Raw genomic sequence first — 72,089 nt, forward strand, 5'->3', positions numbered from 1 at the left:
GCTTGGATGGTCGTTTGCCCTTGCGATCTCTCTCAATATCATTCTGATCCTGCTCTGCAGCTAGAGATCTGGAGACAGCGACATCGTAAGTAGTAGGGCCAGCCACCCTAACATCACGGCGCAAGATCAACCGTAGACCATCCTTAAATTGCCTCAACTTGGCTCCAGCATCATTTGCAATCAGTGGTACGAAATGGCAACCCCCCTCAAACTTACGGATAAAATCCGTAACAGTCATGTCTCCCTGCCTCAGGGTCATAAATTCCCTGGAAAACCTGGAACGCACCTCGTCAGTAAAATATTTAGAGTAGAATACCTCTGTAAAGCGCGTCCAGCTCAGAGTGGCCAAATTCAGGGCTACAGATGCTCCTTCCCACCACAAGCGGGCGTCTTCTCCAAACAAATAAATCGCACAACGAACCCTATCCTCATCTCCAAGCTCCATAAATTCGAAGATACCTCAAGAGACTTAATCCAGCCCTCGGCAATCATAGGATCGGTCATCCCTGAGAACTCCTTCGGCCTCATCTTCATGAACCGCTCATAGGTAGCCTCAGGCCCCGTCTGCTTGGCTAACCCAGCATTGTTCCCCGCAAACTGTGCGAAGAACTGAGTCATTCCGGCTAACATCTGGGCGTTCATGTCCGGTGGAGGGGGTGGAGGTAAATCTCTCTCCTGCCTATGATCATCACCGTCCTCATGACGATGCTCATCATCTCTCATGCGCTCAGGAATGCGTCTAGGAGGCATATTGTTCCATACATATAACCCATATGTAACCAACATGCATAATTCCATTATTTCTTTAAATTTAAATAGATACTGCATAATCATAATCTTGACATAAAACATTTCACGAAAACATGCTGTTAAAATATTTAATGCTTTAAGCGAAATGCGTAAACGTAAAACTTATAGACCGAAGACGTGACTTCGTGAGCTTCTCGAGATCAGTAGTAGTACAACCCTTTACAAAAACCTGGCTCTGATACCAACTGTAATGCCCCAGATTCGACGACTGTCCTCATTGTATCAAGACGGGTCTTTCCACCGTGCTTATGTCCTCACCTAAACGCACTCTGAGAAACTTCCCAGGAGGTCACCCATCCCATAATTGCCCCAAGTCAAGCACGCTTAATTTTGGAGTTCTTATGTGATGAGTTACCAAAAAGAAGATGCATCTTCGTGATATGACTAGTACAAATCTGATAGACATGAATTAATTGTGGCGATGAAAATAAAAACCAGCAGACCAGCAGCACTCTTTAAGAAAACAGTAGACAAAAAGAAAATCAGAAGCTACTGGTCTAGTAAAACAAAAGCAGTAGAAAGGATAGAAAAACAGAATCAGTAGAAGATGTTGCCTAACGTGACTACTTTAAATGTTACCGTTAAAGTTACCAAGTACTAGTATTAATTGCAGCATTAAATACTATACGGAGTCATTTAATTCACTTTATCGAGTTTAGTATAAAACAGGACTGATTGTTTTATAGCTTTTCTGCAGGAACCTTTTTTTTGGTAATAAAGCTGACTCTATCAGAAATCTGAAGACATCTTCTGATCATAAACGTTGAACTCAGTCGCTTATATATACATGGAACAAACCCTTACAGAAAGAGAACTGTACGCATAATATCTTTTCAAGGATCAACACTATTTCACTCAACGAGACAACCTCGAAATTCCTTGATAACTTTGAGTTCAACACAAAGAAAAGTAGCACACGCTTCATAGTAAATATCTGATCTTTTGAAGATCATCTTGTGCTACTGATTCTTACACTCTTCACAATCTTTTACAACACTTATACTTTATCAGGAAGAGTTTGTAATCTGAAAAGAGTCTTTTCAGAACCTTTTGTATCACATTCTTTTTGAGTCGAGTAACTAAGAGTTTCAGTAGGCAAATGTGTAAGTCCTTCTGAAGTGGGTGTGTACAAGAGTTGTACTGTAATATCCAAAGTCTTTTAGTTATACCTTCTGGAAACAGGAGAAGGGGAGACGTAGAAGATTTCATCTTCGAACTTCCATAAACAACTACTGCCTACTGTTATTATTGTCTTTCACTTACTTCATCAGATTATTTCCGCACCTATAATTTTAATCTAGGTGAAGGTATACGCAACAAGATAAACTATTATCTCTAACAGGATTTTAGTACCTCATCAAAAGAAAGGAAAAATGAGTAGAGTTTATTCACCCCCCCCCTAAACTCAACTTCGATCCTCAACAATTGGTATCAGAGCAGGTTATTCTTGTTCGTGAAAAACTACAACAGATGGCACACTTTAGCAAGATCCCTATGTTCTCTAAGGAAGATTTTGATGATTGGAAGATTAGAATGCAAGCTCATCTTGCAGCACAAGATGATGACATGTGGTATGTCATCACAGATGGTCCATTGAAAATATTAAAGCCTAACACAGCTGTTGCTGTTACTGAGGGTGCACCGCAGATGGTTGAAAAATCAAGAAGTGAATGGACCAGCGAAGATAAGAAGAAGGCCAACCTTGATAATGTTGCAAAGGATATATTATATAAAACTCTCGACAAGAATACCTTTAGCAAGATTAAAATGTGCTCTACTGCAAAAGATATTTGGGAAAAGCTCATCCAGATATGTGAGGGAAATGAGCAAACGAACGAAAAAAAACTGTCTGTAGCAATGCAGAAGTTCAAAAATCTAAAAATGAAAGCTGGTGAAACTCTAAATGAGTTCGATGAAAGATTCAGTAGCTTGGTAAATGAGCTAACAGCTCTGGGTAAAGAGCATAGCAACAGAGAAATAGCTCTCAAGGTGATGAGAGCCTTACCCAGAGAATGGGATGTAAAAACAATGGCTATGAGAGTGTCCAAAGATCTAAACAATTTGGAACTGCACAACTTGTTTGCAGACCTGAAAGCATACGAGTTCGAACTGGAGGTAAGAAGTGGAGAAGAGCCCTCAAGTCTACCTACCAAGGCTCTTGCTGCTACTGCTACTGCTACTACCTCTTCTACTGCTGCTACAGCTGTACCTCAAGCATTACCTACTGTGATAATTGATAGTACATTGGAGAAGACTGCTGAACAAATCAGTAGTGATGCTATGTCCTTGTTTGTAAAGAAATTCTCCACGTTCATGAAAAAGAACCATCGAACTTATCAGGGTCCCAATCGCAACTTCAAGAAAGATTCACCATCTGGTGATACGGGATGCTTTAACTGCGGAAAAATAGGTCACTTCATTGCTGATTGTCCTAAACCAAAGAAGGATGACCAGAAGAGAAAGGATCACAAGAGGAATGACAAAACGTCCAGAAAAGATCGAAAAGCAATGATTGCTGAAGAAAGCAAATCCAAATGGGTGGACTCCAGTTCTGAGTCATCTGATTCAGAAAGTCATTCCAGTGACAGTGATGCAGAAGAAGTTAAATGTCTCATGGCAAACACTGATTCAACCTCGACATCTGGAGAGGTATTTGATTTTGATTCTAACGAATTCACACGAACTGATCTGGTTAATGCATTACATGACATGGTAGAAGAGTATTCTAGACTTTCTCAATCATTCGAAGAAGTTAAGATCGAAAATCAGAACTTAAAGGATCAGAACATTAAGTTAACTTGCTTGCAAGTAGACAGCTGTAATGATTTACAAGTTGAGATGAGTAAATTAAAAACGGAGAATGAAAGAGCAAAAGCAGATTACCAGAAGATGCTTTCTGAAAACCAGAAGTTATCACTACTGGTAAATGCTTGGAATAAGTCTTCTATTTCACTGGAAAAGATGCAAAAGTTACAAAAACAATCAGGAGACAGGAGTGGTCTCGGATTTTGTAATAATGAAGGCACCTCTAAAACAAATACTAAGCCAAAACTGGATATGTGCAAAGGAAAGTATATTCACTTTGTGAAATCCAGCGTGGTACAGAAACCAGAAGTACCTACTGTTTCAGTATAAAGGAATGTAAATCAGATGAACAGAAGAATGCACTATGGTCCGGGTTATGTTAAACCTAAAGAAAAAGTTGACCAGAGTTCTAGAATCATGAGTGGATTCAACTCAGGAAGACAACCTCTTATGAAGGTTAAAAACTACCAGTACTATAATTCTAAACCTGTTAAGAAGAGATACAAGCTGGACAACAGAAACAGAACGGAAGAACAACATACTAGGATGCACAATGTTAAAAACAACAGACCCTTTGTTGCACACACTTCCATGGATACCCGAAGTACAAAAATTGTACAAATGTGGGTCCCCAAAGGACTGATAAGGCTTGGACCCAAATAGATTTGGGTACCAGATACTAAAATTTGTGTTTGCAGGAACAACAGAAGAAAACAGAAATCAGTAACTCTACATGGTATCTGGACAGTGGATGTTCCAGACACATGACTGGACAGAAAAACCTACTCTCCGAGATAATGAGTTGCACTGGACCAAAGATAACTTTTGGAGACAACTCTAAAGGTAAAACCGTGGGTAAAGGTAAGATTATCCATGGTAACATAACCATTAATGATGTGTTATTAGTTGACAACCTTTGTTACAATCTAATTAGCATTAGTCAACTATGTGATAATGGTTATTCTGTAGCTTTTCAGAAGCACTCATGTGTAGTTAGAGATTCTGCTGAAACTACTGTATTAACTGGAAAGAGAGAAGGCAACACCTACAGAGTCTCTTGGAACTCAAATCATGTCAACACTCCTACATGCTTAGTTGCCTCGCTTAGTAATAAACACTGGCTATGGCACAAGAAATTGAATCATCTGAATTTCAAGTCAATCAATCATCTCAAAAAGCATAATATAGTTGATGGCCTACCTGATATTAATTTTGTTAAAAATCATGTTTGTTCTGCTTGTCAGCTTGGGAAACAGATAAGATCTAGTTTCAAGAACAAAGATAGCAAGTCAACTTCAAGATGTCTGGAATTACTGCATATGGATCTATTTGGTCCAATCCCTATCATGAGCTTAGGGGGAAATGAAATATACTCTTGTTGTTATTGATGATTTTTCTAGATTCACTTGGGTAATATTTCTCGCAGGAAAAGATCAAACCAGTAGCCTCCTGATCAAGCTTCTGAAAAGGATTCAAAATGAAAAATCTTCTTCCATCATTAAAATCAGAAGTGATCGGGGTATTGAGTTCACTAACAAAAATCTTGAGTTATATTTGGATGAACAGGGGATTCATCATGAATATTCAGCTGCGAGAACACCTCAACAAAATGGAGTAGCTGAGAGGAGAAATAAAACTCTAAAAGAAGCAGCTAGAACAATGCTAGCAGATGCAGACATCTCTCAGCGCTTCTGGGCTGAAGCAATTAACACTGCTTGTTACACGCAAAACAGAACTATGGTCAACAAAAGGCACAATCAAACTCCGTATGAAATATGGAAAGGGAATAAACCCAATGTATCTTATTTTCATGTGTTTGGTTGCAAATGTTTTGTACTAAATAATGGCAAAAATCACTTAACTGCATTTGACTCAAAATCAGATGCTGGACTATTTCTTGGTTACTCTGCTGTAAGCAAAGCCTTTAGAATTTTCAACAATAGAACTCTTAATGTTGAAGAGTTGATTCATGTTGTCTTCGATGAAGATAGCAATGCTCCTGAAATATCTAACACGTCAGATTTAAGTAACAGGTTAGACAGGATCCACTTGGAACTGGACAGTGAAGATGATGTAGAAGCAAACATCAAGGATCTTCAAAATCCAGAACTAGACATTCCGATAGTGGAACCAGAAGTGCAGACATTAGATCTGCCAATACCAGCAGAAGACACTCAAGAACCTACTACTGGTTCCGTCGAGAACAATCTCAACATATCAAATCAGGAAGATATCCTTTTAAATCCTTTTATTTGGAGAGAATCTCATCCTCCATCATTGGTTATTGGTAATCCAGCAGCGCCTTTGAGAACCAGAAGGCAAATGAGAAATGAATACATACATGCTGCGTTTATTTCTCAAGATGAACCAAAGAAGATTGAAGAAGCTCTTTTGGATCCCAGTTGGATAGAAGCTATGCAAGAAGAGCTGAATCAATTTGAGACGAATAAAGTTTGGTTTCTAGTACCTAGACCTTCTCACCAAACTGTCATTGGAACTCGGTGGGTATTCAGAAACAAACTAAATGAGGAAGGAACAGTTGTAAGAAACAAAGCAAGACTGGTGGCACAAGGATTTAGACAAGAAGAAGGAATTGACTATGATGAAACCTTTGCACCAGTAGCTAGGCTCGAAGCTATCAGAATATTCTTAGCCTTTTCTGCTTTCAAAAACTTCAAAGTATATCAAATGGACGTAAAGAGTACGTTTCTTAATGGTCTACTACAAGAGGAAGTCTATGTTGAACAGCCTCCAGGTTTTTCTAATCATTTGTTACCAAATCATGTTTTTAAATTATATAAAGCATTGTATGGTCTGAAACAAGCACCTAGGGCTTGGTACAATACACTTTCACAATTTCTCATTAATCATGGTTTCATCGTTGGTACTGTAGATAAAACCTTATTTACCTTAGCTAAAAACAAACACATATTATTAGTTCAGATTTATGTTGATGATATCATATTTGGGTCAACTAACCCAAAATTATGTGCAAAGTTTGCTAAGTTAATGCAGGACCAGTTCGAGATGAGCATGATGGGAGAATTAACATTCTTCTTAGGATTACAGATTAGACAACTTGATACTGGAATTTTTATAAATCAAGCCAAGTACACCAAGGAGCTTCTGAAAAAGTTCGGTATGGAAGCATGCTCTGCTGCTTCTACTCCAATGAACTCATCTATTAAACTTGATAAAGATGAAAGTGGAATTCCAGTAGAGGTAACTCAGTATCGCGGTCTTATTGGTTCATTGTTATATCTGACTGCCAGTAGACCAGATATCATGTTTGCTGTTTGCATTTGTGCTAGATTTCAATCAAACCCTAAACAATCACAGTACATTGCTGGTAAAAGGATTTTAAAATATCTTAAGGGTACTCAAAATGTAGGCCTCTGGTATCCCAAGGACTCGTCGTTTAATCTTATTGGATACTCAGATGCTGATTATGCAGGATGTAAACTGGATAGGAAAAGCACAAGTGGTTTTTGTCAATTTCTTGGTGACAGGCTGATATCCTGGTTTAGTAAAAAGCAGACCTCCATAGCCACATCTACTGCAGAAGCAGAATATCTGGCTGCTGGAAGCTTCTGCTCTCAAATATTATGGATTCAGCAACAGTTAAAAGACTATGGAATTCAAGCCTCCGAATCACCTATTTTCAGTGACAATACCAATGCCATTCCAATCACACAAAATCCAGTACTTCATTCCAGAACGAAGCACATAGACATCAGACATCATTTCATCAGAGATCATGTGCAGAAGAAGAACATTCGTCTGGAATACATTCCTACTGATCAGCAAGCAGCAGACATCTTTACAAAACATCTCCCTGAGAATAAGTTTTCTTACTTTCGAAATACACTTGGATTGATAGATTTAACTTAATTATTTATCATTATCTGATATTTTGGCTTAACTTTTCCTCTTTGATTATTCAGTTTCTAATTTTGCAGAAGGTAAAAGTTGAACGATGGAGACAATCAGTAGACATAATATTTCATTAAAGATAATAGAAACGGGGGCGTACATTTTTCACTTCTGTTTTAACGTAAACTCTCCAGGATGCCAACCAAGCGGTCAGCTCTCCAGTAGAGGTACGTAAAAACTCATCTGAAAAAGCAATCTTTTTCAGAGTCTTAAGCTCCTTTAAGAGCATAAGAAAGTAGACGCCATCATCAGAGACAACGTCAGCACTATCAGCACTATGGAGACGTCGATAATACTTCGACATCATCATCAACTCCTTAGTAGAAGATGTTCGCCCACTCTCGAAGGAAGACCTAAGCTCCTGGATTTTAGTCCAAGTAGCAAGTGTCTTCTTCAGCACCTTGACCTCTATTGCCTCCTTTCTTGTAGCAGTCACCTCTCTCATGAATTCATCAGCCAAATCAGGACTATTATCTCTTGCCATTTTTTTCTTAAGAATGACTATCTGGTTTAACCCATGTTCATATTTATAGATGAAAACCAGGGACCAAAGCTCGAGAAAGTCTTGACTACAGTAGATATATGAAACATCCCATATCTAGCTCTCATCGGATTTGTTACCATATATTGCACTAATTTAGGAAAAACTTTATTCTGATATTCTGTGATTCTGTGTCAGAAGCAAAAGGTATTTTGTCTCATTAACAAAACAAGGCTTATTTTATCTTCCAGTAGAAGCTATCAAGACGACTTCTCTTCTTCTGAATTTTATTCATCATTCATCAGTTATTTATCTTATTTAGCCAACAGTAAGTTATTTGCAGGAAAGCAGAAGGGAATATCAAGTACTTAAACTGAAATTTTATTAGAAACCATTCCAGTACATTAAACGATGCAGAAGTAAAAGCAGTAGATCAACAAATGCTCTTTAACAAGAAGCTTTACATTAAACTTTTTGCATTCAGTAATATCAGCAGATCGTAGTATCTTCAGCAGGAAAAGGATGGTTTGCTTCGTAAAGATTCCAGCAAGCTTGGGTCTAGTAAGAATCTAGCAAGCTTGGGTCTTGTTAGCACTAATGTATAATCAGATACTTTAAAGGGCATCAGCTTCATCGATCAACCAGCACTCTCTTATTGCATTAGAAAGCCTTTGGAAAAGATCGATGCTACATCTCCGACTAAATGGAAGCAACAAATCTTTTTGATTGTTGACATTACAACTCCAGGAGTTTGATCCAAGGATCATTACGTAAAGAATGACATCTTCAAACTTCCTTCTGAACATTTTTGCTTCGGCCCCTGGATCAGACTCTAATTCTTCTTTAACTTGAGCTTTCATTTTAGATTATGAATGTTTAACTTCGTTTAAGTTGTGCAGGCATTTATAGTAATCTTCGGAAGACACAAAGACTCTTGCGACTGTTCATTTTAAACGGTTCAGATTGAAAGAGTGCCAAAAGTCGTTTGGTGTTTAATATCCACTTATTAGTTGCATTTACCGAGGGGGAACAGTATCTTAGTCAGACTAAGATTTTTATACCCTTTTCAGAAAATAGATAGAGTATTTGTCTTTTCGATAAAACAACAAGTCTGCTGGTTTTGTCACAGTGCTCAAATATTTCAGCACTCTGAAACTTCCAGTAGACGTTATCATAAAACGACAAATCTTCTTCGGATTATTTTTAGTAACCATCTAGACAGCCCGCCTATTTCAAATTTTTAAATCATTCGCGTCTCTGACAAACTTTGCAAGTCTTTTCTAACATTCAACCATAAACATACTGACACGTGTCCTTATGTTTACTTGACGGATGTACATTCATTTTAAAATATCACCTTCTCATTTTTTACTTTTACCGTTTCAAAACTATTGCTACTCAGCTACTGCTTTCTCTTAATCATCTTCTATCTACTGCAAATTTTATCTGATCCTTTCATCGTAGAGAAATGGCCGGAGCATACACTCTTAATGCATATCAAGTAAAATTTGCTTCAGTTCTCAATGTCAAAGATAAGAATCTTGTTAAAATGTTCCAAGACCTTGAGAAATTAGGACTTCGAAACTTCTTGGAAGCACCAGCTGTGATATACAAAAATGCTCTTCTGGATTTCTACGCTAAGGCAACTATGCATGAAGGAAAGATCGTCCACTCTCAAGGAGATGCATCCATCTCCATTGATGCCGCACTATTGGGCACAACTTTTCTCCTCCCACTTTCAGGTACTTCTGAACTATCTGATATTTCCAAGCTAGAAATGTCTATTGCTCTTAGCACTTTCTCAGCCACTGGAGAAGAATTGTCTCCTTCTTGCCAAAAAAGTTACTCAAAATGGAATATCAAATTCTGGCTGATATTGTGGCGAAGGCTATATTAGTCAAAGCTGGCACGTTCGACAAGTTAACAAAGGAGAAAGTTCAAGTGATGGCTACCATCACTAAGGGAACTAAAGTGGATTGGATTCATTTCATATTCAGAATCATGAAAGACATGGTCATCAAGAAAAGTTCTGGATTTGCTGTTCAGATCAGCACAATGCTCAAGGATGCTGGTTTCGCTTTTACAAGTGAACATGATGCTGTTTCGGTAACAATGATTGATGCTGAGAATGTACTCGCTTTAAGGCCCAAGCCAACCGTGGCTGAATTTGTTGCCTTGAAAAAAGAGATGGGAGAGACTCTTTTCTGAGACTCGGAAACCTCAACGAAAAATTAAAAGGAAAAGAGTGATCGTCTCTACTGATTCTGATAGAACAGTATCAGAAGAGTATGCTGCTGATGTTCAACCATCCCTACCAACTCCAATCAAAAAAAAGCACGGACTGTTCTTAAAATCAAGAAGACAGTAGCAATTTCTGAAATTGAGAAAGTGCCAATCAGACAGGTGTTTCCAGAAGTGGTTCCATCTGCACGATCCAATGCTCCTACTTCAGTTTAAGCTGCTGCATCTGTTCCAGCAACATCTACTGCTTCTACTTTTAGACCAATGTCTGGAATAGTGATTAGAGAACCAACAAGGGGGTCTTCTGCATTTCGACCCATTTTGCCTATTTCATCAACCGACAAAGGCAAAGGAAAGATGATTGAAGAACCACAACTTTTTGGACTCAGAACAACTGTGACCACAGGTGTTGATCTTCATTTGGAAGAAATAGAAAGCTCTGCCAATGATGACATGAATTTCTTTGACGAGTGGCACAAGGTCCGAATTTTTCATTCTTTTGCTTACTTCAAGAAGAAAGGATCCTATGGGAAAATAATGAACGCTGAGAAGAGGGTCTTTCAGCTTGCCAAAACAGAAAATGTAATCGAGGCCTTGCGTAGAAGAAGCTACATCCTCGAACAGCTGAAATGTCAGAAGTTGGAATCGGTTCTGAAAATTCTTAAATCAAATTTTGATCCTACAATTCCTACTGCTGTTCAGGATCAAAACGTCATTCTGATTCTAACTGACAAATTGAAACAGATGGGTGAGCAACTTCTTGATCAAGAAAAGGGCTTTGGCGAGCCAATTGAATATCAAGTCGGCCTTGTTCCAGACTTTCCACAGATCCAGACAGTTGAGGAACGGACTACAGCTTCACCAAAAGCTTCTGTTCTCAGTACTCCTGCATCACCAACAAGGCCTCTTCAGTCATCATCTCTTTTGTCTGTGCATGAACTGGCTTCCGTTGAAGAAGTCATTGAGTCAATTGTTCCCACGTCCCATACTACTCAGGAAGCAGTTCCAGCTACTTCATTGCCACAATCACCCTCTCCAACCGCAGAACAACATATGGCAGAATCAGATGTTGTATCTCTTTTGCCAAATCTAGAGAAATTTTCTGCTGCTCATCAAGCTGAAATGAAAGTTCTTCTGAACCAGCAATCTGAACCCATAACTGCATAACAATCAGCTTCACCTACTGCCGTTGCTCCAACAGAAGAGAACTTGGTCTCCAACTTGGTTGCTCCTGATGAAGAGATTGTTCCTACCATAATTGCTGCCGAACCAAATGTCTCTGCTATTCCAGATGAAACCTCTGCTGACCCTGGTCCTTCTACTGCTGTGATGGACACCACTTCCCTCACCACCAATCAAGTCTCTACTGCACTAATTGTCACTGATCTTGTTCAAACTCTCACGTGAAAGGGATCGATTTTAGGGTGCCCGAATGCGCAACGGAAGCTCAAAATTTTTGATTTTTACAAGAAAATTCGAGCACCACTAGTACTAGCACTTAGCATATACAAAAACACCAAAATATCATACATAGGGTGTTAATAGAAATTTACCTATCAATCACAAAGGATTGATGATGGCTCCAACTAAGGTGTAAACACCTTAGCTCTTGAATGGCAAGATAATCTTCAAGCTTCCCTTTGAGCCCACCTTGCTCAAATATTAAGCCCACCACCAACTAGCTAGAACCACTCTAATTTTGCACTAGAAAAATTAGAGCATTTTTCTTTGAGAAGTGTATTGTTTCCTCAACAATTGAAGAGCAAGAATAATGGAGAAAGACAAGAGAAATTTCGGCCAAATGCTCAAGGGAGGAAGGAGAATGAGTTTTCTTGGTGTTGTAAAAAGTTGAGTTAAGCATGTGCATGCCATGCCTTGGTTATACAAAAAGTTGTCTCCAAACTCTTCACCTCCCCATGCACATTCTATTTGGGCTTGTAACAATTACAAGGCCCATGGACTTTTATTTAAATGTCTCAAACACATTTGAGACCATTTAAAGTTTACTTGATTTTACTCAAGCCCACTAGTTTAATAATTATTTCTAATTGGGCTCTACAAGGTCCAATGATGTTTAATTAATTCAACACTTGAATTAATTTAATTAATTGGACTTTTCTAGGCCCAATAGTGTTTAATTAATTCAACACTTGAATTAATTTAATTTAGTCCATAATAATTTTCATGAAAATCATAATTTTCAAATACATTACTCGTTTGGCCAACTTTTAATTTAGGAACACTTTCTCAAATTAAAAGTTATATTCTCCTTATAGAAGTCATACTTCTATTTTTATTAACGCTTATAAACTCCTTTATAAGCCGTTCAACACATTGAACTATTTTAACTTCTCAACGGGATCTAGAAAGCTAGCACTTGTGTGGCCCTCAATGGTTCATTGATACAACTAGCCGTGGATTCACATCTCCATGTGATTCGGACTAAACATGTCCTTATACGAGCATACCCCAATTGCTCCATTCTTGCTTATTAACTCCTTGATAATAAGAACCTCAGAACTCAAGTCTGATAGTACCCAACCAATCATGTTAAACGCCTAGCAGCATCGCTTACATGATTCCCTAGGTATCTAAATGATAGTGCCTGCAAGAACCATTCAATTATGGTTAGTGTACAGTACGGTCCCTTCAACTCATATATCCCGACTGATTCGACAACCATTGGTTTATCGAGAGTTGTCAATGAATCGATACTATGTGTCATGTCGTAGTTGCATCGATGGCGTAATCTATGAAATCTCTTTCATAATTACGACCATAATCTGATCAGAGATTTCAACCTACATACACATGAGAACACATAGGATATCCATACCCGAAGGTAAGCGGTGAATCCCCGACTACAATGCATCGACTCCTATATGTTTCGACAGAACACCCAACCTTGCCACCTGATGACCCCATGAGAGTCGGTAAACAAGTCAAAGTGTAATTATAGCACATAGAGTCTCAATGTTGTCCCGGGTCATAAGGACTAATGGTGTACAACCATAAACTAGGACGTTTCCACTCGATAAGTGAGAACCACTTGGAAAGTCCTTTATGGAGGGTTGTTCAGTGCACTCTACCAGGAGCACCTATCTGCATGCTCGGACATCACAATGTCCCCTACCAATGAAACATGGTACTCACATCGCAGATACTAGTCTCGAACTCGAGCGGCCTATATCCTTCTTAGCGGCGACTGAATCAACTAGGAACTGTTTAGAATATACAGTATTCCAAATATGAGTTTCATGATATTCATCATATGAGCATCTCATATTCTTTCTACTATTTGTATATTCAAGGACTTTATCTATGCAACTAGCATGGGTATTCAGATAAAGATGTGCCAATAATAATTTCAAATATTATTAAAATAAAGATTGTTTATACATAGAGTTTCATTGTGAACACTCGGCCAACACTTGGCTCGACGGGCACCTACTCTAACAATCTCCCACTTGCACTAGAGCAAACTACCCATATGCTTCAAACCCATCGATTCGCGATGCTTCTCAAATAATGGTCCAGGTAAAGGCTTAGCTAGTGGATCAGCAACATTATCTGCGGAGCCGACTTTGTCGATCGACACTTCTCCTCTTTCCACAATCTCTCGGAGGATGTGGTACTTTCTCAATACATGTTTGGATTTCTGATGAGACCTTGGCTCCTTTGCTTGAGCTATAGCTCTCGTGTTGTCACACAACACCGGGACAGGAGCAACTCTTTTAGGAATGACGTCCAACTCTTGGACGAAATTCCTTATCCAAACAGCCTCCTTTGCTGCATCTGATGCAGCAATGTATTCGGCCTCAGTGGTTGAATCCGCAGTACTGTCTTGCTTAGAACTCTTCCAAGAGACAGCAACACCATTGAGCATGAATACGAACCCAGAGGTTGACTTCGAGTCATCGATATCGCTTTGGAAGCTAGAGTCGGTATAGCCTTTCAATTTCAGTTCTCCACCCCATAGACCAAGAACAATTTATTGGTCCTTCTCAAATACTTGAGGATGCCTTTCACAGCTTTCAAGTGTGGAAGACCAGGGTTTGATTGATATCTACTCACTACACATAGTGCAAAAGCCACGTCAGGACGTGCAGATATCATCACATACATGATGCTACCAATCGTAGATACATAAGGAATGCTTGTCATCGCCGCTATCTCTGAATTAGTGTTGGGAGACAGACTTGGATAGGGACACGCCATGACACATTGGTAGATGTCCTCTCTTGGACTCATCCATCGAGAACCGCTTCACGATGGTATCAATGTATGTGGACTGGGTGAGACCAAGCAATCTTCTTGATCTATCTCTATAGATCTGTATTCCCAATACAAAAGATGCTTCACCCAAGTCCTGTATCGAGAACTTACTTGCTAACCATATTTTAGTTGATTGCAACATTCCTACATCATTCCCAATGATTAGAATGTCATCAACATAAAACACCAGGAATGTCACAACACTCCCACTGACCTTCTTATACACACAGGGTTCCTCAGGATTCTTAGTAAAACCAAACTCATTGATTGTACTATCGAATCTAAGGTTCCAACTCCTAGATGCCTGCTTTAGACCATAAATAGATCTCTGAAGTTTGCATACCATATGCTCACCTTTGACAGATGTAAACCCTTTGGGTTGAGACATGTAAATCTCTTCCTTAATATCCTCATTAAGAAATGCTGTCTTGACATCCATCTGCCATATCTCATAGTCATACCATGCAGCTATGGCTAGCAAAATCTTTATGGACTTGAACATTGCAACTGGAGAAAAGGTTTCCTCAATGTCAACTCCTTGTCTTTGAGTATATCATTTTGCCGCCAATCGCGTCTTGAAGATCAATACCTTCCCATCCGCCCCCAAGTTTCCTCTTGTAAATCCATTTACACCCTATAGGAACAATTCCCTCAGGTGGATCCACGAGATTCCACACTTGGTTCGAATGCAAAGAATTCATCTCAGATTCCATCGCTTCAAGCCACTTGGATGAATCAGCATCAGATAAGGCTTCCTTGAAGGTCCTTGGATCACATCCATGGTTAGGCTCATCATGGCCCTCTTCAAGAAGCAGACCATACCTCATAGATGGTCTCGAGACTCTCTCGGATCTTCTAGGAGCTTGTATCTCCTCTCTTGGCTCTTCGGGTGTGGGTTCTATAATTGTGGGTGTCTCTCGAACCTCTTGGAGTTCTATCATCTCCCCTTTTCTATCCAATAGAAATTCCTTTTCCAAAAAGGTTGTATTCCTAGAAACAAGCACCTTTGTTTCTTGGGGATGATAGAAATTATATCCAACTGAATTCATTGGATATCCCACAAAGTAGCATAAAATGGATCGGCTATCCAATTTATCTCCCACTGCCTGCTTCATATAAGCAGGGCACCCCATATTCTAAGAATATTTGGGTGGCTTACCCATCCATATCTCATATGGTGTCTGCCTTTGAATGGACATTTAGTGAAATATCTTTCAATTTTAAGTTATAGAGATCATTTTCAAGTTCACCAGTACCAATCAAACATTCATTCTTGTAAATATTGCAAACACCTTTGCAAAAGAAACAAGAATATCCATTTTTATCAGCATAGAAATGAAAACAATGTTTTTCACAAAATTAGGTACAAACAAAACATCTCATAAAATTAACTTAAAACTATTGTTCAACAATAAGTAAACATCTTCTACAGCCTTGGCAGCAACTCTTGCTCCATTGCCCATCCTCAAGAAGGTCACGCCTTCCCTAAGCTTCCTACTTCTTCCCATCACCTGTAACTCATTACAGAGATGTGAGCCACAGCCGGTATCCTAATACCCAAGAAGTAGAGTTAATTGAAATGTTTACTTCAATATAGAACATACCTGTTTCCAGAACTCTTCTGGGCAAGATATTCCCTGCAATTACGCCTCCAATGTCCAGGATTCTTGCAGTGATGACATATGTCAACAGTCTTGTCAGCCTTTACTGGTATGGCTGCCACAGCAGGACTCGGAGATTGCCTCTTCAAGGGCACGTTCTTCTTGGGACGTTGGAAAGAACGCTTCTTTCCCTTCCCACGTGGATCGGTCTTCGTACCAGATGAAGAACCCACATAAAGAACCGACTTCTCATCTTTCATAGAAGCCTGCATATAACACTTGGCTTTTCAAGTCATGGTCACACCATTCCTTGTAAGTCTGCAATTCATCAAGAGTGCAATCAGTCGGAGCCTCAACAGGGGACGACTCAGTAAGTGTATACGCTATCCTTTCCGAATTCAAGACGTTTTTCAAATTTCTTAGCCAATTGAGGTAATTAGGTCCGGTTAATACGTGTTTGTGGAGTATTACAGATAGCGGATTGCGAATCGAAGACATTGTCAAATTTGTACTGAAAAAGTAAGAACAGATAAACGTTGATGACTATTTTAAAATATTTAGTAAGATATAAAGTATGGACTTTTACTTTATAAATGTTTACTCCCACTGTTTTGACATCTTTCACTACCCTCTAGTGAAAACGGGAAACTCTTTTCCTCAGTAGGTACGTAAGGTCCAATTAGCGAATTATGATCCCGAATAATATCAGCCAATCACAATTCCTAAAATGTAGTTTCCAATTGCATCTCCATGCAACCCTCTATGTAAACTTTTGTCTCACGTTTGATTAGGACCCAATAATATGACGTCGTTCATCTTCACGTGTCAAGCCTTACCCATCGATGTTGAACCTTAATGGACGGTCGCCATGAGTTTTCCAAATAATATGAGCCGAAATCATGGGAGTTCCACGTAGTTCACATCACCATGTCAATAGATGTCACAGCTTTCCGGTACCCAGGGCCCCCCCAATAATATGAGCCGAGCCCCGAGCACGGGTAGCGTTCATCATGCACCCATTGTCGATGGAAGACATGAAAATTATAAACAAATTTATAATTCCCCTTTTCGGGCTTGATATCAATTTTGAATCTTATTCAAAATGAGGGTTTTTAATTTTGAAAGGTCTCATCATTAATTTTATTTAAAAGTTTGCCATGTTTGATCGTATGTTTGTCGGATTCATGCAACTTTGTTATTATTATAATAATAACGCACATACTCATTATTTATAACATATCATGCATATATTATAAACAGTAAACAAAACAAGGATGATCAATCGCCCCAATACTAATGGCCCGTGTGAGCTAAACACGGGCCTAGGTCCAATCCTGGGGAAATGAATGGGATGCAAATGCAACTATTACATTAGCTTCCAATATTTGCATGTCTTCGATCTTCATAGTCATCATGGTCACCATCTTCCAATCTTGATCATCCACTATACTAATATTTACAAATAAATATATATGGCAAATAGGGATACATCTCATGGGGGTGGAAACGGGCCATAAACCAAGCCCACTTTATAAATTGATAATTATTACAATCATTCAACACAAAATATCATAGCATACACCTAGCAAATTGGGCTTGGGCTTTTGATCATCCTTCATGCATAATATCACATATCATACACCATCAATTAATTATCACAATAATTAATTGATCAAATATTATATATCTTGATCAAATCACTAACCGCCACGATTATAAACTAAATTAACAAAGTATACAAACTCCTTTGTCTACTTTCTAATTAATTTATTTATAACCGAATTTCTTGTAAATCACCATTTACTATAAATAATTAAAGTCCAACTTCAATTATTTATTTCATGAGAAAATATTTGCAAATTTTGTAAATTTAAACTCAAGGGCCCAAAAAATCATTTTTCACCAAAAACATTTTGGCCCATTTAAATTTACAAATATGTTAGCCATCTAATGACCCAACAACTCAAGGCCCATGACACTTTGATATTTCAAAATACCTTTTGAAAACCCTAGTCGTCATCACCGTCGCCGGAGCTCCGTCGCCGGATTCCGGCCAACATGCCAAATTTTTTTTTTTATTATTAAAATAGGGGGGCTGTTCTGGCAGCCCCTTGGGCTGCCCTTGCTGCCCGTTTCGGGCAGCCCCTCGGGCAGCCCAAGCTGCCCGAAATAGGCAGCAACTTGCTGCCCAAAACCGTGCCCAAAAATCCTTGATTTTGTTGCAAAAATTTCATTCTCATGCGGTTAGAAATCGATCTCAATATAATATCATGTATATGGTACAAAAACTAGTACCCTTAGCTCATGATACCACTTGAAAGGGATCGATTTTAGGGTGCCCGAATGCGCAACGGAAGCTCAAAATTTTCGATTTTTACAAGAAAATTCGAGCACCACTAGTACTAGCATGTAGCATACACAAAAACACCAAAATATCATACTTAGTTAATTTAACACTTAAATTAATTTAATTATTTGGACTCTAATAGGCACACTAGTGTTTAATTAATTCAACACTTGAATTAATTTAATTTACTCCATAATAATGTTCATGAAAATCACAATTTTCAAATACATTACTCGTTTGGCCAACTTTTAATTTAGGAACACTTCCTCAAATTAAAAGTTATATTCTCCTTATAGAAGTCATACTTCTATTTTTATTAACGCTTATAAACTCCTTTATAAGCCGTTCAACACATTGAACTATTTTAACTTCTCAACGGGATCTAGAAAGCTTGCACTTGTGTGCCCCTCAATGGTTCATTGATACAACTAGCCGTGGGTTCACATCTCCATGTGATTCGGACTAAACATGTCCTTATACGAGCATACCTCAATTGCTCCATTCTTACTTATCAACTCCTTGATAATAAGAACATCAGAACTCAAGTCTGATAGTACCCAACCAATCATGTTAAACGCCTAGTAGCATCGCTTACATGATTCCCTAGGTATCAAATGATAGTGCCTGCAAGAACCATTCAATTATGGTTAGCGTACAGTACGGTCGCTTCAACTCATATATCCCGACCGATTCGACAACCATTGGTTTATCGAGAGTTGTCAATGAATCGATACTATATGTCATGTCGTAGTTGCATCGATGGCGTAATCTATGAAACCCCTTTCATAATTACCACCATACTCTGATCAGAGATTTCAACCTACATACACATGAGAACACATAGGATATCCATACCCGAAGGTAAGCGGTGAATCCCCGACTACAATGCATCGACTCCTATATGTTTCGACAGAACACCCAACCTTGCCACCTGATGACCCCATGAGAGTCGGTAAACAAGTCAAAGTGTAATTCTAGCACATAGAGTCTCAATGTTGTCTCGGGTCATAAGGACTAATAGTGTACAACCATAAACTAGGACGTTTCCACTCGATAAGTGAGAACCACTTTGAAAGTCCTTTATGGAGGGTTGTTCAGTGCACTCTACCAGGAGCACCTATCTGCATGCTCGGACATCACAATGTCCCCTACCAATGAAACATGGTACTCACATCGCAGATACTAGTCTCGAACTCGAGCGGCCTATATCCTTCTTAGTGGCGACTGAATCAACTAGGAACTGTTTAGAATATACAGTATTCCAAATATGAGTTTCATGATACTCATCATATGAGCATCTCATATTCTTTCTACTATTTGTATATTCAAGGGCTTTATCTATGCAACTAGCATGGGTATTCAGATAAAGATGTGCCAATAATAATTTCAAATATTATTAAAATAAAGATTGTTTATACATAGAGTTTCATTGTGAACACTCGGCCAACACTTGGCTCGACGGGCACCTACTCTAACATCACGAACACTCGCGCTGCTGAAATGAGGAAATGCATGCTTGCGCGAACCCCCTCACCTGAATCAGAATCATTCAATTTGGAGTTTCAGATTGACGTTCTGCAAAGGGAACTCAATAACCTGTCTGATTTAGTCAAGCGGATGTCCTGTGAAAGCATATCAGAATTTAGTGGTGCTTAGTTCTTCAGAGAACGAATGAGCAAACAAATATATAAAACGGCGGAATCAGTTGAGAAAATGCATGCTGAAACCATTGTTTTCAAACAAGCTGTATCGAGAAATTATAGTCACATCGTGCTTGCTCAAACTGATATATTAAATCGACTCACCGAGCAGGATGATCTCATTCGATCATTTTCCACCTCCATGGAAGTAATGGATGACAAGATTGATTCTCAAACTCAATCTCTCACTACTCTCAATGATCGTATCTCTACTCAAGCTCCGTATCTGGAGATGTTAACCAATGGCATTCAAAACTTGTCTGGAAGAATGAATGATCTTATGGTCCATGTGATTGCCCCTGATGCCAAAAAGGGGGAAGAAAAACAAAGAGATCCATCTGAAGCAGAACTAAGGCAATCAGAAGTTGAACCTTCAGATAGAAAATTCAGGATCCTCAAGATGAAGAAGTCATTTACAGGGACATTGGAACTGATTGACAATTTACTGTATTAATTTCATTGATATTATCCTTTTGCTAACTGATTATCTGTTATTTAACGTTTTTCTACTGTTTAGGTTTTGGCATCACCACAAAGGGGGAAATTGATAGACATGAATTAATTGTGGCGGTGAAAATAAAAACCAGCAGACCAGCAGAACTCTTTAAGAAAACAGTAGACAAAAAGAAAATCAGAAGCTACTGGTCTAGTAAAACAAAAGCAGTAGAAATGATAGAAAAACAGAATCAGTAGAAGATGTTGCCTAACGTGACTACTTTAAATGTTACCGTTAAAGTTACCAAGTACTAGTATTAATTGCAGCATTAAATACTATACGGAGTCATTTAATTCACTTTACCGAGTTTAGTATAAAACAGGACTGATTGTTTTATAGCTTTTCTGCTGGAACCTTTTTTTTGGTAATAAAGCTGACTCTATCAGAAATCTGAAGACATCTTCTAATCATAAACGTTGAACTCAGTCGCTTATATATACATGGAACAAACCCTTACAGAAAGAGAACTCTACGCATAATATCTTTTCAAGGATCAACGCTATTTCACTCAACGAGACAACCTCGAAATTCCTTGATAACTTTGAGTTCAACACAAAGAAAAGTAGCACACACTTCATAGCAAATATCTGATCTTTTGAAGATCATCTTGTGCTACTGATTCTTACACTCTTCACAATCTTTTAAAACACTTATACTTTATCAGGAAGAGTTTGTATCTGAAAAGAGTCTTTTCAGAACCTTTTGTATCACGTTCTTTTTGAATCGAGTAACTAAGAGTTTCAGTAGGCAAAGGTGTAAGTCCTTCTGAAGTGGGTGTGTACAAGAGTTGTACTGTAATATCCAAAGTCTTTTAGTTATACCTTCTAGAAACAGGAGAAGGGGAGACGTAGAAGATTTCATCTTCGAACTTCCATAAACAACTACTGCCTACTGTTATTATTGTCTTTCACTTACTTCATCAGATTGTTTTCGCACCTATAATTGTAATCTAGGTGAAGGTATACGCAACAAGATAAACTACTATCTTTAACAGGATTTTAGTACCTCATCAAAAGAAAGGAAAAACGAGTAGAGTTTATTCACCCCCCATCTAAACTCAACTTCGATCCTCAACAAAATCAAATCTTTTAAGCCCTCTTCAACTGTACAGTCCATTACATTGAACAGTCTCGGAATCCCTCTCATTCCGGTGTGGGATCGGTTCATTCATGTTCCCTCCACCTAGAAGCCTGCCAGGAACCGCTCATTGTCCGTGCAACCTCATGGCACCGGCGATCACCCTCCGCCCTCTTTGTCCCTGGGCCTCACATGAGTTGTAGAACCCAAAAAATCAGACTACGTATAAGCCATGCATAATTACTATTATTTAAATTAAAAATGATTTCTTTTATATTATGGAGTGTTTAAAGCATTTTAAAATTTGTTAAGTCATGATCATTTATTTTAAATTGTAGAAGTTTAGTGTTATCTTTTCGGTTAAATACGCGAGGCCGGACTGGAGTTGGAGTATTGAGATAAAATTTAATAATAAGAAAATATTCCTAAATTTTATTTAAGTCAAAGAATAATTTATTTTAAGGTAAAAGAATGTTTAATGATTTATTTAATTAATTAAAGTTAACTAGTAAATAAGTTCTTGTGTGTCCAATAATTAATTAAAAGCCTAAATTAAAATGTGTAACCAATTGGGATAAATTAATCTAGGCCTATTCTATCTAAGAAATTGTAACTTAACATGTTAGTAATTTATTTTAAAACTTAGTCATGCATGCAGGAAAAAATTACTATCCTAAATTAAATTATTAATTCACTAAAATACATAATAAGTGTTTAAAATTTTACAGAGTTAAAATTCATGAATTAAGCAATATTTTACCCCATGTTGATAGCAAATTTCGGCCACTCCCTAAAGCAATTTAATTATGTTTGGCAACTCTTCATTTTTTTTTTGCCACCTTTCCTTATCCTTTCTTGGTATGATAATCCCTTCATTTTTAATCACCAATAATTAATAATTTAAGCAATATCCTTACCTTGTTGTGATAGGAAATCTCGGCCATCAGCTATCAAATCTCCCTCAATCCATTAAATATCACATATCATTCCTTATCTCACAAGCTCAAGGATAGTAGGATTTGTTTTGCCATTCAAATCCCCACTTATTTTGCAAACTTCCCCTTCATTACCTAGCCTTCCTTCCTCACCTCTCATTTGAAAATTCAGAGAATATCAGCAACAAAAAATCGTGAGTTGCATCAAGAAAAATAAGAGAGAAAAGTAAGAAAAGAAAACTCCGTCTCTACCGCGCCGTGTCCGTCGTAGCGTTTGTTTTCCCCTTAAACAATTTCCAGGCTTGTATATCTTGTACCTTTCTCTTCAATCAAGTCATATAAATATTTTAAAACATTACATGTTCAGGATTTATGAGCAAAAAACCGAAATTGGACAGTAACTTTTCAAAAAAAATCTATGCAGTATTTTCGGATCTCCCTTGTTGCTTCACGGGTTGTGTTGTGTTTGTGATTTCATGGATTGGCTCGGTTCCAAGCGCTCAAGGATGCATCTAGGCATGTTATATAGTGTGTTAGGAAGGTGATGGTCCATTGGTTCAAGGCCATGTACTCAGGAATCAAGACTTGACAGCAACTTTCCCATAGTTGCAAGTTGAGGCTCGATTTTTGTGTTTGGGTTGTCTAAGGTGTGTGTTCAAACCATGGCTGTCCTAGGGACTGTAGCCATGGTTAGAACCCTTCCTTAGCATGTCTAGGACGTAACCAAGATGGCCTTTCAAGGCTTGGTTCATGGTCCCATCGAAATTTTAAACAAACAACACAATTGCCTCTTCGGTTTTCATTTCTTATTTTTGTGTGATTGGTTTCGGCTTTTGAGGTTTGGGTGGATCTTGGTTGGCTTTTAGCCCTTAGCCATGATTCACACAATACCTCATGATGTCTAGATCATGCCATGGTCGATCATATTGCAACTGGAATGAAAACGACAGCAAAATAAAACAACACACCCCACGCGCGCAGCACGGTTCTCGGGTGGGAGTTCTGCGTTGTCTTAGGTGTTTGCTTGGATTGTGGTTGGACTATGGCCCTTAGCCATGGTTCAAGCCACACCTTAGGATGCTGGGAAGAGGCTCTAGTTGGTGGTTCAAGACCCAATGGTCATTAGCCTTGTAAACGAAGCGAAGCAAGCACATCTGCTGCCATTGAAATTGGACAGCAGCAGTGTTGCGGTTCAGGAGGCTTGTGCGAGTTCTTGGTTGGCTTTTAGCCTATGGCCTTGGACTGGAAAATACCTCAATGAGTTAGAAAGGTCATGTTTTTGGCCGTTTGTGATTTGGTTAAGTTTAGAAATCGTACGAGAATTTACAGTGCGATGTGCCAAAATAACTCTCGAAAGAGCGTTTCACGATTTTGGCCTCCATTCACATTTTTCGTGTATTACAGCCCTAAGGATGTATTTTCCATTATTTTAGGTGTATTTTAATCATGGATAAACGATGGTTCAATGTTGGTTCAGGTTGGTACGAAGCCATGGTTGGATACTAAGTTTGCGGGCGTAATTGTCTCGTTTTTGGTTCGGTACGAAGTGTTGGTCAAGTTGAGTTTATTTGCATGTTCCTCATGTTAGGATTAGGTCGCAGCGAGCCTGGGAACGATCCAACTCATTCTGTAAAAACATGGTTATAATTATATTACGTGCATAAAATATAAAATGTTTATTTTTTAGATATATGCGATATGTCTTGTGGCCATCTTACGCTTATGGGATTGCTTCACCCGGTGACTTACGACCGGTTTACGATTATGTATGGGTACGGATATCCAGTCCAAGAGCTGTGATGATCTCTACTGCCCAGTATACTATGGTTTAATCTGATCAGACGTGCATATTATGTTATGGGCCACTTGCGTAGAAACATTATCTCTACAGAAAAATTACGATATGATATGTTATGATAGAGCTCTATCGAGCAAAGCTTTTACGTATGATTTTCAGATATGCACGTATTTATAATTATTCATGACATGATTTTCACTTTACGCTTTATGATACGATATTTTTACGTTACACGAAATTTTACGATATATTTACTTGTTATTCACGGTATATGCATGCTGAGTCTTTAGACTCACTAGACTTAATTGTTATAGGTACTGATGAGGTCGAGACTGAGGGAGGGGACCAGTGAGTTAGCTTGGGTCAGCAGTAGTAGGAACCCGAGGACCTCATGTTTCATGTTTCAGTTCATTCACTGTTTTATGTTCAAACTCAGTTTTAATATGTTGAATGATTTTTAAGTTGTTGTTTTGAAACACAATATCTACTTCCGTTGTTATTTTAAAGTTAAATCCATTTATCAGTTTATTTTATGTATGATGCATGTTATTTATTTAAAGAGAAAAATTTTAAATAATTCCGCAAATTTACGAGTACGAAATACGGGCCATTACAGTTGGTATCAGAGCCGACCTCTCTTAGTACGGTGTGGTTCGGGGATGAACCAAGCGGAAGCTGGTGGGCATGTGAGGCCCGGGGCCGAAGAGGGCGGGGGGTGATCGCCGGTGCCATGAGGTTGCACGGACAATGAGCGGCTCCTGGCAGGCTTCTAGGTGGAGGGAACATGAATGAACCGATCCCATACCGGAATGAGAGGGATTCCGAGACTGTTCAATGTAATGGACTGTACAGTTGAAGATGGCTTAAAAGATTTGATTTGTACTACTCATATCACGAATGTGCATCTTCTTTTCGGTAGCTCATCACATAAGAACTCCAAAGTTAAGCGTGCTTGACTTGGGGCAATTATGGGATGGGTGACCTCCTGGGAAGTTTCTCAGGGTGCGTGTGAGTGAGGACATAAGCACACTGGAAAGACCCGTCTTGATACAGTGAGGACAGTCGTCGAATCTGGGGCATTACAGTTCGCTTAAAGTCGAACACGTTAGGAGACAAGAAAATAGAGCCGCTCATACATTGGTTAAAACAGATCTCCAATAAGCTTGTTTTGGTATTTCTGTTGTAATGCCAATTTCTACTAGCACTATCATTATGAACGATTGGAACTCTCAAGATGAAGTTTAATAAATGATGTTGGTTGATGTTAAAAAAAATAAAATAAATTCATTATGATAGGGCTTTGAATTTTTAAATTTTTTAAAACCAATTCCAAAAAGGTGAATTTTCTTTAAATCCTCATAACTAAACTTAATCTTGCATTCATTTTTGTCATAAAAAGTATGTATTTTCACTTCATGATTCACAAAAATGTTTCCGGACTCTTTTGGCACACATGTTTTTCAAAGATAAAAATCAATACAAAATATTAAAAATATGATACTGATATATATATTTGAATATAAGCTACAAAAGATAGGATTTTGTGTATAAAATTAGAACATCTTTATTAATATAAACATTTTCAACACATGTTTGAGTACTCAAAAATTATATATTAATACTAGATCTGAAACAAATAATATTCAAATATCATATATTAATACTAAATATTCATATATTTAAAATTCAATTCAGACCTAAAAATATCAGATACAATTCATAGCAAATCCCATGAAAGTTTTAAGTGCAAAAGTTGCATTCAACAAAATCCCCTGAAACTTAAATTTTTGCTAGTATCGAACAAAACAAACAAAAATAAAACTAAACAAACCAACCTACTTAGGACACAATGAAAGAAACACATAAGTTGTGGAATAAAGGAATAATCACTAGTCTCGGAAATCAGTATTTAAGCTAAACACATGCCACAACACTCAAAGTTAACGTGTGTGTGTGATTTTCCTATCTCATCGACCCATGCCAATGTCAAGATAAATCCGTGCAATTCATGTTATTTCACATCATCATGGATTCATTAGCTTATATTCAAAACAACCGTTGTTGAAATAAATATTCACTTGCACAGATCAGAAGGACTTTTTGATTATTATTTGGCCCAAATCCATGTTCAAGAAGAATATACCAAAATGTGATCAAGTTCTTGTAAGCTTTGTAATGTTAAGCTACGGTTCTTGGCTACAATAAAGGATTGAAATTCAAAAATGAGAGGAAATAAGCTAATTATCTGTTCATTGCACTTCTTCATCTTTCAATCACCTTCTTTTATTGAACTATTATCATTCTTTACCCCAATTCTTTCATTTCCTCAACAGCTTAAATCATACACATTTTTCCTCCTCTTTTCCTTCGTTCCATTGCATTTTTTTTCTCCATACTTTCTTGACCTCTCCAAAATATCATTTCTTGTCAACATCTAGGACTTGTTGTCGTCCTAAAAACCCAAGGGACATTTCTCTTATGTTTTAATTAGAAATTAGTGCATAGGCTCAAAACTATGGTAAGTGATTTTGGAAGGTAGAAAGAATATGAATGAGTGTTTATTTTGCACTTTTGGTACACTCCATTGAGTTTTTCATTAAGCTCAAAATGGGTACTAGGGGTAATTATGATGCACTTGGTGTTAGAATAGGTGCCTGTCAAGCCGACTTGTGGCTCATGCTTTATTCACTCTAATGTAAAAAAATCTTTATTTTAATAATATTTTACGATTTTATTCGATTATGACATTATAATTTATCTGTATACCCATGCAATCAGCATAGATAAAGTCCTTGATTATACTTTAATACAAATGAATCGTAATTCGATGTTGAAACTCATTTTTAAACACTGTATAATCTAATTTTGTTCCTAGTCGATTCAGCCGCCTAAAACATGGATAAAGGTCGCTTGAACTCGAGACTAGCATATTTGATGTTGTGTACCGCGTATCTGGGTAAGGGCATAGAGATGTCCAAACATGCAGATGGGTAGTCATATGATGATTATACCGAACTACCCTCACTCGGACTTTCCAAGTGGTTATCATTCATCGAGAGGATAAGTCCGTGGTTGTGATGGTACACCATTAGTCCTTACGACCCGAGACAACACTGATGCTCTATATGTTAGGGCTGTGCTTTGACTCGTTTACCGATCCCAGGAGGGTCATCAGGTGGCGAGATTGGGTACAGTTGCGACACATGTAGGAGCCAGCGCATTGTAGTCGGGAATTCACCGCTCACCTACGGGTGTGGATATCCTATGTGATATGATGAAATAATAGTACATGGAATCTCTGGCCAGAGTATGAGATGTACGTTAGAGAATGAGTTCTCTAATTGTACATGCGATGCCACTATTTATTCTCAAAGGTGTGTCACATATTTATCGAATTATTATGCAACTCTCGATGAACCAATGGTTGCAGATTCGATCGTGATATATGAGATGAATGGACCGTACTGAACATTAATAATAATCGACTGGTTCTTGCAGGCACTATCAGTGATACCTAGGGAATCATGGGGCAATGCTATTAGACGCTCTTACCATGATCCGATGGGTGCAATCAAAAATAAGTTATGACATTCTTGATCAAGGAGTTGATGAAAAGAATGGGGTTAACTAAGGTAAACCCGAATAAGAATAAATGTTATTTTGAATCACATGGAGATGTGAACCCACGGCTAGCTGTATCCCTGAACCATTGAGGGCCACACAAGGATCGGATTCTGTGTTCCCGTTGAGATTGTCAAATTTCAAGGGGTTGGAATTTGGCGGCTGTGGTTTGATGGAGATAAAAAAAAAAGAAGCTTATAAATGAGTTTATGAGCTTATTCCATAGGATGGAAGAAATGAAAGTTAGCATGATTGCTAAATAAGGAAGGAGAGTGGAACTGCCTGTTTTGTGAAAGAGCACTAAAACTGATAACTGCCTAATATGGTAAGTGAAAATTTTGATATTCGAAATTTTCATTTTTCATTATATGAACAAGATTTGTATCTTTAGTACATCGGCGCTCTTGGATCGTCGATAGAGGCTATAATGAGTTCAGAATAATTTATTTAGTGAATTGAGAATTCACTAATTTAATGATTGTACTAGTAGTGGTGACTACTAATATGTAGAAATTCCCGTAAATATTCTAGATGAGTCTAGAATTAAATTAACTTATGAGTTAATTATATAAATTAAATGATAGTTATTTAATTTAATGATATACATATATATTTTATATGTTGATATAAAATACGTGTATATATATGGTATTAATATATCATGTGTTATCAAAAGTTGATAAATATATTATATATTAATAGTATGGGAATTTAAAATATAATGAAATTATTAAAATATTTGTGAGAGAGGGACTCCTAATTATATTAGGACTAATTAGGAGTCCACTCAATATATATACAGGATTATGGATTATTCTTTAAGGATGAAAAAAAAAAACCCCCTTTTGAAAATGAAAGTCACGGCCATCACAAAATTTGGGAATAACTAATTAGGAGTCCACTCAATATATATACAAGATTAGGGATTATTCTTTAAGGATGAAATAAAAACCCCCCTTTTGAAAATGAAAGTCACGGCCATCACAAAATTTGGGAATAAATTTTTTTCCCAAATAAGTAAATTGGATTTGCTTAAATTATTGATTAAGAATCAATAATTATTAGGTTAACTATGGATTAAGAATAATTAAGATTCATTCAAAATCCTCTCTAATTTCTCCTTGAAAGTAACGACCACCATGAGTTTCTTGTGAAGAAATTTTCGGCCACCTCGTGTCCTTCCACTGCCGTCGCTGCACCATCTCCGAATTTTGGAAATTCGGAGGCTGCAGTCTTAATGCATAAATCGTATGAATTTTCTAGTGCAAACCAAACGAGGAATACAGTATTCGATCGTGGACCTAATTAGGCGATCAAAGGAGAATAGCCGTTCGTAGGAAATTACAAGAAAGACCCTCTCCGCGTAAAAACCGGAATAATTTGGATTCCAGCGTTTTGAACGCAAATGTATAATACTAAACACCATATGATTGTTTCTTAACACATGACGTCCAGGAACAAAATTTTTAAACTTCCGCTGCATCTTGGATGCGCGAATACGATGCCCCAACACTTGGTAGGCTCGAAAGGATCAAACGGATCCAAAGATTGCTTAATCATCCTAAGTCGCATATTATCAATATTCCGCCTCGAAGAGTGCTCGAGCGAGTTCTAGACTACTTTTAATCCACCAATCAATGCATACAGAATGAGTAAGTGCAAGTCAACGAGCAAAAGGTTATCAAAATAAATAAACTCAAGAGTTACACATCATGTCAAATTCGTACGTGTTTAGGCTTGAGGGCATTCGAGTGATATAATATAACAAATTAAAAAAACTAGTCCCAAATCAATTTGAATGACTGCCTAAATCATATCTATGTATATAACATATATCTTGATGTCAAGTGGTTCACATAAGTTTTAGAATCCAATCATCTAATCCATATCACAAATCACATAAGCATTCTCTTGGAATTAGGAGTATCAATAATTATAGTCATCGTGCATAAAATGATGACATTATAAGTAAATGTACATATGTATATTAGCTCAAAAGCTTGGTTCAAAATCATTTTCACACATATTCTCTTCATTGGCCAATTACCTACCTATTTTCTACAAGTTAGACACACTAGCCACTAGTAATATAAAACAATATTTTACTTTGATTCAACCCTTTCCCCTCCCAGCTGTCGCCACATCATCTCTTGCTGCTTGGGATGATCCTTCATGGGCAACAATGATAAGTGCTTTGGCCTTCAATATTTGCTCCTCTGGTCCCCACGCTACACCTGAATAGTGGCACAAATTTGGTGATATTATGTGGACAAAGGAGACCTACTGTCTTGATACTTGTACGTACACACATAATTGACCAATGAATTATTTTCCCAAGTCCACTGTTTTTCCTGTCATGAGGGCATAGACAAGTGCCACCTTGTCTTGGTGATCTCTATAGCATGCATCAAAGGCTTTATTCTCGCTGACACAAATGAGACCAAACTTTTTGATTCATCCAACATATCAGACTTCTTCAATGTACGAGGGGAAGTTTGATTCTTTCTCCATTCTACTCCTTCTCGACACACTTCACGAATAATCTCACCATATATAATCGATGTGCTCCTCCACGTACTCTCGTCCCTAGCTCGGAAATTATATATCATGTTAATCCTTTGAGAATCAAATGACACCGTCCTTTCTCTCACCAATACCTTGTAATTATCATGATTCCCTCTCAAATTGGCATAAAACTCACGCACCAAATAAATAACGACATCTGCCGGTGATTGTGCAATTTCAGTCCATGACCTATTCATAATCTTTTCAACTAATTCACATGTTGAGATCGACTTGTCTAACCCCTTTTATTTTATTACTGGCCTAGTCAAGAAAGCCGAATAATGATCTTGTGCCTCCTCATTCCAGAATTTCTCGGCATCATAATAATTAGAGGAGGATGCATCACCCTTTGATTTCTTCTTCAGAGGCATAAATACAAGTCAAAACAATAAGCTTTAAATCTCAAAACTACTGCAATCATCAAGCACTATTAGTCTCAATACATTAATCACAAGCCAATTCAACTATTACCCATCTCAATTAGTCCACAATCCAATTTGATATGACTAAGCTCTAGGGATTGACAACAAAAGTTGTACACTTACACACCACTAACCCAAGTTTGACAAAGAGAATTTTGTTCTCCAGCGAGACTTTTGACTTTTGTTCTCTAGAGAGAAAGGTCTCGTTGGAGTAGGGACATGAGCAGGAGGAGTGAAAACAGTGGTGGGTTGTGCACGCAGTCATGGGTATTGGTCGGAGAGATGACATCGGAGTCGGGGAACGGACATACGGAGTGGGAGGCGGGTGAGAGAGATGTGCAACTAGGGTTCATGATTCTGCAAGAAATCTGGCTGGACACTTTTATAAGGTCACACGCATGTCCTTGTTTATTGTGTTAAACAACGTGTATGCGCCCGGGTGCGCTCTGATATTGCATAGGCGCACGATGTCTTCTTACTCTTCAACCGCATTTTTTTGGCACATGCAAACATAAGAAGAGCATGAATGAGCTAGTGATTCAAAAATAAGTAATAAACTAAATGGAAATGAAAATATAAAAAACATAAGAAAATAAAATATGAGAAAAAGTCATGGGTTGCCTCCCACACAATGCTTGTTTTATAGTTCTCAGCTTGAATTTTCTCCCTTTTATTATGCTACAAGATTTTTGCTTCCCTTTTTGTCTTTGATTCAAAATCACTCTTGTAATAGCAATATCCACCTTATTAATCTTGGATTCGCATCCTTCATGGAAAACAAGTAATGAATAGTTGCATGGTCAGTAAAAACAGATACCTTGGTGCCAATGAGTTATGTTCTAAATTTATCAAAAGCAAACACCACTGCAAGCATCTCCTTTTCTGTTGTGGTGTAATTTTGTTGTGTTGGAATAATAGTGCGACATGCATAGTAAATTGCTCTAAACATTTCTTTCTTATTTGTCCCAGAACTGCTCCACCAGCAAAATCACTAACATCACACATCCACTAAATTGACTCATTCCAATCGGGCACGATCATGATAGGTGCAAAAATAAGTGCTTCCTTGATCCTGTTAAACACTTGCATACAATCATCATAAAAAATGAATATGGAGTCATTTTCTAATAAATTGCATAAGGATCTAGTAGTTTTTGAAATATCTACAATAGAACCCGTCAGTCCTTGGTGGTGAGAGTTTTTTGATTGCCACTATTTTGGCCCTATCTACTTTCAGTCCCCTTGATGACATTTCTTGAAACGTCTGCTTATTCGTTTGCTTAAAAAGTACTAGAATTTTTTTTTTTAAAACACTCAATTTTCGGTCATACACATAAACCTCATGAAAATATATTTATAAAATATTTTACCCTTTAAAATAAAATATCATCCAACTAGCATTTTAAAAATCAAGTGAAATAGTCATAAAAATGAAATCGTCACATGTTTTACCAAAACTAAAAAGCAATAAATGTTGAAAAGTGTAGCTCATACTAAACCTCTCAAAAAGCATAAAATAAAATGTCGTAGAAATCTTTAACTTAAAATCGTAAACTTAAATGCGGAAATAACAGCGCTGGTCATCGGGTTATGTGCACCGACAGTCCAGCAAGTCACTCGTCAAGACCTCCAATATCATAGTTATTTATATCACCTGCATCATACACACCTAGTGAGTCTAAAGACTCAACACGTCATATTCTTGATAACGACTAATACGTAATACAGTTAACATATAACAGTGAAAAATACTTATATTTAAAATTTCATTTTCATGAAGATGCATAAACATAAATATTTTCGTAAATATTTTCATGATGCATAAAACTTTAAACAATAACATTTTCGTAAACTTAATCATATCATGCCTCAACATATTCATATTCATATTATCATCAACATATACGTATTTCTTTTTACTTTCGTTGAATTCAGATCGTTAATTGTGACTTTCGTGTTCATCTACGTCTACGTCTACGTGTTGGGTGATGGATCCATCTACATGTAACAACAGTACTGGGCGGCAGGGACACCAGCAATACTCTCACCGGTCAACTGGGCCTTGGCCTTACGTATTAACATATCACCGTATACATCTACATGTCCGTATCCAAGGAAACACGATCGTCGGGCTCCCACTGGGACCATAACCCTCACGAAATTTCCAACATATCATCGTATTAGTCACGATTACTTCACTTCCTTCAACGTTTCATATTCTCATCATTTTATAAAATTTAAACATGGATATAACATTTTTCTTTTAAACCAAGCATGCAACATGTCTTTTAAATTTCCACGTTAAATCATAAAATCCATATACATTTTAAAAAATAACATTTTAACATATAAAAATTCAATAAACATTCATAACCATTGAAAATAATCATATTAGCACATAAGACAGCATACAGGGCACTACCATGACGTTTACTAATTTCTAGAGGTAAAAAGACCGTTTTACCCCTGGACGTATAATTTACAATTTTGATTTTTTCCTTGATTTCTTGACTCTAACATGTCCCAAATAATTATTTAAGCTTACATGAATTTTCTCATATGTTTATTTAGCTTAAATCGAGGACTTTTAAATTAATCTTTAAATGTGACGTATTAATGCGTTTTAATCCTGATTTAAACCAAACCTTAATATAAAATTCCCAAATTAAAAACTTAGACTTATAATAATTATTTAAACTTAAACCTAATTTTTCATAATTTTATTAAGCTTAAAACTAGGCGTTTTAATTAACTCGTTAATTAGCGTTTCGTGCTGCGATTAAATCCCGAATAAATCCAAAACTCGTTATTTTGATCCCAAATTTTAAACATAGAATTTTTAATATTTATTCTACCCTTCCAAGTCATGAGCCACCCCCGTGGGCCCTTCGATTCAATTTTAGTTCCTAAATTTTTGTTTTTTTGACACACCGACGAACACACCGAGCCATCTCCCAATTTACTCGAGCCACGCCCGAGCCACCTCGAGCCAAAACCTAGCCAACCCATTTAAGGACCCTACTGTGCAAGCCCAGACCAAAAACCCAGCCCTGGCCCGCTCAAAAACATGCTGAACAGCAGGCCCATCTGCATGTGTGTGTGCGTAGTGTTCTTGTTGAATTGGGTTTCCTAGTTGCCTAGGACTCTTCCAGCCACCTAACCACCGACCACCCTTGACCCTTACTGCCCCTGGACCAGCCCCAGACCCGAGCCACCCCCAGCCCGAGCCCTTGAACCACGCACCAGCCTCCTGAAGAATCCAGCAGCCTGCGCGCGTCTATGGCCCCCTTCACGTTCTCAAGCTTTTGCTCGGCCCTCCCTGAACCAAACCATACCAGCCCTGTTCGAACCATGGACCACCCTCTATAGACCATAAAGGACCAGCCTGGATCGCCCAAGCCAGCCGCGAGCCCCCTAATCTCAGCCATCTCAGAACCTGCGCGTGAAGAGTCCCTCCACGCAGGGACTCTTCCAGCCTACTAGAGCGAGCCCTAGCCCCCTAGGACTCTACCAGGCCCTCACCCCTGACCCTCTTCGAGCCCCCAGCCAGCCCTGGCCAAGCCCAAGGCCCCATGCAAACCACCGAGCCCTCCCCTTAATATCAAGCATGAGAATTGCACTCAAACTCACGGCTCTTGTTCTTACTTTCCCCTTCGGTACCAGCTTTGTTCTCTTTTTTTAATTTGCAACGTTTTTGGTGTGGTTAGGACTCTTAAAAACATGTAAAAATATTCCTCAAACACAACCTAATCATGGCAGCCCCTTTAGATCCTATTAAACATGATTTTGGATGCAATTACAAGCTTTAAAAATCATCTTTGATGCATGAATGTAAATAAAACAAAGTGTCCCTTAATTTTCATGCAATTTCAAATATAAATGCAAAATATGGTGTGATGATGAGTAAAGGAAGAATATGGCGTGCCTTTGCGTTATTAACGCACGATTATACGTTGACGATTGAAGAACGACGACACGAAGACGATGGCTTGATTTTTCCTTGCAAAATTTTGATCCTCCTTGAAGAATATGATGTGTGTGCCGTGAGTTTAAGGTGCAAAGGATTCCTTGAATTTGTTGGGGTGAGGGAGGCGTGGGTGTTTGTGGGGTTATGGGGGTGATTAACATATTTTATAGTTAATAATTCTTTAATTAAGCTTAGGCCCATTAATGCTTAATTAGAATTTAATTAAAATATTAAAATAGTTTTTTTTAAATAAGTTTGTGAATTTATTAGCCGGGTTGTCAAAACGTTCGTATTTTTGTTGAAAAACCAACACCGATAAAATTTACGTCCCGGCGTATAAAATCACCTCAAAACCCCATATTTTTTTTTTAAATAAGAAAAAGCATCACTCATATTTTAAATAATTAAAAACAACTATTTAATAGAAACATTTTCTATTTTCAGACCCCGGTCTCCGTTCCTCGATCGCAACTCGAATAACCTTTAAAAATACATTTTTAATGCAACAATGTAGAAAAGTATATTTTAAACATGTTAATATGCACAACATAATTAATTAATGCAATTAAAACATGTAATTAGAATACAAAGGAGTTTAATAATTTGTGCATATTGTTCACGTGGACCTTTAAATTTTCTGGGCGTTACAATCTTCCCCCCTTAAATTGAATTTCGTCCGCGAAATTTGCTTATCCTTAACCCAAATTTTAGACTTAGTTCTAGCATCCCAAAAATCCACGTTTCTGCTGCGCGCTACTCTGATAAAACTTAAATTCTAGAATGTTCTTACGTCTCTTTGATCCCAATTAAATTTTCCTTCTAAATCCTTATTTTCAAATCGCAACTTAAAAATACCCATAATGACTAAGCGCTATGTTATTATTATCTCGAATTTCGACTTTTCTTAAAATTCCTAATATTAAAAGATGGATAATCAAACCTATCGTATATTACTTTCCTTAATTTATACCCAAAATGTTCGTCAACTTATCATCTTGCAATCTTAAAATCCCAAACGTATCCGCTAATGCTTAAATTTTCAAGCTTAATATCGATTCATCCTTAAAAATCTTTGATTAACATTCCTTATAACATTATAACTAAAATATCCCAAAGTTTCAAATATTCTTAAAAGTCTAAATCATCAAAAAATCTTATCATTTAACCCATTCAATTATCGCTTATTGTTAAACTAGTCCCCAAATTTCCTTAACAATTGTAAAATTAATTCTTAATTTCGTCAAAAATTATCTTAATTGGTCCTTAATTTCGAAAATCCAACGATTAACCCATAAGTTTTTGGCATTCTTATTCCCTTCTATAGGTTTTTCATAACATAAATTTCGAAAATTTAAACTTATTTACCCAAAAATCAATTCCTATAACCAATCTTACATTTCATCAAAACTTAAAATCCCAATTTATATATTTCTATACTCTCAAAGTCGTTACAAATCCTCGAATCATTATTACTTATGAGTAATTCCCAAAAATTAATTCAACTAGTAACCATGAATCATAAATATTTTCTTAGAAAATCTACGTATCCCAAAAATATTCATACAATTCTCGATTAACTTATAGCCCAAAAAGTAAAACGTCAATACTAAAACCCAAAAAATAAACATAGTCCAATTCCACCACACAACCAACATGCGTTTGAAATCAAATAATTTCTTATTTCAGTTCGTATCACATATAAATTCTAAAGCTTATAAAACATATATTATCATAAAGATATTAAACATTAGACATAAACATATAAGTCATGTCCTTATGCAGGTAACATTATAAAATCATATAAAGCATGTAAACTTACAAATTGAGGCTTGACGACTGATCTTTCCGGCGCTGATGGTGGCACAACCCTTTACAGGACCTTTGCTCTGATACCAACTGAAACGTTTGCTTATTCGTTTGCTTAAAAAGTACTATAAATTTTTTTTTAAAACACTCAATTTTCGGCCACACACATAAACCTCATGAAAATATTTTTATAAAATATTTTACCCTTTAAAATAAAACATCATCCAACTAGCATTTTAAAAATCAGGTGAAATAGTCATAAAAATGAAATCGTCACATGTTTTACCAAACCTAAAAAGCAATAAATGTTGAAAAGTGTAGCCCATACTAAACCTCTCAAAAAGCATAAAATAAAATGTCGTAGAAATCTTTAACTTAAAATCGTAAACTTAAATGCGGAAATAGAAGCTCTGGTCCTCGGGTTATGTGCACCGACAGTCCAGCAAGTCACTCGTCAAGACCTCCAATATCATAGTTATTTATATCACCTGCATCATACACACTGTAAGGCACGAGATAATAAAGATGATATTATTTTAATCCGAGAGTATGTAATTGGAAACTTTTGGAGTGTTGAATTATATTCCAAGATGTTTGCAATTATTTAGGATTGAAATGGAATTATTTAGGATTGAATTGAATTAAAAAGATTGAGCGGGGGCCAATTTGTAATTAGTGAAAAGTTGAGAGACTAAAGTGCAAATATGAAAATTTAAGTTGGACACTTCTCTTGGTCACCTCTTGAACGTGGCATTCCCTTCCAATTTTCATTTTTTTTCATGGATGCCTAGCTTGGAAGGGTGAAAACGTGAGTTTCCATGAGTTCCTTCAAGGATTTTGATCTTCAAAAATTCATATCTCAACATCCAACCATCAACTTATTAATCCAAGTATAGATTCTTGATCCTTACCTTAAGAGCTTCAAGGGGAGGTAATTTTCATCCATTTCCAGCATGTTTCAAAATTTAGATGTTGGAGGATTTGTGATTTAATTGTTGATATGTGTTCTTGAGTATATAGAGATTATAGAACCGTAATCGGATCGAAGAACGGACATCATATGAATTGGTTTGAAAAATCCAGCATGTTGTTCGAACCTAGTAGGTGCAGATTTTATTATGTTGTGGTTGATATTGTGAGGTTTTTAGTCGTTGGTATCAGATTAATGATGTTTGAGTTGCCGGGTATATCGAATTTGCGCCGTTATGCCGCCGGAATTGATATAGATTGAGTTTTGAGAAAACCAAGTCTTACTTTGAATTATTGGATTTAGATGGATCAGATTCAGTATTGATTTAGATTGATCAGATATGATAGTGATTGAGATTACATTGATATTGACCAGATTGTGTATTGAGTTGAGTATTAATCAGAACAGATTGTGTATTGAGTTATTCACTGATACAGTGTATTCGATATTGTCATTTCAGATTTGATATGGACAGATTTGAATACAGGTCATCGTCTTCGTCAGACCGGGACGACAAAGGTATAATTCATGTGATATTCGGGAAGACACGACTAATATAAGATCCTATTTGAGTTTCCCAACAAAATCACATACTAGATTATTGTTATATTCTGATATGAATATGTTTTGTTTATGTGTTGATATGCTATGCTTTAATTACAGATTGTTATTTATTGCATTTAAGATAGGGAGTCTTGACAGATCAGTCAAACTTCTAGATGTTCGGCTATATCACAGCGTAGGGGAAGATCAGTCTCCTATTGTAGATGTGGATATAGATCAGGCCGAAGTCTAGGAATAAGACGTACCGTCACCCCGATTGGGAGGGTAGGTGATAGATCGTCTTATTCATACCGGGATCCCTAGAGTTATAGTTGAGTCGAGTCTAGACATGATTTGACTAGAACTGCATGCGTTTATGGATGTGGTTTCATAGACTATGAAACCCATCTTTATTGCTTTCAGTCATGATAGTATATGTTTATGATTTGATTAAACTGCATGTTTATCTGAATTGAGTTGCATGCTTATTTTGATTTGATTTTATAGATTATGAAATCTATTACTTTTAAATATGTCCATGATAGCATGTTTATAATTTAGATTGTTTATATGCATGCTTACCATGTTTTATACTGGAATTTATTCTCACCGGAGTATCCGGCTGTTGTCTTGTTTTGTATGTGTGCATGACAACAGGTGGGACAAGATCGGGGTCGAGAAGATGATGAGAGAAGACAAGTTTAGCGTGGTGATTCCGGACTTGGATAGATTTGGTTTTATTACTTGAACTTTAGTAGTTGAACCTTAGATTAATTGAAAAGACTTTTGTACATTATTGTACCTTTATACTGAAATGTAGTTTTATACAGATATGTATATTATGTAGATGCCATTACCTTCCGCACTTTATTTTAAAAAGAAAAATTTTTAGACCCTGTTTATCTTAATTGATAATTAAATCCCAAAGATGATTAAGAAGAAGATCAGCGTCCGGGTCCCCACACACTCCTAGTGAGTCTAAAGACTCAACACGTCATATTCTTGATAACGAGTAATACGTAATACAGTTAACATATAACAGTGAAAAATACTTATATTTAAATTTTCATTTTCATGAAGATGCATAAACATAAATATTTTCGTAAATATTTTCATGATGCATAAAACTTTAAACAATAACATTTTCGTAAACTTAATCATATCATCCTCAACATATTCATATTCATATTATCATCAACATATACGTATTCTTTTTTACTTTCGTTGAATTCAGATCGTTAATTGTGACTTTCGTGTTCATCTACGTCTACGTCTACGTGTTAGGCGATGGTTCCATCTACATGTAACCACAGTACTGGGCGGTGGGGACACCAGCAACACTCTCACCGGTCAACTGGGCCTTGGCCTTACATATTAACATATCATCGTATACATCTACATGTCCGTATCCAAGGAAACACGATCGTCTGGCTCCCACTGGAACCATAACCCTCACGAAATTTCCAACATATCATCGTATTAGTCACAATGACTTCACTTCCTTCAACGTTTCATATTCTCATCACTTTATAAAATTTAAACATGCATATAACATTTTTCTTTTAAACCAAGCATGCAACATGTCTTTTAAATTTCCACGTTAAATCATAAAATCCATATACATTTTAAAAAAATAACATTTTAACATATAAAAATTCAATCAACATTCATAACCATTGAAAATAATCATATTAGCACATAAGACAGTATACAGGGCACTACCATGACGTTTACTAATTTCTAGACGTAAAAAGACCGTTTTACCCCTGGACGTATAATTTATGATTTTGACTTTTTCCTTGATTTCTTGACTCTAACATGTCCCAAATAATTATTTAAGCTTACATGAATTTTATCATATTTTTATTTAGCTTAAATCGAGGACTTTTAAATTAATCTTTAAATGTGACGTATTAATGCGTTTTAATCCTGATTTAAACCAATACCTTAATATAAAATTCCCAAATTAAAAAATTAGACTTATAATAATTATTTAAACTTAAACCTAATTTTTCATAATTTTATTAAGCTTAAAACTAGGCGTTTTAATTAACTCGTTAATTAGCGTTTCGTGCTGCGATTAAATCCCGAATAAATCCAAAACTCGTTATTTTGATCCCAAATTTTAAACATAGCATTTTTAATATTTATTCTATCCTTCCAAGTCATGAGCCACCCCCGTGGACCCTTGGATTCAATTTTAATTCCTAAATTTTTGTTTTTTTGACACACCGACGAACACACCGAGCCATCTCCCAATTTACTCGAGCCACGCCCGAGCCACCTCGAGGCAAAAACTAGCCAACCCATCTAAGGACCCTAGTGTGCAAGCCCAGCCTAAAAACCCGGCCCTGGCCCGCTCAAAAACTTGCTGAACAGCAGGCCCATCTGCATGTGTGTGTGCGTAGTGTTCTTGTTGAATTGGGTTTCCTAGTTGCCTAGGACTCTTCCAGCCACCTAACCACCGACCACCCATGACCCTTACTGCCCCTAGACCAGCCCCAGACCCGAGCCACCCTCAGTCCGAGCCCCTGAACCACGCACCAGCCTCCTGAAGAATCCAGCAGCCTGCGCGCGTCTATGGCCCCCTTCACGTTCTCAAGCTTTTGCTCGGCCCTCCCTGAACCAAACATTACCAGCCCTGTCCGAACCATGGAACACCCTCTCTAGACCCTAAAGGACCAGCCTGGATCGCCCAAGCCAGCCGCGAGCCCCCTAATCTCAGCCATCTCAGAACCAGCGCAAGAAGAGTCCCTCCACGCAGGGACTCTTCCAGCCTACTAGCGCGAGCCCTAGCCCCCTAGGACTCTACCAGGCCCTCACCCCTGACCCTCTTCGAGCCCCCAGCCAGCCCTGCCCAAGTCCAAGGCCCCATGCAAACCACCGAGCCCTCCCCTTAATATCAAGCATGAGAATTGCACTCAAACTCACGGCTCTTGTTCTTACTTGCCCCTTCGGTACCAGCTTTGTTCTCTTTTTTTAATTTGCAACGTTTTTGGTGTGTTTAGGACTCTTAAAAACATGTAAAAATATTCCTCAAACACAACCTAATCATGGCAGCCCCTTTAGATCCTATTAAACATGATTTTGGATGCAATTACAAGCTTTAAAAATCACCTTTGATGCATGAACGTAAATAAAACAAAGTGTCTCTTAATTTTCATGCAATTTCAAATATAAATGTATAATATGGTGTGATGATGAGTAAAAGGAGAATATGATGTGCCTTTGCGTTATTAACGCACGATTATACGTTGACGATTGAAGAACGACGACACGAAGACGATGGCTTGATTTTTCCTTGCAAAATTTTGATCCTCCTTGAAGAATATGATGTGTGTGTCGTGAGTTTAAGGTGCAAAGGATTCTTGAATTTGTTGGGGTGAGGGAGGCGTGGGTGTTTGTGGGTTTATGGGGGTGATTAACATATTTTATAGTTAATAATTCTTTAATTAAGCTTAGGCCCATTAATGCTTAATTAGAATTTAATTAAAATATTAAAATAGTTTTGTTTAAATAAGTTTGTGAATTTATTAGCCGGGTTGTCAAAATGTTCGTATTTTTGTTGAAAAACCAACACCGATAAAATTTACGTCCCGGCGTATAAAATCACCTCAAAACCCCATATTTTTTTTTTAAATAAGAAAAAGCATCACTCATATTTTAAATAATTAAAAACAACTATTTAATAGAAACATTTTCTATTTTCAGCCCTCGGTCTCCGTTCCTAGATCGCAACTCGAATAACCTTTAAAAATACATTTTTAATGCAACAATGTAGAAAAGTATATTTTAAACATGTTAATATGCACAACATAATTAATTAATGCAATTAAAACATATAATTAGAATACAAAGGAGTTTAATAATTTGTGCATATGGTTCACGTGGACCTTTAAATTTTCTGGGCGTTACATTTCTTCTCGAAGGAAAATACTCTCTTGGAGCATAAAATGACATTTTTCCAAATTAAGAACCAAGTTCTTTTTTTGACATCTCTGCAAAACACGGGAAATATTATGCAAACGATTGTCAAAAGAAGAGCAAAATACCGAAAAGTCATCCATGAAAACCTCTATGATCTCTTTAATCATGTATGAAAATATAGCCATTATACACCTCTAACACGTAGCAGGTGCATTGTTAACTTCGAACAACATTCTTCTAAAAGAAAATGTACATAAGGATAAGTGAATGTGGTTTTTTTTTGAAACTGTGCGCTATTGCAATTTGATTATAACCTAACTAACTATCTAAAAAACAATAATGATGACAACCTTATAATCTATCAAGCATTTGATCAATAAATAGAATTGGAAATTGATCTTTTAGTGTAGTGCCATTCAGCTTCCTATATTCAATGCATACACGCCAGTCAGTCACGATACAAATAGAGATAAACTCATTCTTTTCATTTCTTACCACAGTCATACCCCTTTTTTAGGCACTACTTGGACACTTGAGACCCAAAGAATGTCTGATATATCATAAATAACACCATCATTTAATAGTTTCAATACCTCAACTCTCACCACCTCTTTCATAGCTGGTTTCAACATCCTTTGATGATAAATGTAAGGATTATAAGAGTCCTGCATTAAAATCTTATGCATGCAAACAGTGTGACAAATCCCCTTAATATCAGCAATCGACCATCCAATGTGGATTTAAATTCCCTCAATAGTCACAACAATTTATCTTTTTCATCTAAGAATGCATAGCATAAGTGACTTGGTAGTTATTTTATCTCAGGAACGGGTTGTGGTACTTCTTTGGATTCACCTTCCAACAAATATATTTTTCGAGACTCTTTTTCTTTTGGTAGATTATCAAGAGCTAGGAGTTGGTCTCTGAGATCCCAATCTTCATCTACACATATTTTCGAACCAACCAGGTATTTTTCTAGAGAATCTTCAATCAAGTTTCCTACACCAGCATGAGACATAAAAGAATCAATGATATCAATACTATTACAAGTACTTACCTCGTTAGTTCCTCTAATAGCGTTGCAGACATTGAATACACCTTCTTTGCAAACAACTCTCAATGTAATATCTCCTTTGTGCATATCAATCAAGGCTTTTTCAGTGGCTAGGAATGGTATCCCAAAAATCAAGCACGCTTCTTGATCATTTTGCATGTCTAATATAAAAAAATTGGTGGAAAAAATAAATTTGTCCACCTTCACTAGCACATCCTCCACTATCCCTCGTGGATATGTCAAAGACCTATCTACTATGTGTAGAGTGATGGTGGTAGGCTTCAGTTCTCTAAGCTCCGAAGTGCTGTAAATAGAAAAAGACATTAAATTTATATTTGCTCCTAAATCACATAAAACTCTATTTGTAGAACTCTACGTATAAGCCATGCATAATTTCTAGTATTTAAATTAAAAATGATTTCTTTATTATTTAAAGCATTTTTTTTAAGTTGTTAGTCATGATTATTTATTTTAAATCACATAAGTTTAGTTTTATCTTTTCAGTTAATTAAGTGAGGCCGGACTGGAGTTGGAGTATTGAGATAAAATTTAATATTAAGAAAACATTCCTAGAATTTATTTAAGATAAATAATAATTTAATTTAATGTAAAAGAAAGTTTAAGAATTTAATTAATTAATTAGAGATAAGTAGTAAATTAACTCCTTTGGGTTCATTAATTAATTAAAAAGCCTAAATTAGAATATGTGACCAATTGAGATAAAGTAATCTAGGCTTATTTTAGTTAAGAAATTATAATTTAACATGATAGTAAATTTACCCTTTAGAATTTAAAATTAACCATGCATACAAGATAATGTTGATCCTAAATTAAATTATTAATTCACTAAAATATTTAAGAGGTAGATAAAACTCTAAAGATTTAAAATACAATATTTAAATAAGATTTTTCCCCTCCCATTATCAAGATTTCGGCCACCTCCTTTTTAAGGATTTAAATTTTTGACAACTCTCCATTTTTGATACCTTTCCTTATCCCTTTCATGGTAAATAATCCCTTCACTTTTAATCACCAAAAATTAAAGATTTAAGCAATATTCCTACCCATATTTGATAGCTAAAAATCGGCCACCCCTTGATAAGATTTAATATGTGTTTAACAACTCACCTATTTTATTCATTTCCTAAATCTTTTTCTTGGTAAGATAATTTCCTTCTTTTAATCTCCAATAATTAAACAATTAAGCAATTTTTCTACCTTATTTTAGATTGATATTTTCGGCCAACACAACCCACAATTATCCCTCAAATCAAATCATATCACATAACATTCCTTATCTCTCAAACTAGAAAGATAGAAAGATTATTCTCTCCATTTATCTTGCAATTTCCCTTTTTTTCTTCCTAGCCTTTCCTCCCTCCTCATTCATCGAAAATTTCAGAGTAGTTTGTGAGAAAAAAATCGTGAGCCTCCACTAGAAAATAAGAGAGAAAAAGGTGAGAAAAGAAGAAGACTCCTCCTCCGCACCGCGTCGTCGCTCGTTTGTTTTTCTTTCAAAACAAAAATTTCCAGGCATGTCTATATCTTTCTTTGCTCTTCAATCAAGTTATATAAATATTTTAAAACATTACATAATGAGGATTTCATGGAAAAACCGAAATTATACAGCAACAAGAACAAAAAAATTCTGCACAGATTTTCTGTTTCCCTTCATGCTTTACGTTGGTATTTGTTTTGATGGTTCAGGGTATGGCTCGATTCCAGGGGCTCGAGGCTGCATCTAGACATGTATTAGGACATGTTAGGGTCATGTTAGTCCGTTGGTTCCAGCCCCTATACGCTGGAGAAAGAGTTTTGACAGCAACTCTCCTCATTGCAATTCATGAGCCTCTAAAATTCTGGTTGTGGATTGTTCAAGGAGGTTCTAATCTTGGTTGGCTTTTGGGCCTGAACCATGGTTGGAACCCTTCCTTGACATGTCTAGGACGTTACCAAGATGCTCTTTCATGACTTGGTTCACGTCCCAATCGGTTTCAAAAATAAACAAGAACAGCCCCTCGGTTTTGGAAAAATTCTGGTTGTTGTGTGTGTGTTGTGTTTCGAAATTATGGGTGTTGGTGTGGATCTTGGTTGGCTCTTTAGCCCTTAGCCAGGGTTCATACCATACCCCTTGATGTCTAGATCATGCCATAGTCAACCAAATGGCCACTGGAATGATCCATGACAGCAAACAACAGCAACGTCCCACGCGTGAAGATTGTTGCTCGTCACGGTTCTGGTGTGGGTAGGATTGTGCCTGGCCTAGGGCCCTTAGCCATTGTTCAAACCATACCATAGGATGTTGGTAAGAGGTTCTGGTCGGTGGTTCAAACCCCAATGGCCATTAGCCTCGCAAACGACGCAAGGAAAGGCACCAACAGCTGCTGTATTTTTTTTTGACAGCAACTGTACCCGCGGTTCAGAGGTGAGTTTCGAGTTCTGGGTTGGCTTTTAGCCTATGGCCTTGGACTAGACAGTACCTCATCAAGTTAGGAAGGTCATGTTTTTGGCCGTTCGTGATTCGGATCAGTTTAGAGGTCGTACGAGAATTTACGGTGCAATGTGCCAAAGTGACTCTTGAAAGAGTGTTTCATGTTTTGGCCTCCATTCACCAAAATTTCGAGTACTGTAATTTTAGGAGCATTATTTCATCATTTTAGGTGTATTTTAATCATGACTAAATGATGGTTCGGTGTTGGTTCGGGTTGGCACGGAGTCATGATTAAATACTAAGTCATTGGGCGTAATTGTCTCGTTTTTGGAGTCAATTACAAAGTTCGGTCAAGTTAAACCATTTGCATATTTTTCATGTGAGATTTAGGTCGCAGCGAGCCTGAGAACGATCCAACCCATGTGGTAATTACAGGATATTTAATTATGTGACTAATTATTTTACGTGCATAAAAATATATAAAATATTCATTTTTGAGATTTATGCGATATTGCTTGTGGCCACTTCACTGTCATGGGATTATTACTTCACTCGGTGGTCACTTACCGGTTCAGTTCAGTTCATCCCGATGGTCACTTATCGGTCAGTTCAGTTCAGTTCCACCCAGTATATTGTGGCATTAGTCTGATCAGACGCTCATTTCTTCACCCGGTGGCCACTTACTGGTTCAGTTCAGTGCAGTTCATGGGGCAACTTGCGTGGAACATAATCTCAACAGTAGAACTACGACATGTTATTTTATGACAGGGCTCTACGTTGCAAACATTTTTACTTATGATTTTCAGTTCAGTTATGCACGTATTATAATTATTCATGACACGATATTTTACGTTATGCCTCATGACATGATATTTTCACTTTGCATGCGATTTTATTATTTATTTACTTTTTATGTACGATATATGCATGCTGAGTCTTTAGACTCACTAGACTTGATTGTTGTAGGTACTGGTGATGTCGGGACCGAGGGCGGGAACGAGTGAGCTAGCTTGGGTCGGCAGTAGTGGAACCCAAGGACCTCATTTTCAGCATTTATCATTTTATGATCAAACATTTTTATCGTTGTTAGATTATTTCAAATTGTTATTTTTAAAAACAATAATTTCTTCCGCTGCTATTTCGAACATTAAACTTTATTTATCACTTTATCTTATGAACGAGACATTTTAATTATTTAAAAAGAAAATTTTAAATTTTTCCGCAAATTTTAAAACACGAATTTCGGGCCTTTATAGCTGGTATCAGAGCCTATGTTCTTGAAAAAGGTTGTACTACTACTGACCTCGAGAAGCTCATGAAGTCACGTCTTCGGTCTGTAAGTTTTACATTTACGCACTTTGTTTAAAGCATGAAATATTTTAACAGCATGTTTCATGAAATATTTTACGTTCAGATTTTGATTATGCAGTATTTATTTGAATTTAAAAAAATAATGAAATTATGCATGTTGGCTTTGTGGTGGAATTTGACTATGTTGATTTTTGGGTTTTAGTATTGACATTCTACTTTGTGGGCCGTAAGTTAATTATGAATATTATGAATGCTTTTGGGACACGTAGATTTTCTAAGAAAACATTTATGATTCGTGGTTACTAGTTGAATTAATTTTTGGTAATTACTCATAAGTAATAATTATTCGAGGATTGCAACGACTTTGGGAATATAAAAATATATAAATTGGGATTTAAAGTTTTGATGAAAGATAAGATTTGTTATAGGAATTTATTTTTTGGTAAATAAGTTAAAAAATTTTGAAATTATGCTATGGGAAACACGTAGAAAGAAATTAAGAATGATAAAATTTTATTGGATATTTAATGAATTTTCGAAATTTAGGACCAATTGGAAAATTTTTGGGAAAATTAAGAATTTATTTTGCAATTATTACGGAAATTGGGGACTAGTTTAGCAATAAACGATAATTTGATGGGTTAAATGATAAGAATTTTGCTATTGGTCATTAGGAAATGTTGGAAATCATTTGACTATATTAATTTTTGGGTCAACAGTACTGATATTCTCCTTATGGGTCATAAGTTAATCTTGAAAATTATGAATGTTTTTGGGACTTGTAGAATTTCTAAAAAAATTATTGATGGTTCTTGATTGCTAGTCGAGTAAATTTTTTGAGGATTTCATATAAGCAATAGCGATTCGAAGACTACGACAATCTTTAGGATTATAAATGTACAATTTGAGGATTTTAAGTATATATGAAAATGTAAGATTAATTATGAGAATTTATTTAGGATGCATGCTCTACATAGTCGAATTTAAGGATTGAATTGCAGGAATTGAGAATTTTGAGGACCTAATTGTAATAACCAATGATTTGAGGACCTAAGTTCAAAAATAAAATTCTAAGGGACTATTTTCAAATTTACCGAATTTTGGGATTTAATTCTGAGTTTCGAGAATTTTAAGATTTAATAAGGCTAAGTCAAAAAATTTTATGGGGACAAAAATGCAAATTTCGAATGGTTGTAGAGCCAAAAATGTAATTTTGAGAATTTTAAGAGCCAAATTGCAAAGTCCGAAATTTTGAGGATTAAATACGAACTTTTGAGGAGCACTTGGGATTTTAAGTATTTATAGAAATGTAAGGCAGGTTAGGGAAAATAATTTTGGGTTTAACAAATTTAAGGCTATTGAATCTTATGATACGAGAAACATATAAATGAAATTGGGAACGCCGAAGAATTATGAGGAATTGTGGAATTTTCGAGATTGAGAAAAGAATTGGATAATTTTCGAGGAAACTAAGAATTAATTTTGTAATTTTAGGAAATTTGAAGACTAGTTTATCTTGAATGGTTTGAATGATAGGAATTTTAGGTGATTTGGGCTTGAAGGATATTTAGAACCTTTAGATATTTGGGTTATAATGTTATAACGAATGGTAATCAAGGATATTGTTGGATGAATCAATCCCGGGCTTGAAAATTTAAGCGTTAGTGAAATAACGTTGTGGTAAATTAAGAATTTAACGTGATGATGATTTAAGGTAAAATTGATCAGTTAGTTAAGTTATAAGAGTAGACATTGAGATAACGAATTGTTGGGAACTTAAGTTTGAGGTGTCAAAAGTTTTAGTCATGATCTTAACAGTTAGGACTATACTTTTGTTGGAATTCGATCTTTCTAGGAAGTTGGGTATGATTGATGGTTAGGTTACTCAATAGATGCAAGTAAGAATTGAGGTAGACATCTTGTCTTGAGAAATTTTTGCTAGTCATTGAGAAACTTGAAAATAAGTGAATATGTGTGTTGGGATTATGTTATCTAATACTATTTGGGTCGCGTAAGCTTGGATTTTAAGTTTATGAAATAGGTGTTCGTACGAAAATTTTGGGTGAGATAAAAACCAAAAGAAACGAGTTGTGTTTATCATAGGTTATCAATGAACGAATATTAAGATTTTTATCGAGTAAGAAATCTGAAATCTTGATATGGGGGATTAAGGATACGTAAGAATGCGACATTCGCTTCAATAAGGAAAGTCCAAGGGTCTTAGGTCTCAACTCTATTCTAATTGGAATGGAAATAGTTTAAGCATGTAATTGGTGCTAGAATAATTTTATTATTTAGGTGGAAGATCGGTACCGTATATTTTGGGTTTTATAAATTAAGACTACTCGAACTTAAGATTTGTAACAACGTTATATTGGGATGTACTTCTAAATAGTTAGGTTATGTAAGTTGGGTGTGGTAAGATAAAGATTCGATTCAAGGATCTTAGTCTAATATTATTATGGGATTGAGATAAGGTTTAACTTTTAAGTGCTTTACTAAGATCTCCTAAGTCGAACTGCATGAATGCCAATACTTGGACTTGAAGCTTTAACATATCTTGAGTTCAATAAAGTTAAGAAGGGATACTGTTAAGATTTCAATATTGGAATATAATAGGTCAATGAACGTCTTGAGTATATTATAAGGAAAGTAATGTGCGTTAAATTTGGACAACCATCTCTAGTATGAAAAATTGCGGGATAAGTCAGAATTCGGGGCTATAGTTTAATCGAACTAAGTCACCATAAGTTGTTTTAAGTTGCGATTCACAAACGAGGATTTTGGTACACAAATTTATTTAGGATTGATGTAATGCCCGGGATTATATTTACTGTAATCTGAGATTAATCTGAAATGATGTGCGAGGGCGGAAGGCGCGCATATGCGAGGGAGGTGCTATTCGCGCATATGTGCGACCTAGTGCGCACATATGCGCGATTCAGGCAGAAGACCCCGCGCATATGCGCGGCAGAAGGCGCGCATATGCGCGAGGTGTCCAGTAACCAAAGTGATTGTCCAGAGGACCTCGCGCATATGCGCCGGCGGAAGACGCACATATGCGCGAGTGGTAGAATGCACGAGACAGTAGGTCTCGCGCATATGCACGACTTATGTGCGCGCATATGCGCGAGCAGTCTAGTAGCAAATTCCGGATAAAGCTTCCGGCGCATATGCGCGCGGCATGCAGAAGGAAAGTGAGCCACTTGTTCTTGTTATGTGCGAGATATATATACATATATAAGAATTGCACGTCTCTCCCTCACAAAATTCAGAAAAGGGTCGAAGCTTTGGAGAGAAAAATCCTTACGCCTTTTAGATTTGTGATTGTGAAAGATCCGCCCGTTAGAGTTTAAATCCGACTTCAGTACTGTGTTCCTATCGACGCAGGCTACAACTGGACGTAAGTTTTGTTACGTTTAAATACGATTTGAAATTATGATATTGTCAGAATTGAACATGAATCATATATGGTGTTTCTGATACAGTGGACATCGTATATTTGAAGTCAGATCGAAGAACCGACTGTGTATGTATTTGTTATGATTTTCGGAGTCGATTTGATTGAGATTTGATATCAGATTTGTATTGTTATCAAGTATGGGTTACAGGAATTGATATATGTTGATTTATATTGTGTGGTATATTTATATGGTACCGTTATGCCGTTGAAACCGAATTCGATTAGGTTCTGATTTTATCTTATATTGATTATGAGTCGTATTATTATATCTGTGATGTTGAAATTGACGGGGTTATCGAGGTTGTATTATCATGCCGTCGAAACATCAGTGAATTGATATTGATCAGATTCAGTATTGATTGAGATTGTATTATGGTGTCGTGATATCGATCAGATTAGGTATTGAATTGAGTTATACATTGATACAGTATATTCAATATTGTTATTGCTAGATTGATATCGACAGACAGTGAGTCCAAAGCTTCGACAGAGTCAGACTGAAGATGGACAGAGTTGAGTTTGAGACTTCCTCTTCGTCAGACCGAGAAGAGAAATGTATAAGTCAATGTGGTACCGGAAGATCGACTCGAGTATAGTATGATATACTTGAGTTTCCCTAAATCACATACTTCTTATTATTATGTTCATTGATTTGACTGGATATGCTTGTTCTATGAATGTATAGAAAGCATGTATTAGTCGAGTGATCTTGTGACAGAAGTATCTGATAGTGGCGGGATCGCCACGGGCACATTGCACGATGTCACAAGATAGTAAATTGGCGAAAGTTCCAATGTCTATCACGTATAGGTCACTGGACGATTGGCAATCGATGTGGATAGAATTGGAGTTTCTTCTATTACTGGTGATCGATACCATATCAATGTGGATAGAATTGGAGTTTCTTCTATTACTGATGATTGATATGGAATGCCAACGTCTGAAAATCGGGATCCCTAGACTAGGATTGAGTCTAGTCTGAGTTTAAGAGTTACGGATATGGATTCATTGATTGATGTTGATTTATGTTCCTGATTATGGTACATGTTTAGAGTAAGGGTTATTGTTGATATTTATTAATGTTTCGGATTATGATACATGCTACGAATATTTGATTCATGTTCTGATTTTGATACATGTTATGAATATCTGTTATATGCTTTTATATTGTTTATATGATTGCATGTATACATGATTTATACTGGGAATGTAATTCTCACCGGAGTTATCCAGCTATTGTCTTGTTTGTATGTGTGCATGACAACAGGTGGGACATGATCAGGGTCAAGAAGAGAACGAGGCTGGACTAGATAGCGTGGAGATCCGGGCTCAGAAATAAATTAGGAGTCAGCACTGATATGTAGTTGAACCTAGTTGGATTATTGTAGACAATACAGGACTTGTATGTTTATATTTAATATGTAATTCAAATTGATTTACATAACGTTTCCGCTTTGTATTTTTAAAAAAAATAAAAAATTTAGACCCTATTTATTATAATTGATTGATTAATTCTAAGAACGATTAAAAACTTTAATTAGCGTCCGGATTCCCCACAATTGAGGAGACGTAAGGACAACTTAATATTTATCTTATCAGAGTAGCGCATCGGAAGCGTGGATTATTCGGATTCTAGAATTATGAGTCTAAACTTTTGTTTATCGAGGATAAGCGAATTTCGTGGATGAAATTTCTTTTAAGGGGGGAGAGTTGTAGAACCCGATAAATCAGACTTACATATAAGCCATGCATAATTTCTAGTATTTAAATTAAAAATGATTTCTTTATTATTTAAAGCATTTTTTTAAAAGTTGTTATTCATGATTATTTATTTTAAATCGCATAAGTTTAGTTTTATCTTTTCAGTTAATTAAGTGGGGCCGGACTAGAGTTGAAGTATTGATATAAAATTTAATGTTAAGAAAACATTCCTAGAATTTATTTAAGATAAATAATAATTTAATTTAATGTAAAAGAAAGTTTAAGAATTTAATTAATTAATTAGAGATAAGTAGTAAATAAATTCATTTGGGTTCATTAATTAATTAAAAAGCCTAAATTAGAATATGTGATCAATTGAGATAAGTTAATCTAGGCTTATTTTAGTTAAGAAATTACAATTTAACATGATAGTAAATTTACCCTTTAGGATTTAAAATTAACCATGCATACAAGATAATGTTGATCCTAAATTAAATTATTAATTCACTAAAATATTTAAGGGGTAGATAAAACTCTAAAGATTTAAAATACAATATTTAAGCAAGATTTTTCCCCTCCCATTATCAAGATTTCGGCCACCTCCTTTTTAAGGATTTAAAATTTTGACAACTCTCCATTTTTTATACCTTTCCTTATCCCTTTCATGGTAAATAATCCCTTCACTTTTAATCACCAAAAATTAAATATTTAAGCAATATTTCTACCCATATTTGATAGCTAAAAATCGGCCACCCCTTGATAAGATTTAATATGTGTTTAACAACTCACCATTTTATTCCTTTCCTAAATCTTTTTCTTGGTAAGATAATTCCCTTCTTTTAATCTCCAATAATTAAACAATTAAGCAATTTTTCTACCTTATTTTAGATTGATATTTTCGGCCAACACACCCCACAATTATCCCTCAAATCAAATCATATCACATATCATTCCTTATCTCTCAAACTAGAAAGATAGAAAGATTATTCTCTCCATTTATCTTGCAATTTCCCTTTTTTTCTTCCTAGCCTTTCCTCCCTCCTCATTCATCGAAAATTTCAGAGTAGTTTGTGAGAAAAAAATCGTGAGCCTCCACTAGAAAATAAGAGAGAAAAAGGTGAGAAAAGAAGAAGACTCCTCCTCCGCACCGCGTCGTCGCTCGTTTGTTTTTCTTTCAAAACAAAAATTTCCAGGCATGTCTATATCTTTCTTTGCTCTTCAATCAAGTTATATAAATATTTTAAAACATTACATGATGAGGATTTCATGGCAAAACCGAAATTATACAGCAACAAGAACAAAAAAATTCTGCACAGATTTTCTGTTTCCCTTCATGCTTCACGTTGGTATTTGTTTTGATGGTTCAGGGTATGGATCGATTCCAGGGGCTCGAGGCTGCATCTAGAAATGTATTAGGGACATGTTAGGGTCTTGTAAGTCCGTTGGTTCCAGCCCCTATACGCTGGAGAAAGAGTTTTGACAGCAACTCTCCTCATTGCAATTCATGAGTCTCTAAAATTCTGGTTGTGGATTGTTCAAAGAGGTTCGAATCTTGGTTGGCTTTTGGGCCTGTAACCATGGTTATAACCCTTCCTTGACATGTCTAGGACGTGACCAAGATGTCCTTTCATGACTTGGTTCATGTCCCAATCGGTTTCAAAAATAAACAAGAACAGCCCCTCGGTTTTGGAAAAATTCTGGTTGTTGTGTGTGTGTTGTGTTTCGAAATTATGGGTGTTGGTGTGGATCTTGGTTGGCTCTTTAGCCCTTAGCCAGGGTTCATACAATACCCCTTGATGTCTAGATCATGCCATAGTCAACCAAATGGCCACTGGAATGATCCATGACAGCAAACAACAGCAACGTCCCACGCGTGCAGATTGTTGCTCGTCACGTTTCTGGTGTGGGTTGGATTGTGACTGGCCTAGGGCCCTTTGCCATGGTTCAAACCATACCATAGGATGTTGGTAAGAGGTTATGGTCGGTGGTTCAAGCCCCAATGGCCATTAGCCTCGCAAACGACGCAAGGAAACGCACCAACAGCTGCTGTATTTTTTTTACAGCAACTGTACCCGCGGTTCAGAGGTGAGTTTCGAGTTCTGGATTGGCTTTTAGCCTATGGCCTTGGACTGGACAGTACCTCATCGAGTTAGGAAGGTCATGTTTTTGGCCGTTCGTGACTCGGATAAGTTTAGAGGTCGTATGAGAATTTACGGTGCAATGTGCCAAAGTGACTCTCGAAAGAGCATTTCATGTTTTGGCCTCCATTCACCAAAATTTCGAGTACTGTAATTTTAGGAGCATTATTTCATCATTTTAGGTGTATTTTAATCATGACTAAATGATGGTTCGGTGTTGGTTCGGGTTGGCACGGAGTCATGATTAAATACTAAGTCATTGGGCGTAATTGTCTCGTTTTTGGAGTCAATTACAAAGTTCTGTCAAGTTAAACCATTTGCATATTTTTCATGTGAGATTTAGGTCGCAGCGAGCCTGAGAACGATCCAACCCATGTGGTAAAATTATTACAGGATATTTAATTATGTGACTAATTATTTTACGTGCATAAAAATATATAAAATATTCATTTATGAGATTTATGCGATATTGCTTGTGGCCACTTCACTGTCATGGGATTATTACTTCAATCGGTGGTCACTTACCGGTTCAGTTCAGTTCATCCCGGTGGTCACTTACCGATCAGTTCAGTTGCACCCAGTATACTGTGGCATTAGTCTGATTAGACGCTCATTACTTCACCCGGTGGTCATTTACCGGTTCAGTTCAGTGCAGTTCATGGGGCCACTTGGGTAGAACATAATCTCAACAGTAGAACTACGACATGTTATTTTATGACAGGGATCTACGGAGCGAACATTTTTACTTATGATTTTCAGTTCAGTTATGCACGTATTATAATTATTCATGACACGATATTTTACGTTATGCCTCACGACATGATATTTTCACTTTGCATGCGATTTTATTATTTATTTACTTGTTATGTACGATATATGCATGTTGAGTCTTTAGACTCACTAGACTTGATTGTTGTAGGTACTAGTCATGTCGGGACCGAGGGCGGGAACGAGTTAGCTAGCTTGGGTCGGCAGTAGTGGAACCCGAGGACCTCATTTTCAGCATTTATCATTTTATGATCAAACATTTTTATCGTTGTTGGATTATTTCAAATTGTTATTTTGAAAAACAATAATTTTTTCCGCTGCTATTTCGAACATTGAACTTTATTTATCAGTTTATCTTATGATCGAGACATTTTAATTATTTAAAAAAAAATTTTAAATTTTTTCGAAAATTTTCAAATACGAATTTCGGGCCTTTATACTATTTACATGAGAACCATCATTAACACAAGGAATAGTAAAAACATTTTATTTTTTGGAAGCTTCTTTTGGAGGATGACACTATACTCTTCTATCAACTTTAGTGTTTTTGTACTCTTGTTGTATTCTCCTCCTTGACATCACATCCTTGATGAAATTTGCATAGTAAGGCATTTGCTCCGAAGCTTCAACAAATGAAATGTTTTGATGTGAATTTTCTTGACAATTTCAGTAAACTTTACAAATTGATCATCAAAAACCTTCTTCTTGAACCATTGATGCTAATGAAGTTAGCTTTTGGTAAATATGTTGATCAAGGACATTCCTTGGCTCTGCCATTTTTTCTTCAGACTTCTCTTCACTTTCCATTAGTAATTCTTCCCCTCTCTTTTCATCACGATCTTAGTCATCACCTCTTTTGGTAAAGGTTGTTGTCAAGATGAGATTCAGTATTTCTCATTCTTTTACTTGATTCTGCCACGAACATACAAACCAAGTCTTCAAAAGATGTCTTACCTTCACTTTTTTATTATTATTGAAACCCGGATGAGGATTTAACACATTTTTGTTTTTCTCATAAGAGAATTTTTTTTTGTTTATGCATACAAGGATGATAGTGATTAGAAGCAGTGTTATCTCAGTAGCCTTCATACCAACGATTTTTATTGTTGATGTATTGTGTTTCTTCCATGCGAGGCTCTTCTTCAAAGGAAAGAATAGCTAATTGAGAAGTAGACTGGCCTCCTTTGTTCGCGGTTGTAATTTGTGTGGTCAGTACAAACACTTGGGCAATGAGAGATGTGATAGGATCTATCGCATAGACTCCAGAAAATCGCTTTGCTCCGGATCATTCAGAGGGAAACCGATAGATATTTATGATCAAATGCTCAAGAAATTCGAAGGAATGGTTAGGAGATATATCAAAGATTGTGCCACTGACAGCTTCATTAGAAGTTGTTCTTGTTTGTCCATTCAAACCATTATAGAATAAATCGATCTGCACCTAATCTTTGAAGCCATGGTTCTTGCATCTTCTAAGAAGTTCTTTGTAATGTCCCAATATTGGTAGAGCTGCTCAAATTTATTATTTCTGGAGGTGTTGATCTCAATTTTCAGCAGGGCGGACTTGATAGGTGGGAAATATTTTGCAAGGAATTTTGTTGCCAAATCCTGTCACGTATTTATGCTTTCCAGGGGCAGCTGATAAGTGCAATTTATTGTACTTTTATTACTTGTTTTTAACTTGAAATTTTGTTATTCTTGAGCAGGTTTTATGTGATTTGTTGTTGTTTTTGTTGTTGTAGTTTGGAAGCTTAGAATAGAATTTGGAGTAGCAAATTGTTGAATTGGAGTAGTGCAAAAGATAAAATGGCCGAAGTATGACCGCACCCGCGGTATCATATGGACCGCACCCGCGGTCCCTGAAGTTAGAAATAAAAGATTCTGCCGAAGCATGACCGCACCCGCGGTCCTTCTTTCACCGCACCCGCGGTCAATGAATTTCGAGACTGAAAGTTTCTCCGAAACAACACCGCACCCGCGGTCCTTCTTTCACCGCACCCGCGGTCCTTCGCAAAACAGAGTCCGAAAAATCTGTAACTTTTTGGACTTCGAATAAAAGTAGAGGAAAATGGTGTGCTGCGTGGGGAAGCTTGTCTGGACTATAAAAGGCTTCTATTATTCACCATCTAGGGTATTGGGGAGCAAAGGAAAGGAGAGGAGGCTACAAAGAAAGGATTGAAGCTCAAGTTCATCATATTTGGAAATCTATTGCACATTTCTGGACAGAAATTTCATTGCACTCCAAATCTCTTGTTCTAAGTTCTTCTTTCCTTATTTTTATTTGATATGTCTTGTTTAAGATTCATGTGTTGTTGTGTTATTTTTATTATGAACTAATTCTTATTTCTAGAGGAATGATGGAACAAAACTAGACACCATGTGTTGGGATTTATGAATTATGCTATATAAGTTTTCCTTATTGTTCATTTGTATTTTTCCAATCTTAATGCTTTCATTTTATTGGCCATATCTTGAATGATTCTTATGTTTATAATTTATCACTTGGAAAAGGGAATTTATAAACAAGAAAGGGAAAAATACATCGATGGTATTTATATAGTTCGGGACATATATTGCTATTGAAGCCATTAAAAGAAGTTATTGCTTATTGTGTTATTTAATTATAGATTGTTGACGGGGACGTTACAATCCTTTGTTAGATAATTTGTATCTACTTAGCACTCGGGAGAGGGAGTAGATAATTAGAATTCTTGGCTAATGTATAATAAGGACATTTATAATATAGCTACACAAAATAACACATGGTGGATAGTTGCGTGAAATCGGACCTCTAGATCTTTTATTTCATAGTTATTTGTTATAAAAAGTTTGGTGTTATAATATAATTAAATTTATTTTCAATTTAGTTATTGGTGCAAACAAATCTATCAATTGATTTTTCTAAATAAAATTGAGACTATTTTAATTGCAAGCATTAATATACATTTAAATACGTACTACTCGTGGGATCGACACTTGTACTCGACAATACATTTTATTACAACTTGACGTTGTGCACTTGCAAGCAATTAAGAAAATTCGCGACAAGTTTTTGGCGCCGTTGCCGGGGAGTGTCTATTTTAAATTTATATTAGTATTGATACCAATTAGTCTTTATTTTAATTTAGAGCTGTTTTTATTGTAATACATTAAACATTGATTTGTTTCTTATCTTTGTTTGACAGTGCATGCGAAGATCGCAAAATCTTTACTTGCTTATCTTTGATCCTGAGATCAAAAGAACCGTAAGAATATTAAGAAAGGCAAGAAGAGAAGAGATTCGAGCAATGGCTGAAAACAGAGATAATGAAAATCCACCCCCTGCAATACCCATCAGAGATCATTTTAGGCCGGTACTAAATGCTCATTACTCGGGCATAGCACGAGGGACTATTAATGCAAACAACTTTGAGCTTAAGCCAGCATTGATAAACATGGTTCAACAGAATCAGTTTGGGGGAGCCGCTACTGCAGATCCTCATCTACATCTCAGAACATTCCTTGAAATTACTGACACGGTAAAAATAAATGGTGTTTCTGATGATATAATTCGATTGCGTTTGTTTCCTTTTTCTCTTAGGGATCAAGCAAGAGGATGGCTCCAATCGCTTCCTTTGGGGAGTATCACTACATGGCAAGAGTTAGCAACCAAGTTCCTTGCTAAATATTTTCCACCTGCGAAGTCTGCACAGTTGAAGATAGAGATAAGTAATTTTAGGCAGACTGACTTTGAGCAATTATATGAGGCATGGGAACGGTATAAGGAGTTGTTGAGGAGGTGTCCAAACCATGGTTTTGAAGATTGGGTACAGATTGAATTGTTTTATAATGGTTTGAATGGACAAACAAGAGGCACTGTGGATGCAGCAGCTGGTGGAACGATATTTTCCAAATCACCTAATCAAGCATATGATTTGCTTGAACAGATGACCATTAACAGTTATCAGTGGCCATCTGAAAGGTCAGGAGTAAAGAAGACAGCTGGTATTTATGCCGTGGATCCTATCACTTCACTAACCGCCCAAGTTTCTGCATTGACCACACAACTAGCAGCCATGAATAAAGTGAGCATACCTGACACTGAAGGTCCTTCCGTGGTTGCTGAAGAAACTCATTCTCTTGAAGAAGCCCAATATATCAACAACAGAAACTTTGGTGGATTTGGAGGATATCGAGGTAACCCTCCTCCTAATACTTATCATCCAGGTCTGAGAAATCATGAAAATTTTTCTTATGCAAACAATAAGAATGTGTTGAATCCTCCTCCGGGGTTTAATACATCAAAAGGGGAGGGAAAGCCTTCGTTTGAGGATTTGGTAGGTACATTTGTGGCTGAATCTGGAAAGAGGATGGCTAGAACTGAGTCTCGGCTTGATAGCATGGAGACTCACATAGGAAACATGGGTGCTACGATGAAATCTTTGGAGACACAAATTGAACAGTTGGCTAATGTTTTGAGAGATCAGAACAGGGGTCAATTTCCGAGTAATACGGAAGTTAAACCAAAAGAGCAGTGCAAGGCAGTCACTTTGAGGAGCGGAAAAGAATTGGAGGTTCAAAGTCCCAAGGAGATGGTGGAAAATGAGAAGTCAGTGGAAGATGTTGAGTTTGAGGTTATAACAGAGAATAAGGTTGAGGACTCTAAGACAAAAGTTGTACAACCTCCTGCATTTAAGCCTGCCATTCCATACCATCAGAGGTTCAAAAAGAAGAGTTTAGATGATCAATTTGCAAAATTCCTTGAGATTTTTAAGAAGATACACATCAATATACCATTTGCTGATGCATTGGAGCAAATGCCCAACTATGCCAAGTTCATTAAAGATGTGATGTCTAAAAATAGGAAGCTGCAAGAGTTTGAGACAGTGAAGCTTACTGAGGAGTGGAGTGCCATCCTACAAAAGAAATTACCACAAAAATTGAAAGATCCAGGGAGTTTTACTATTCCTTGCTTTATTGGTGGTTCTCATTGTAGTAAAGCTTTATGTGATTTAGGAGCAAGTATTAATTTGATGCCATTTTCTATTTTCAGGAAATTGGAGCTTGGAGAAGTTAAACCAACCACTATCACCCTACAGCTTGCAGACAGAAGTCTTACATATCCAAGAGGGATCGTCGAGGATGTATTGGTAAAAGTGGATAAGTTTATTTTTCCTGCAGACTTTGTGATTCTAGATATGGAAGAGGATAATGATGCTCCATTAATCTTTGGGAGACCGTTCCTTGCAACTGGAAGGGCATTGATAGATGTGCATAAGGGTGAACTCACCTTGAGAGTTGGTGGAGAAGAAGTCATTTTTAATATCTATCATGCCATGAGGGGATCAAATGAGGTAAGTACTTGTAAAAGCATTGATGTTATAGACTCATGTGTATCCTTTGACTGTGCAGGAACTAGGGACCCTTTGGAGAGTTGCTTGGTTGGAGCTGCTGAAGCTGTTAGTGAAGACGACTGGGAAGTGAAAGAGCAACTGGTGGCTCTTGAAGTATTGCATAAAGAAAAGAAAACGGATGTGTTGATTGAGGAGTTGAACGTCAAAGAGAAAATAGAGGTAATATCACCCTCTCCTGAGCTGAAGGAATTGCCAAGCCACCTATGTTATGCATTCTTAGGAGAGAAGTAGACATATCCGGTAATCATATCTTCCTCCCTTACTATTGATGAAAAAGATAAATTATTGAGAGTATTGAGGGAATATAAAACTGCATTGGGATGGTCGATTTCTGATATTAGGGGAATTAGCCCCACTATATGCATGCATAAAATTTTAATGGAGGAGTCGTATAATTCTTATGTGGATCATCAGAGGAGATTAAATCCGGCAATGAAAGAAGTTGTGAAAAATGAGGTGCTTAAATTGTTGAATGCTGGTGTGATATATGCTATTTCTGATAGTAATTGGGTGTCTCCTGTACAAGTTATACCGAAAAAGGGTGGAATAACTGTGGTTAAAAATGAACATGATGAATTAATATCTACTCGTACTGTAACTGGTTGGCGAGTTTGTATGGATTATAGAAAATTGAACAATGCCACCCGAAAAGATCATTTTCCATTGTCTTTTATTGATCAAATGCTAGATAGACTTGCTGGTTATTGTCATTATTGCTTCTTAGACGGTTATTCAGGTTATAACCAGATAGTTATAGCACCAGAGGATCAGGAGAAGACTACTTTTACGTGTCCCTATGGTACGTTCGCTTTTAGGAGAATGCCTTTTGGGCTATGCAATGCACCGGCAACTTTTCAGAGGTGTATGATGGCTATATTTTCAGACATGGTGGAGGAAATCATGGAAGTCTTCATGGATGACTTCTCGGTATTTGGCTCTTCATTTGATCATTGTTTACATAACTTATCCCTTGTGTTGCAGAGATGCCAAGAAAAGAACCTAGTTCTTAATTGGGAAAAATTTCACTTTATGGTCCAAGAGGGCATTGTCCATGGACATAAAGTATCATCTAAGGGATTAGAGGTGGATAGAGCCAAGGTGGTTGCAATGGAAAAACTTCCTCCACCAAAGAACATCAAAGGAATAAGGAGCTTTCTAGGACATGCGGGGTTTTATCGGAGATTCATTAAAGATTTTTCTAAGATCACTAAACCCTTATGTAATTTGCTTGAAAAAGATTCCATATTCATATTTTATGATGATTGTTTGCAGGCTTTTGAGAAAATCAAGAGGGCATTGGTGACAACACCAATCATGATAGTGCCGGACTGGAAGGAGCCCTTTGAGCTGATGTGTGACGCAAGTGATTATGCCGTTGGTGCAGTATTGGGCCAAAGAAGAGAAAGGATGTTTAGGGCAATCTATTATGCAAGCCGTACTATGGATGCTGCACAGCAAAATTACACCACGACTGAAAAGGAGATGATTGCTGTAGTATTTACCTTCGACAAATTCAGGCCATATCTGATCGGCACAAAGGTAATTTTTTTTACTGACCATGCAGCCATTCGCTACCTATTTGCCAAGAAGGATGCGAAACCACGCTTGATAAGGTGGATACTGCTATTACAAGAATTTGACTTCGAGGTCAAAGATAAGAAGGGAAGTGAGAATCAAGTGGCTGACCACTTGTCAAGACTTGAGCTAGAGGATAGGAAAGAAGAAGGAGCAATACAGGAAACATTTCCAGATGAACAACTCTTTGAGGTAAGTTCAATACTCCCTTGGTTTGCTGACATTGCGAATTTTTTGTCTTGTGGTATTCTTCCTCCAGATCTGAACAACCATCAGAAAAAGAAGTTCTTTCATGATATCAAATTTTTCTTCTGGGATGATCCTTATGTGTATAAGAGATGTGCTGACCAAGTGATTAGGAGATGTGTTGACGGTGTTGAAGCACACCAAATTCTTGAGCTATGTCATTCATCTGCATATGGTGGACATTTTGGAGCGACACGAACTGCAGCTAAGGTATTGCAATCAGGTTTTTTCTGGCCTACTTTGTTTAAGGATAGCTATACCTTAGTGAAATCATGTGATAGGTGCCAAAGGTTAGGAAACATTTGTAGGCGTCACGAATTGCCACTGACAAATATTTTGGAAGTGAAACTTTTGATGTATGGGGCATAGATTTCATGGGACCCTTTCCCCCTTCTTTTGGTCAATCTTATATAATATTAGCTGTTGATTATGTGTCGAAATGGGTGGAAGCAATTGCCACCAATACTAATTGTAAAACCCAAGATTTTGAGTTATCATGTTATCAGGGTAGTATATCTTGGATACCAGAATTTATTTGATTTTAAGATGTGAGATTTTTGCAAGATTGTACCAAGATTGAGTGAATATTAATATCGTGTATATTATTTAAAATTTGAGCAGGAGAAAAATCCAAGAGTTTAATTGATATTGAGATACCGGGATAAAAATCAAGCAATAAAGAATAAAATCCCTAGAGTTCGAAATTATCGGTACAAATATTATACAAATTTCGAAAATTTCATAAGGAGTAGGGTGTAGATTTCGAAAATCACAGAGATTAGATGAAGATTTGATTTATAATTCAAACACACTAAAATTCTTGATCACGATAGCAGCCAACCCCTATAAATAGGAGGGCCACCTGACTCAAAATTTCACACCTCATATCTCACCATATTTTCGAAATCCCCTCTAGTTTTCTTAAGATTTTTCGAGCACAGCGAAGCACTGCCGCAGTCCAGCCACCGTGGTTTTCATGTTTTTCTTCAAGAAGTTTAAGGTAAGTGGGCTATTTTTAATGTTTAACAGTTAGGTTATGCATATGGGATTTTTCTTTTCGAAATTTTGAAAGAAAATTTGAGAATCGAGTACAATCTTTCTTCTACTCCTTTCTTGCATTGTCATACGTTTTTAGCACTGTGAAAAGTCAACCGTATATGGGTGGGAATCCCAACTATGACGTACCCTTACGCGGTGGGGGACATAACCGCTATACGGCCTCGCCCCCTTAGAGGAGTAAAAATTAGGGACTGACGTCAGTAAACCATAGAAGGTAGATAAATCGCAGTGCTTGGTAAAGGTTATGCATGTGAACATTATTGTGTCAGTATGTGTTTTCTTTTGAAATTTATGCATGTTGTTTTATTGTGCTCGATATTCCCCCACTTGCTGAGTATTCCCCAAATACTCACCCCCCTTACAACCTTCCCAGATAAGCCCGAAGAAGAACTCGAGGAGGAGGAGTCCGAACACTTTTGGGGATGGTGAACACTAAAGGAATTTAGTTCAAGTTATTTTTTTTTCGTTTCCGCATTATAAACTCTGTCGTTTTAGTTATTTCAATTGTCAGTTGTAAAGACAATGGTTGTTTTTTGCGAATTTATGAAATAAACTGGTTTCGGTTTATATTGTGCTACGAGTCTGGTTGTTTTTCGATTGTGTGATTGATGAACAACGCCAGTGTCGACCAACCCCGGTCTCGGGGCGTGACATTTTAGTGGTATCAGAGCCGCCAGGTTCATAATCCGAGTGGGAAAAATCGAGTTTAAAAAAAAAATCAAATTTCGAAAAAAAAAAAAAAAATTCGGCAAAACAGCCCCTACGCGCGCCGCCGCGTTTTTCGCCGATTCCGGCCGCTTCCGGTAGTGTTTCTTTGATCGGAGACCAGATCTCGAACCCTCTCGATGAGACGAACAAAAGCCCTCAAACAATTTCATATTTCGCGTTCAGATGAAACGTGAATTTCAGATCTACGAATTTGGCGTATGAACCCTAACCCGAAAATTATTTTGTCCAATTACCCTATCAATTTACTCCGATTTTCAATTAATTTTACCCAAACACTCTACGTTCTATGGGTAACTTTTCCCAACAATAAATTTTGGGATCGGATCAAGAAATCAAAAACGCCCAATTTCAAGGGAGTTGACCGATTTTGAGCGAGTTCCGGCCAAATTAGGCAGTTTTCCAACCGATTCTGGCCATGACGTCACCGGTTCCGTAACCCTTACCCCGTCGCCGACATACGCCTCTGCTCCGACCGTACTCCAGCGAGTCAACCCGGCGAATCAACTCGGCCGAATCATCGAGTCAACCCATCAGCTTTAACCTCCTATTTTCGGAAATTTTTCGAAAAATGCATATATATTTCGATACCCTGCTCTATTAGTTCTTGATATTTATTTTATCCTATTTTTGATATTCTGAGCATTTCCTTTCTTTATTGTTTCAGGAAATGGCTCGATTCCGTGTCACCGCTCGTAAGAAAGTGACCCCGATTACTCTTAGGGAGACGACCCAGCTGGATAATCACCGACCTCGCACGCGCGCTCAGGCTGCTATACGTTTAAAAGAATTGGCCCTCATGAACTAGGATGCGACTATCAAGAGGCTGAGAGCTAGTAATCTCGAGAGGAGGCAGCAAGTGGAAAATCTGATTACCAAACTAGAGGCAGCCGAGAAAAGGATTGACGAAGTCTTCCAAATGTTCGAGCTCACTAAGGAGCAAAATTCCAAGCTTCGAGACTCGTTAACCATAGCAATGGGTCAAGCCAAGCGGGCCAGGGAAGAAATGGATAGGCGCACCGTGGAGTTAACTGAAGCACGACTAAAGGACAAGAAGAGTCATGGGGCATGATGATGAAGTTGTCTGAGAGTAATCAAAGGCTATCCAAGGAAGTGGACAAAGGTAAAATGAAGAAAAAAGAGCTCCTCGAGAAAAATAAGGCAAATGGTATACATGCAAGAAATGAATTGAATGATGCGATAGGAAAGATTCTGACCCACAGGGAACAGATTGCTGAGTTGGAATCGGAAAATCATAGTCTTCAGATGCAGCTGGCAGATTTCTTAGACCCAGAGATGAGGAGGAAGAAGCCCCACCTGATGTGGCAATGGGAAATGGCGAGATAGCAGATTAGAACGTTTAGTGGACCATTTTTTTTAGTAGTTTCTTTCCGTTGTTGCTACATTTTCTTTTGTTCAGTACATTTTTATTTTATCTAGATTGGTCATGTTCACTTATTTTTTTTCCTGTTTGAGAAATCAATAAAATATTTTATTTGTTCCATTGATTTCAATTTACTTCTACGCAATTTATTGCATGAATCCTACCAGTACAAATTCTTAGATCTTGTGATTGTAGAAATGGCTGGCAGACCCCCAAGACAGAACCGCAACTCGCGTTACGCTAATACCGATCGCGAAAACAGGCAAGAAAATAGACAGGAAAACAGGTAGGAGGATCGACAGGAGAATGGACCCCCGCCTGCCATCAATCTAAGCCAAGCCGATCTTATGGCCATAGCCACCATAGTGGCGACAACATTGCAAGGATTGGGAAATCCGAATGCCAATCAACCACCTCCACCACCACCACCGAATGAAATAAAATTCCATTACGAATCCCTTCGTAAGAACAGGTGTCCGACTTTCAGAGGGGATGTCGATCCTGAAATTGGCCAGAGTTGGCTAAAGAGCGTCGAGACTCAACTGCGACTATTGGAAGTCCCCGAAGCACTCAAAGTAGATGTGGTTGTGCCTTTCTTAGAGGACAGAGCAGCTAAGTGGTGGGAAGCAGTCTCACCAGCCATGATCGCTATCGGGCCAGTCACATGGCAGAACTTCCGAGAGACATTTCTGAAACAGTACTACCCAGCGGAAGTCAGATTGCAGAAGTTGAGTGAATTTGAAAATCTCACTCAAGCTCCAGATATGTCCGTAGTGGAATACACATCTCAGTTTAATGCCCTTGGGTCGTATGCTCCGGCAATCATGGCGGACGAAGTTTTGAAGCTGCACCGGTTTAAGAGAGGATTGAACAGTCGAATCCAGTCAGCCTTAGCAGTTTATCAGCCCGCCAATTTTGCAGATCTTATGGGCGCAGCTATTTGAGCTGAAACCGACATTCGCCGAAGAGAGGGGGAATATAAGAACAAGCGCCCTCTTACTGGTCAGTCTTCACTGGGTGGCCAAAAGTTCAGGAAGCCCAGTCAAGCAGGCGGACCTTCTCTAGGGCAACCCTCCACGGCAAACCACCAAGGACTCAAGCCGTGCCCAACATGCAATTTCAGACACACAGGGGAGTGCCGAAGAGCTAGTGGTGTGTGCTTCGGATGTGGGAAATCAGGGCACCGAATCGCAAAATATCCTACTGCCGCCAATCAAGCAGCCGGGCCCAACAAAGGAATTGGGTCGAAGGTGGGAGCTAACCCCAACAAACCAAATGAGAATAAGCCTAATGCCAGGGTATTCTCTATGAATCAGGAAGAGGCGGACGACGCCAATGAAGTCGTATCAGGTACCATCTTACTTCAAAAAGTACCTGCCTATGCATTGTTTGACTGTGGTGCTACGCACTCTTTTGTGTCTAAGAGGTTTGCTGAGAAAGTAGGACTTAAGTCCGAATCTCTAACTGAACCTTTTCGGATAGCCACACCTACGAGTAAGACTATAGAAACTCATGAAATTCACAAGGATTGTAAGATCGGTATCGCTAATCAGACTTTCAGTGCCGACTTAATACAATTGGTTATGGTCGATTTCGACATCATTCTAGGGATGGATTGGTTAGCCAGTAATAATGCCATAGTGGACTGTAAAGAGAAAAGAGTTAAGCTCCAAACCCCGAATCAGGCAGAGATCGTGTATCATGGTAAATCCAAGGAACGAAAATCACTCCTTTCCGCTTCCTAGGCATGGAAGGCCATGAAATCCGGAGACGATATCTACCTAGCAATGGTTAACGAAGTGCAAGGAGAAGTCGAAATGAGGATAGAAGACATCCCAATAGTATGTGAGTTCCCGGATGTTTTCCCAGAAGAACTCCCAGGGACAGTTCCTGGACCGCGAAGTTGAGTTCGAAATTAATCTGGTTCCTGGTGCAGCACCAATCTCTAAAGCACTTTACAGGATGGCGCCAGCTGAACTCAAGGAGCTAAAAGTGCAACTCCAAGAATTGCTGGAAAAAAAGCAAATTCGACCTAGTGTGTCCCCATGGGGAGCGCCAGTACTCTTTGTGAAGAAGAAAGATGGGAGTATGAGATTGTGCATCGACTATAGGGAACTGAACAAGATCACTATCAAGAACAAGTACCCTCTTCCGAGAATAGACGATCTATTTGACCAGCTCAAGGGAGCCGCAGTCTTTTCTAAATTGGATCTGAGGACTGGATACCACCAACTGAAGGTCAGGGCTGAAGATATCTCCAAAACAGCTTTTCGGACAAGATATGGGCTTTATGAGTTCACAGTGATGCCTTTTGGGTTGACCAATGCGCCTGCAGCCTTTATGGACCTAATGAACAGAGTGTTCAAACCATTTCTGGACCGGTTCGTAGTGGTATTTAATTATGACATCCTCAGTTTATTCACCCAACGAGGAAGAACATGAAGAGCACCTCCGCCTTGCACTACAGACACTGAGGGAGAAAGAACTATATGCTAAGTTTAAGAAATGTGAGTTCTGGCTTAAGAGTGTATCCTTTTTGGGACACATAATCTCTGAAGCAGGAGTATCAGTGGATCCCAAGAAAGTGGAAGCAATTACAGAGTGGCCAAAACCTAAGAACGCCACCGACATCAGAAGCTTCCTTGGACTAGCAGGTTATACAGAAAGTTAGTTGAAGGGTTCTCTTCAATCGCCATACCACTGACTAGACTCACTCAGAAGAATTCCAAGTTCATCTTGGACGAAGGTTGCGAGAAAATTTTTCAGACATTAAAAGAAAAGCTCGCATCCACGCCAGTACTAGCCTTACCCACTGAAGACAAGGAATTCACCATCTACAGTGACGCCTCTAAGGAAGGTCTGGGATGCGTACTCATGCAAGAGGGAAGAGTGATCGCCTACGCATCAAGGCAGTTGAAACCGCACGAGCAGAATTATCCTACGCACAATCTGGAGCTAGCAGCAGTTGTCTTTGCCTTAAAAATTTGGAGGCACTATCTCTATGGTGCCAAGTGCGAAATTTTCACAGATCACCAGAGTCTCAAGTACCTGTTCACCCAGAAAGAACTGAACATGAGGCAAAGGCGGTGGATCGAACTATTGAAAGATTACGACTTGACTATAAGTTACCACCCAGGTAAAGCGAACAAAGTGGCCGATGCTCTGAGTCGGAAAAGTGGAAACAAGATCACTCTAGCATCACTCTCCGCTCGGCCATGTCTGCAAGAGACGTCAAGATAAACCAGGATCGAGACCCTGAACTAAAGAAACTTAAGGAACAAGTCGAAAACGGGAAGTCTCAAGATCTACAAAGTGATGACAAGGGAGTCGTTTGGATGAAAGGACGACTGTGGGTACCAGACAGCGATAACCTCCGCCAAGAAATATTATCAGAAGCACACAAGTCCAAGTTTTCAGTCCATCCAGGCAGTACAAAAATGTACAGAGACCTTAAGAGGAATTTTTGGTGGAACGGAATGAAAAGAGATGTGGCAGTATTCGTCTCTAAGTGTCAGGTTTTTCAACAGGTCAAAGCAGAGCACCAGCGACCCGGAGGATTATTGCAACCGTTGGAGATACCTGAGTGGAAGTGGGACCATATCTCCATGGACTTTGTGGTAGGATTACCAAAGTCAAGGCAAGGTCAGGACGGAATATGGGTAATTGTAGATAGACTTACAAAATCTGCACACTTCCTACCCGTCCGTATGAACCACAATCTGGGCAAATTAGCTACACTGTATATGGACAATATTGTAAGACTTCATGGAGTACCAGTGAGCATCATGTCTGACAGAGACCCAAGGTTCGTCTCGCGCTTTTGGAAGAGCTTTCAAGAGGCCATGGGAACGAAAGTAACCCTAAGTACGGCATATCATCCTCAAACCGATGGACAAACGGAGAGAACCATCCAAACTTTGGAAGATATGCTGCGAGCATGCACTCTTGAATTCAGTAGCAATTGGAGCACTCATCTACCTTTAATTGAGTTTGCTTACAACAACAGCTATCACAGCAGCATCGGAATGGCCCCATACGAAGCTCTTTATGGAAGGAAATGTCGATCACCACTTTATTGGGATGAAGTGGAGAAAAAGCAGTAGTAGGAACCGAGCTCGTACAGATAACAGTAGACAAGGTTACAGTTGTCCGAGAAAAACTCAAGGCAGCTCAAGACCGACAAAAGAGTTGGGCAGATCTGAAAAGAAGGCCAGTGGAGTTCAACGTTGGTGAGAAGGCCTACGTAAAAGTATCGCCTATGAAAGGAGTTGTCTGATTCAGTAAAGCTGGGAAGCTAAACCCTCGTTACGTAGGACCCTTTGAGATTTTGGAAAAGGTGGGCACACTAGCATACAGATTGGCCCTGCCACCAAGCATGTCTAGAATTCATAACGTTTTCCACGTGTCCCAACTACGGAAATACATCTCGGACCCAAACCACATGTTAGAAGCAGAACCGCTCATGATCGAAAGTAACTTGGGAGAAGAGCTGAAGTACGAAGAAGTTCCCATTAGAATTGTGGACACCAAGGACCAAGTACTAAGACGACGAATCATTTCCTACGTCAAGGTGCAATGGTGTAACCACACGGAAAGAGAAGCCACGTGGGAGCTAGAAGAAAGAATGAGGGACCAATACCCGTACCTCTTCATAGACCAAGACAACCCAAGTTTCGAGGACGAAACTTCTCATAAGGAGGGAGGGATGTAAAACCCAAGATTTTGAGTTATCATGTTATCAGGGTAGTATATCTTGGATACCAGAATTTATTTGATTTTAAGATGTGAGATTTTTGCAAGAATGTACCAAGATTGAGTGAATATTAATATCGTGTATATTATTTAAAATTTGAGCAGGAGAAAAATCCAAGAGTTTAATTGATATTGAGATACCGGGATAAAAATCAAGCAAGAGAGAATAAAATCCCTAGAATTCGAAATTATCGGTACACATGTTATACAAATTTCGAAAATTTCATAAGGAGGAGGGTGTAGATTTTGAAAATCACAGAGATTAGATGAAGATTTGATTTATAATTCAAACACACTAAAATTCTTGATCACGATAGCAGCCAACCCCTATAAATAGGAGGGCCACCTGACTCAAAATTTCACACCTCATATCTCACCATATTTTCGAAATCCCCTCTAGTTTTCTTAAGATTTTTCGAGCACAGCGAAGCACTGCCGCAGTCCAGCCACCGTGGTTTTCACGTTTTTCTTCAAAAAGTTTAAGGTAAGTGGGCTATTTTTAATGTTTAAAAGTTAGGTTATGCATATGGGATTTTTCTTTTCGAAATTTTGAAAGAAAATTTGAGAATCGAGTACAATCTTTATTCTACCCCGTTCTTGCATTTTCATACGTTTTTAGCACTCTGAGGAGTCAACCGTATATGGGTGGGAATCCCAACTATGACGTACCCTTACACGGTGGGGGACATAACCGCTATACGGCCTCGCCCCCTTAGAGGAGTAAAAATTAGGGACTGACGTCAGTAAACCATAGAAGGTAGATAAATCGCAGTGCTTGGTAAAGGTTATGCATGTGAACATTATTGTGCCAGTATGTGTTTTCTTTTGAAATTTATGCATGTTGTTTTATTGTGCTCGATATTCCCCCACTTGCTGAGTATTCCCCAAATACTCACCCCCCTTACAACCTTCCCAGATAAGCCCGAAGAAGAACTCGAGGAGGAGGAGTCCGAACAGTTTTGGGGATGGTGAACACTAAAGAAATTTAGTTCAAGTTATTTTTTTTCGTTTCCGCATTATAAACTCTGTCGTTTTAGTTATTTCATTTGTCAGTTGTAAAGACAATGGTTGTTTTTTGCGAATTTATGAAATAAACTGGTTTCGGTTTATACTGTGCTATGAGGCTGGTTGTTTTTCGATTGTGTGATTGATGAACAACGCCGGTGTCGACCAACCCCGGTCTCGGGGCGTGACACTAATGATGCTCGTGTTGTAGTTAAGTTTGTCCACAAGAACATCTTCACCAGGTTTGGAACACCGAGAGCCATCATTAGTGATGAAGGTACGCATTTTTGCAATAAAATTTTCAACTCACTGTTGGCTAAATACAATGTGAAGCACAAAGTGGCACTAGCATACCATCCTCAGTCGAATGGACAAGCTGAAATATCCAATCGTGAAATTAAGCAAATTCTGGAAAAGACTGTCAACACCAACCGGAGAGATTGGGCTATGAAGTTGGATGATGCGTTATGGGCTTATCGGACTGCATTCAAGACGCCTATTGGGATGTCTCCCTATAGGCTAGTGTTTGGGAAAGCATGTCATCTGCCGTTGGAGTTGGAGCATAGAGCATTTTGGGCTGTGAAGAAATTAAATTTTGATTTGAAAGCTTCTGGTGACGTTAGGAAACTGCAGTTGAGCGATATGGATGAGTTCTGCAATGATGCATATGAAAATGCCAAGATTTACAAAGAGCAGACCAAGAAGTGGCACGATAAACTCATTGTACGAAGGGAGCTCAAACCAGGACAACAAGTACTCTTGT

The sequence above is a fragment of the Primulina tabacum genome, chromosome 14 (assembly GCF_025594145.1).
Source record: "Primulina tabacum isolate GXHZ01 chromosome 14, ASM2559414v2, whole genome shotgun sequence".
NCBI classification, from domain to species: Eukaryota; Viridiplantae; Streptophyta; class Magnoliopsida; order Lamiales; family Gesneriaceae; genus Primulina; species Primulina tabacum.